Source organism: Parasteatoda tepidariorum, chromosome 9 (genome assembly GCF_982258835.1).
Source record: "Parasteatoda tepidariorum strain Cologne lab strain chromosome 9, Ptep-v5.0, whole genome shotgun sequence".
Taxonomy (NCBI): Eukaryota; Metazoa; Arthropoda; class Arachnida; order Araneae; family Theridiidae; genus Parasteatoda; species Parasteatoda tepidariorum.
The window spans coordinates 18,467,931-18,524,577 of NC_141763.1; the positions used below are offsets into that span (position 1 = coordinate 18,467,931).

A 56,647-nucleotide genomic window follows, 5' to 3' on the forward strand; every position below is an offset into this window, starting at 1 on the left:
CCATTGGCGACAACAGAGGTCAGATGTATATTCTGAGTTTAAATAAATTATATATTATAGAACTCACATTTAGGACTTACATCAATTTATTATCAGTTCATAAGAGTGTTTTTTAATAAATAAATGTAGTGATTGTTTGATTTATAATTGTAAGTCCTGAGTGTTAATGTTAAGTTATGTTTCCTTTGAAAAAATTTTTGAACTATACAAAGCAGGGCGACATTCATTTCAACTTAAAATGATAAAAACTTTAAATGAAATACTTTAAGAAAAATACCTTCTAAATAAGATTTAAATAAAACGCAATCACTTCGCCTGAGTGATTTTGTAAAGAATTCTAAACTTTTTAATTTCACAAGTTAGGTGAAAAGTAAATTTCTTACAATAGTGGTAGGGAATGAAGGAAATTCTAAATTAAATGAACATTAAAACATTGAGTGCAAAAAATTTTCAATTCACTTAAAAGTTCACTGGAAAGTTCCCAAGATATGGTGAAATGCGCAAAAAGTAAGGTTAACACTAAGGGGTCCTAACATTGCATTGCTTTCCTGACCAAACTATTGGGATAATATTTCCAGATTGCGGCAACCCCTATGTACTGGGGATCAAAATTCCGAATACGCAGGAAAAAAATTTCTCAAAGTAGGCTCGTTTTAGTGTCTGATTTCCGAACTTAAAATATATTGTCTGCTATAATTAAGCGGCATATTTGAATTCACCCTCTCGATCCATTAAGATTAAGTCCTAGAACGTAAACATCTGATCATTAGATCAAAAGTTAGTTTTAGATTTTTGTTTACTGCTCACTGTACACTAAAACGTGATTTTTTCTTCTTTTGAAATTTCGATTTTAATGCCATTACTTCAATCTCCTTCGGGTTGTGCTTACTTTATAAATTTAATCTCAACTATATTTTTCTCTTAACTTTTAAACTGTAAAGACTTTTTCTCCTCTTGTAAATTATGAAAAAAATTATTAATCTGATTGCGTAAACAGTTAATTCATTAAAATTGGACATTCTCAATTAATTCCTTTCAATAGTCATTTATATTATTAATAATAATTATTTACACAAAATTATAATGAAGGAAAGTTTAATTAGAAATTTAAAAGTTTTTGCTGCTATAATTAGGGAATTTCTACCGACAAAATGCAAGCAATTTTTTTTCCAGAGCAAAATGCATTTTTATTTAAAAGAGAACAATACTGACTTAATATTTATACGATAAAAGACTGTCTAATCGCTAACACCGATGACAAGAGAAATTTTCAATTTTTTCTTTTCCACAAAAAGTTTAAAACTTAAATTGTTGTTCTTTCATTATAAAGCAATCGTATAATATTCTCGTATCATGTAAAACTTTATAACGAAGTTACTTATCTACCGTTTTGCAGTTATAAAATGAAATGATTATTAAATTATACTTGAATTTTAAAATGTAATACTCAATTGTTCAATGAATTTTACGATTATTATTATAAAACTGCGTATAATGAACATTCCAATTAAAATAATTAGTACAAAATAGCTGCTAAAAATTCTCTTAAATATTTATAAATATTATACAATTATAAATTTCAGCTTTTCGCATTATTGCTAAATAATCTCTACGTCGAAAAATATTTAAAGAATTTCAGAATAACAGAAAATTAAATAAAATTTTAAAAAAATTGTAAATGGTTATCGAGCAAAACCATTAAGTTTAATTAATGAATATAGAATCGGAAACAGTCTCTGCTAAACAATGAAAAAAATTTTTTTTAATCTTTTAAGTAAACAAACTTTATTATAATAATCATTTCATTATTAAGGATTAAATATTATTGTGAAATTATTAATTCGAATTAGTGGATGAGTAGGAAAAGAATTTCACTACTCGAAATACATTTAATGAAAGTTATGAAACTATAGAATATGTAATAATGTGTAATTTTTCTATCTTAGTTCCATTACGACCTTTTAAAAAACTATAATAAACACAATTTAGTCAACAGATACAAACGATTATGTCGGCGCTATAACAAAAACATACGCTTTATAGTATTTTATTTGATGCAGAAGAATCAAATGAAGACCCGCACCCATATCTAACTTGTTGAATGTTATGCGATACCGAAAACAAAACAAAATCAAAAGCACACAGCTGTTTGGTGATTTGCGAGAACGCTCCTTTAACGCCAATAGAAATTTTCGCCAACCCTTTGCAATCTACGGTATGTTTTGTCAATTCGCATCCCGAACAAGAGAAAAATCTGATAATAAAACCCTCTTATTTCTAATTTCTAGCTTCTTTTAACTTAGAATAGATAGTCGTGATAACCGAAACTTATTAGTATTTGTTATTTTCAGACATAAGAAACTATTTTTTAAATATGTACATATGAAATGGTTATATTATAAGCTATTTTCTTTTGAACCCTGGTTCAAAAAATGATTTAAAGTGTCCTGGCTCTATTTAATCATTTTCTTTTAATTGTGCAAAATGAAATTTATGAGAATTTGATAAAATCTGTGTAAATACTTCTAAAACCGGAAAACATTAATTATTCTCGAATCGCACTGCATTTGAAGCGTAAAAAATATCACTTTTTAACCAGCTTAGAAAACATAGTTATGTTTTTGTTAATGGGCATACTGTGAAAGTTGAAATACTATGACAGATACACGAACCACATAACATGAACGCTCTCCGTTTAAGTAAAACAATTTTGTAACAAAATTCTAAATTTATAAATAAATATATTTAAGTCGTATTTTCCTAATTTCTCATCATTTAAACATTGGAAACTTTAAAAACTGAATTTAAAAATAAATACCACATACGTCTATTAAAACTTCCTTAATTCGTTATCAGATTGGCTCTTAATAATATCTTTAAAAGGCTTTTTAATATATTCACATTAGCTACACGAAAATGTCTGAGAAGAAAAATTTAATTATTTATCGATAATTGTTTCTATCTTAAGTGGTTTTTATCTTGAACTTGTTCTTCCTGTATCAGATAAATGCTATTTGCCAATTAAATATTTTTCAAAGTGGAAGCGTAATAAAATTAAATTCTTGGAAAAAAACTAACTGGATTTTTATCAAACAGATTGTTATGTTTATTTCAGCTCTGAGTTATCTGTTTTGAAAGATCAAATTCTCCCTCCTCGTTAGTTAAATTTATAGAGATTCATTTATTTTAAATTAATAAAACACAAATATATATATATATATATTTTTGAAAATAACATTTTCCTGATGAGGAGAACATTGAAACTATTGTGTGATGCATTATTTGTCCCCTTTTCTTTGTTTATAAACTTCAAATAATCTATTTGATTGATTATATTTTCATTAGTTCAGTGAAAAACATGTTTTTTTCCCTTTAATCTCCCTATCTTACTCGGTATGTTTGGATTGATAGAAGATGCCACTTATCTTTGTTTAAAAAGTAACAAGGGAATCGATAACAAGTCCCCGAGATCCGTTATTTCGGAACCGTTACTTTATAATAGTTTTTAATGAACTTGAATCATATTTCAGTACGAACACTATTACGATACACATCTTTAACCTAAAGTGTATTACTGAAACATAAAATACGCGTTTTGGTCTTTAAGCAGATGAACGAAAAATCCTTCTTTGTTTGCATACTTTAATTTGTGATTTCAAAAGTGAAATTTTTGAAAAATGTTACTTTTATTTTTAATCACTTTTTCAGGATTTTTTAGCACTCAAGTCTCGGCCTCAGGTAAGTTGTTTGTAATAATTACTAAAATAAATCTTTTCAAAATTATTTTACTGAAAAGATTTTATTATAATTTTTAAATTCTTGTATCCTACACAATTTTTTTTTTTTTTTTTGTGTGGATAATGTGATAAACACTTAAGAAACATAAACTTTGTTGATAAACATCAAAAACAAATTATTGCTGGTACTTTAAATATTATAGAAAACTAGTAGTAGTAGATAGTAGTTTTTGTTTAAAGATATCAAATAAATTCTTTTTACCTTTAGGTATGTTAACAGAATGGAAATTTACTACTACTTTATTTTATTACTACTTTAAAAACTTTGTTTTCAATAATAAGAAAAATTTAAATAACAGTAACAATTCAACAATTTTTTCTAAATTTGTTCAATAAATTAAGAAACTACAAAAAAATTTTTTAATTACCCCATAGACAAAGCTAACAATAACTATGCAATCTTCTGTAAAAAAATGAACTTTTAAATACGGAGTTAAAAAATAGTAACAATTTTAAGTTTAGTAATTTAAATAATAATATTGTCATTAAAATAATTTTAGCCTCATATAAGTGGCTATGAATTAAAATTAGCACTATACAATTCTATTGCGATTTTTGATTTCTAGGATCTTTTCAATAGCATTCCCCTTTATAAACTAAAACATGTCTTTTTGAATTATTACTAAGATTTTAATCATATCCTTAATTGTGATTTTGATTATTGGGAAATTCTGATTAATTTTTGCATTTTTAATAATTATCTTTACAATGGAAAAGATATTTTTCTTCAAATTGATGAAATACCACAATGACCTAATTTTCATCTTTTTCAGCTAACTTATTTTTGCACTACTATGAAAAAATTATGCTCTTAATATTAAATTTGTTTTCAGATTTATTGATGATTTAATTATCTTTAATTTTCAAGATTATACAATTTTATTAAGTAATATTTACCCCGAGGAGTTAATCTTGCTTCGTAATCATGATAAAAATATTACTTTGCATTATTAATGATGATAATATTACCATGATGATAATTTACATTTTTGGATTTGGGTATCATAAAAGAATAAAATATCTGCTCTGTTAATTTATACGATAAAAGGAATGATTTTAATTTTAATATCAATAAGCTAATTACTTGGAATTTTAATGTTTCTAAGAACATTGATTTAAATACCATTTTAATCAAATAAATATAATTAAAAGAATATGTACTAATGTTTATTTTTACAAAAGCAAATCAACAAACTCTTTCAAAATTTGAATAAAAACAAAGGATACCCAACTAACGTAATTAAATTCTATGTAAAATCATTGAGTTAATTGCATGTTATTGTAAATAAGTTTAATAAAAAACTTCTTTATTAATTTATATAATTTTTACCATGTGCAAATCCGTGGCCAAAATTTAAGTGCAAAACAGGCAATTAATGTTTCTTTCCTCTCTTTTTTTATTTTCTTAAACAAAAGTTAATTTTCTAAAATCATTAAAATTGTATAATTAAATATCAACCTTATTAATTGTCAACTTCTTTAAATTATCCAGTATATTATTACCTTGCGCACATCCATTTTCGGGCCCATCCTTGGTAACTTACAAATCAAAAGCGATTCAGTACTGCTGTAAGAACGCACTATAAAACAAAGTCCCGCTATTTATGCTTTTACCTTCTGTTTTCATATTTTGTAATCTGGCAATTTTATTACGAAAATATTTGAAATCTCCAAGTTCCATTCTCTCTAACTGCACCAAAAAAAATTTTCTTATTATTTAAAGTGATCAGTTTCACTTCATCTGCTTTGTTAATTGCCCATCATTCACTGCCATAAAAAACTATTGGTCTCACTAGTTTCTTGTACAACTATATTTTTGTTTCACAACTTAAGTATTTAGATTAGAGCTGGTTTCTCAATCCATGATAACATCTGTAAGCCATGTTGATTCAATTTTTAATTTTAATGTCATTAGTATTATTTATTGTGTAAGGTATCTATGCTTTATTCTCTGTTCTTCTCAAGTATTTGTTTGAAGCTGTGTATTTGATCTGTCGTTGATCTGCTTTTTTGAAATCTACACTGGTATTTGCCAAATACTCTGCTGGTATAGGTACCCAATCTTCCTGCCAGGCTGTTTGTCTGTATCTCGTATGATGCGTTCAAGAGAGTAATAGTTCTTACAGTCCAGCCTGCCTCCTTTTTTATTGGATCCATGTAACTATCTTCTCATTTAATGGGCATTTTTTCCACTGTCCGTACACGGATTATAATAGCGTGTATTTCTTTGATGAGTTTAGGCTCCTTTATGTTCAGGAACTTTGCATTGGTGCCATCTGGTCCTTTCAAACTGTTGTTAAAGTTCTTTATCACTCTAAACTTCACCCAAGGAAGGTTGCCTAGTTCCGCGTCTTGTGGGTGTTCTTATTATATCTTCCTCTCTTCCCTCTAAGTATCTTTTCTATCAAGAGTTCTTTTAAATTGTTCTCCTAAGTATTATCATTAATAAATTCATCGTTTTCATCACGACTTGTGTCAGTTCTGGGGGAGAACTCTTTTTTAGCCTTGTTTACTACCTTGTAAAACTTTTTTGCTTTCTTTTGCCGTTTATGGTGTTCTATTTCCTTATATATTTCCTCCCGTTACTTTCTTTTCTTTCGTTTCAACATTCTTTTTTCGCGTCTTCTCTTTTTATTCTTCCTTTGCATTTCTGGTGTAATGTTTCGGTATCTTCAGCTGTTGTATGTTCGATTTTTTCTTTCATTAATTATTTCACATTCCACGACAAACCAGTCCTTTGATTTCGTTTTTATTATGAGTAGCAGAGTTTCCTTAGCTAATTCTATTACGTTTGGATGATTTTTAAACATTCTACCATATACTAAGGTTTTCTCAAAATTTTGTTTTTATATGTAAACTAGGAGGCCAACTGCACCATTTTCTGAAAACTGCTTCATCCAAAATCATTACAGACAGAGGATGATCAAAATAATGGAAACACTTTTCTATACTAACTCTATGTTAAGCATTTTTTTCTTTTAGCAGCAAATGTTTTCTCATCTGGAAAAACTGCTGGCACTATTTGAAAGATCAAGTTTGAGGATTTTAGAAATGGTGTCTTTTTACCCATGTGAGCTTTGCTTCGACCAATATGAGAGTTATGAAGTTAAGAACTTATTTCCTCGATCTAATATAGAAATTGCAACCCATATGAAACTGTTTCCGAAATTGCCGGTAAAGCCACAAAGAAGTTATTTACTTCCTCTTCCTCATTTTGCTCAATCTGAACTTTACGTGGGTAAAGAAACACAATTACTAAAAGTTTCAAACATGATCTTTCATAGATTTTTTTAATTATTTTGATAAACCCTTGAGTTAAAACATTAAATTTTACAATCACCAGGACACTCGCATCTTTATGTAAGCCTGAAAAATTATTATTATTATTTTATTTTGGATTTTACTTTAAAATATTTCGTAAAACAGGTGCAAAAATATTACAAGTTTAATTCAAAACTATTGCTTTTCAAACGGTTCCATTGCAATACTAAAGCCTTGATATTTTAAAAATTGTTCAGTCAAAAATTGTTGTTAAGTCTGCCTAAACCTCATTCATGCAGGATCTATATTAAGTTAATATGTTATGATTAAATATTCTCTCATGAAATATTGAATTGGGAATACTTTTTGTTAAATAAAAAGCTGTATAAAAATTGTTTTATTTTTTATAACATTAAATTACGAAATTGCTCAAAACTTTTTATTATACTTTCTAAACTTTATTTCACAGTTTTGGTCTTCCAAAAAACTTTAGGTTACCTGAACTTTTAAATTCGCAATCGCAACGTTTGAATACGCCCTCTAGCGGGAGCCTGAAAATATCAGGCATTTATTTATTATGTTTTCACTCAGTTCCATCAGAATCATTGGCAGAGTCAGACGCCAATTTAAGCAGCAAATAAGAAGCAAAATTTCCCTAAGGAAAAAGCCGAAGAACTTGAAAAAACTCTCCACAACATTAGTAAATCTTTCAGAAACAGAATGCCAAGCATTTTGAAGAAAAATTCCTCAGTAATTTCTAACTTCTATTATCAACAAACTTGCAACTGTTAACTTCCGATTTCGGAATCGCATACTGTTACAGATGTGTGTATTACGGTAAAATACATTTTTGCTGTCTTCAGTTCATTACAAATTAAAGTGAAATCAACATTGCTTTCTTCATTCCAATGAATAAATGTGAATTCAGAACGTACAGAACTGCAATAGTTATAGAATATTCTTCTTCTTTATAGAATAGTACATATTTCTGTATCTATATAATTCGGAAAACAACAACAAGGAATCATCCGAATTTCTTGAAATAGTATCATTTGTGCTGATTATTAATAAATTTGTATCGTTTTCTTGGCAAGTATTTTTTAGTTTAGAAAGAATAATTTCAACTTGAATTCAGCTATTCTGTTTTCAAGTTACATAATGAAATTCAGATCGAGATTATACAATTATAAAATTTTTGCTGTGTGGTATGTTATCTAATCCAGGATAATTTGATGATAATTTTCTATAGAATGGTTTTCTAAGTCCGATTATGAATTTTTAAAAAAAACAAAACATGAATGTTTCTTATTTTAATGTGAGGAATTTTTAGAATTGTTTTTTTTCGTAAACATTTTCTATTTTGCGTTTTTAGTTTCTAAGTAATGATTTTTATTGAAGCTTAAATTTTTTGATAAAAATTGTTGTCAAAAAACTTTTTTTACAAAAATAAGTTATATAAAATTATGAAGCTTATGTATACTTTTTGCTTACTTTAATGTTTGAAGTAATATGATTCTTGAAACTATAGAATGTAAAGTTTAAATAGGCCTTTCTTGTTATATCATTAAATTTAGTAAAACTATTTCTCAGGCATTAGGTTTTAACTCTTATAAGAAGATACATATTGTTTTCTGTTTATTTACAAATATTTTTCCGATGTGTTTTGGATGTTCCTTCTCTAAAAAAAAAGAGATACCATTTTGTTTTCGTTTGCATTAGAGAGAATATCGACATTTCTCTTTTTTTAAATTTAATAAGCCACAATAAAGATGGAACGTTACAATGCTGCACGCTACATTACTCTGGAATTAAAGACGCTTCCAGAGTAACCGAATGACTGTTCATACAGAAATGGCAGGTATTCGTCTCATACAACAACGCCCCCTACAGTTCGTTGCGATACCGAATTATGCATTAGTGTTTGCGATAGCGATATGCATTAGTGTTTCATATAATACAGATTTTCGAATTATATGCTAAAGCTTAAATTTTGCACTTGTTGAATAATAATTTTTATGTAATGGCAGGTTATGCAGCCTATTGCGACCAAGTATCGAGATTTAATGGTACAATTGAAGATAGACATGTTTCGTCAAGAGGATATAATTCAGATTCTAGTAGCATACATTATCGCTGTTGGAAGATTTCCGTACCGGATGATCATTTCATTCGTATAAAATTTCAGACTATAAATTTTGAAAATGAGGTAAAATTTTTAACTTTGTTTATGTGTTTGTATTTATATTATATACAGGGTGTCTCAGTTAAGCGTTTCAGAACTTCTAAGAGGGGTAGGGGGCATCCTGACGACTCGAAATCATATAGCAATGTGGGGTCGGAAATGCTTTCCTGAAGCGGTGACGTACACAGAAGCACCATAAAGAAAAGAGACCGTAAGAGAAAAATCGTTTTAATAATACATTGAAAAAAGCATAAGGCACATGGGCCAAAGTAAGTGTTCGAAGTTTCTGCCACCGACTACAATGTACACCTCACATCTCCGGCGCATGGACAATCGAACATTCTGCAATACTCCAGGCATATCTCGAAGGCAGCTACTGCGATTCTTGCAACCAGCATTATCAACAGGGGAGTCATAAACCAGTGTTTTCATATGACTCCAGAAATCAAGACATGATTGGTCGGGTGACCGAGGAGGCCATATAATTTTTTCTATGTATTATTATAGCGATTTTTCACTTACGGCCTCTTTTCTTTATGGTGTTTATGTGTACGTCACCGCTTCAGGAAAGCATTTCCGACCTTGCGTTGCTATATGATTTCGAGTCGTCAGGATGCCCCCTACCCCTCTTAGAAATTCTGAAACGCTTAACTGAGACACCCTGTATGTATTTTGTATGACAAATCATATTATTTATTATTCTTACATATTTTAATTAAATGTATCTATTTATTTTTTACTCACTGTTGAACTCAAATTGATGCATCGTACAGGGGAAAAGATTTTCTTTTAACACATTTTGGATTTTTTTCCAGTATTTCATCTGGTTTTTCATCATATATTTCAGCAATTGGAAAATAACTAGAGAAGTTTTAGTGCCCATATTTAACAATAAGTTTCCATATTTTTAGGCAATGCTTTACGATTCGTATGAATACTTTATTTAATAACCCTTTGCATACTGTGCACCGTATTCTACCGTCACGGCTGGTCCACAAGTAGCACCAGTCGTGAGGAACAGGTTAAAAACAACAAAAAGCTTTCGAAATATTCAAATGGAGGATCATATAAAAGAACAAAAATTGTTTATGAACGAGAATAAAAGACCATTTCATGTGCTAAGATTAAAAAAAAAAAATAGAGAAGAAAAGAATATCAATCAGAAATATACCTACGTTATTTTTTAAGAATGTTTTTTCCTCGCTAAAATTTAATTTTTTTACTTTGATTGACTCAACCTATATCTGATATCCTAAGTCACAGCATCATCCTCTTAAAATGTTGGTCCCCATACCCTTAGATGAGTAATAGGGTGCAGAGGCCTTTATGACTTCTCTAACATGGCCCCTTTCCGTTATACAAATAGTCTTCAAAATTGGCGGGAAATATAAAATATTAGTATTAAAAACATCTCCCTACTACCTTCGTTTTTTTTTTAAAAAAAAGTAAACTATTCGTGACTACAACTACTTATTAAGAGTTGAAATCAGCGAATACAATCCCGTACTGTTTTTGGTTCTGTGGGATATTGGGATTGAGATCTGCTAATCCAGAGGATTGACAAGTTTAATGATAGCATTCCATTTAAACTTCCAATTAGTTTAAAAAGTTACAACTGACAATAGAGGGAAGTAAGTACAGGGTGAGCCAGTCAAACCTGCATTTTTGAAAAGGGCGGGAGAGCAGTGAAAGTGGGCCAGAGCGAGTTACGCAGGTTACCATTGCGTCCCCCACAACTAAGCATTTCATTCGCCATGGAGCAGTGGTCTAAACAAAAACGTTCGTTCGCTGTGAAAGCGTTTTACCAAAGTGGTAGTTGTGCAGCCGCTCAGCGTCGTTTCCGGACGAATTTTCAAATTAGTCGAAATAGGCCAGTGCCGTCTGTTAATTCAATCAAATTGTGGGTGAAAAACTTTGAAGCAATTGGTGATCGAGAGAATTCCTCAGCGTATGCTCCGTGAAGGGAAGGGCAGTTTCAGAAATCGCCTACAAGAATGTCTCGATCGGGAAGGACACCATCTTACTGGCGTTATTTTTAAACAGTGAATGTTGTTTCTTAAATGCTTTTTAATGCAGATTAAGATAGTAACAATAAAATTTTGAAATATACATCCGTTTATTTTTCACAGTCATTTCAAGAATGCAGGTTTGACTGGCTTACCCTGTATATAAGAGAACAAAAAACTCCTAAATAACGTGGCATTTAAACTTTTGTAAAGAAAATGTCGAGAGAATTATGAAAATCATGATCTTACCTTTTTAGTGTTAAAAAAAAAGAATCCAAAATACATAACGAATCCCACGAGCCGACTCCTATTCTGGATAGAATTTTATTGGCGAGTAAATTCCATTGTTGTTGGTTTTATAGATAATAAATAATCATACTCAACTTTAAGTAATCCATATTCTTCTAAAGGACTTTTTTGTTGATTATAGCGTCAATTTCTTTTCCCTCATAATTTTTCCTTATACGGGAACATGTATTTTTTTTTCTAACTGTAGTCCGTCTATTAATTCCGTCCGATAATTTTTCTGGTCCATCTTCTCCTTTTTCAATAACTTGTTTTAATTTCTACCCTTATCTTCTAACACTTTGACGAAATCTTACATAATCCTATAACAATTATTTAAGAAATAATTCGGGCTTTAAAATAACTATTTAAATGTTTTATAAAAGTGTCAGTGAATGCTTTGAAAAACAGTCAACAATACCTTTAGTTAGTTAAATAATTTTTACACATAAAGACTTGTTGAGAATGCTCCCGAGAAGCAAATCTAGCTAAGAAAAGTAAATTCAAGTTTAAAAATGTCGAATAAATTTCAACATGTAAAAACAAATATGGTTATCGATAGTGCATTTCATGAAAAAAACTAGTGAATAGCTTTAAAAAACTAAATATTTTATTTTAGTTTCAAAATATGGCGATACTGAACATAATATGCATTACTGATACTGATATGTTGATATAAACTGATATTTTAAAACTTTACAGGATTGCGACAATACATATTTAGAAATTACCATGAAAAACACAGATGAAGGATATTATTTTTGCAGAATGTATGAAGTATTTACACGTACAACTGTTCTGTATGCATTTACACCTATAACTGCTCTTTCAGATGTACACATAAGATTTACTGCTTATTATACAGCAAATTTTGAGCTAGACTATGAAATTAGTAGGTTGCAATCTTTTGTTATTAATTTATATTTCACGATATATTAAGATAGTCTTTAAAGTAAGGCGTGATCAATCCTATATTTTAGTTGCCCGCCGTTTTATCTAATTCAGTATAATCTATATTATATAAAACGCTAATACGTACGTATGTATCAATAAAACCGATAATATTTCTTTTCTCGCGCTGGCAACAGTTTTCATTTTTAATTGATTGGATTCGGCGCGCAAGAGCACATAGTGAGCACCATATGGCTAATCTATATTATATAAAACGCTAATGCGTTTTAATTGATAGGCTTCGGCGCGCAAGAGCACGTTGTGAGCATCATATATGTCTAAACGGGTGAATTCTCACCGAATTATCAAAAAAATTCTCACAAAATTATCCTCATCGAATCCGATGCTTTACATCCGGCGTTCAGTACTATTTCATATTGTTTTCCAACACGTGGCTTTAGCCCTCTGGTGGGAAAGACTTTAAAACAAAACTTACAACAGTTACTTTTCTCAACAACTGAAATTTAGAATAGTGTGATTAAGAAAAATATGTGAACTGTTTGCAGTTTCAAATTAATATTGAAATGCACAGGTTTAGAATTTTCTACAGTGAAAAGTTTTCGGAACTTCAGTGTTCAAGAAAGTATACAAAAGCTAGACGTTAAGAACGTATCCAATGAGCGAGCAAAGCGAGTATCGGATTGTGAAGCAATCCGAAATGAACTGCGAAGACAGTTCCGGGGGTTGGCGAGCGCTAGCGAGCAGGGGGCGAAGCCTCCTAGTAATACATAAAATACTAAAATAAATAGAGTGGGAAACAAAATTTTTCAATCGATACTTGAAAGCAGGGCTCGAAAAACCGCACGTCCTCGGCGGTCAAAAATTCCCCGCAGATAACAAATTTCTGGAATCCGACGTCCGCGCGGACGGCCATTTTCCTGTTAATGTTCATGATACATTTTCAAGTTTTGTTATCTTACAAGAGTCTACCGCCTCACTTCTAAAATGACCCTTTAATCTAGAAATACAGTAACATACTGCACATGGTGGAATTGATGTTTTCTCTGCCTGGGAGTACTGCAGAGGTTGAAATGAACTTTCAAAAAAACACATTACGTACTGGTCTTAAACAAGGAGCGTTAAACGCAATTATGAACATCTACCTAAATGGAAAACCCCTTTTAGATTTCTGTGCAGAAACCTCTGTGAATCATTGGCTTGATTATGGAACTGGTCATATTTGATTCATTTAAAAAACGCAGTACCCTCGGATAAACTGACACTTCAGATAACTTGACCTTTGTCATTTAAATTATTTCACTTGGGTGACCGCTTGGATTAGTCTGCGTAGGGATCGAGGGTGTGCGGTATTGGACCTCGTTAAGCTGTTCTACCGTAAAGTGCTCGACTTCACGTTCAAGTTGTCGGGCTACCGAAGCGGGGGTGCCATCCGCTCTGCAGAGGATCGAAATTGTGATGGCATGTCTTCGGATCATTCTCGGGGATGTTCCCCAGACTGTTGCCAATGGCCCATTGTGCAGCTCTAGTGCGACGTGAATGAACTACAACTACAACGACTGCAATAGATTTAAAGCAACACGAGTGACAGAAAGCATTATTTTATTACAGGGTTGCCAGCTTTTTACCCTTTTTGTAAAAATTTCTTCTAATGGTAGTTGTCCCGCAGTAGACTGATCGTTAAGACACGGTTTCTAACAGATTACCGAAGTCAAGCATCACTGGCTGCGACGTAAATGAAAGACAACAACTACAACAAACCAAATGGTAGTTAAGTTTATGTTTCAATGTATTATTTTTTTATTCGTTTAAACATATTCTCCACACCACTACTACAAATAAATTATTTAAAATATGCAACGCCATTTTGTTCCAACTCTTTCGTAAACGTGGGGATAGCGGGTTCGAATCCCGTTGCTACCTTAGATGCATATTCGAGCTATCCTTCTCTGTATTGTGCTGTCCCGCAGTGGACTGATCGTTAAGACACGGTTCCCAGCAGATCACCGAAGTAAAGCATCACTGGTTACGGTCAGTGTGCGGGTGGGTGACCACTTGGGACCAAGGGTGTGCGTAGGGACCAAGGGTGTGCAGTATTGGTCCTCGTTAAACTGTGCTACCGTAAAGTGCTCGACTTCGCGCGCAGGTCGTCGGGCTACCGAAGCGGGGGTGCCATCCCCTCCGCAGAGGATCAAAATTGTGATGGCATGTCTTCGGATCATCCTCCGGGATGTTTCCCAGACCGTCGCCAATAGCCCATTGTGCAGCTCTAGTGCGACGTAAATTAACAACAACAACTGTATTGTGCTATCTGTCCTTCTATTCGACAAAGGATTACAAGCCTAAATTGAGCACACATGCCTGCAAATGTATGTAATTCCAATAAATCCAACTCTTTCGTGCTGAGTTTTAAAAGTGTTGGCAAAATTATCAAAAATTCTGAAAGATTTGGTAATTATATGTTCACCATTTTTTAAAAAATATTTTGCAGAAAAGCGTAGTAGTTGGCAAGCCTACTATGTCATTTAATGCTTTGGTTTCGTTTTGCTATTCTCAAAACGTGCTGGCATATATAATTAACATGGATAATATAAATGAATTAGAAATATTTCAATAGATACAGTAATGTTGATAAAAGTGCAAAATGCTGCAACAGACTAATCATAAATAAACAGAGAAAACATTCTTTAAATGGATAAGGGGAGAGGTGGGTGCTAATGCGTTTCAAGATCCCTTAAATTTTGCTTTCTCTTTTATTTACAGATCCCGTACTAACTCTTGGGAAATCGGTTTACATTATGTCTAGGGAAGTTAGCCTTTCCCCCCTATGCATATTCCTTAGTGCAGCGGTGGGAAAATATGGAACACCAAAATACAGTATGATATACAACAAATTTTCGGTGGCCCGAATAGTTTCTTGAATTCTTTGCTGTTGCCCTCATTCGGAAAGTGTGGAAATGAGAAAATATATCATGGAATACGCATCGGATTGAGAATTTCAAAATACTTGCTAGTATTTCAAACAACAGGGAAGGATGTGGAATTGAGTTTATGAAAAGTCTAACACGTGTGGAAGTATTGCACGCGTGTTAGACTTTTGGTCTAAAGCGTATTTAGGTATTCAACTGTTTCTATACTTTTCGGACACTCAGTATAGCAATTCATCAGGAAATGTTTATTGAAAAAAATCCCTTCACTGCGACATTGATTCAATAATCCATATAAAGTAATTTTAGATCAACACAGTTTTTTTCTTGGTATAATGGAAGCACTGATAGGCAAGTATATTATTGTTTAAATTGCTGATGTCGTGATGTCTAAATAGCTTCTGTCTAAATAGCTGTTGTTTGTTATTCAAATTTGCATGCCGTGACTGTCTATAATTTTGTTACAGAACACGTTGAATGTTCTCGTTCAGACAGTTTCCACTGCACATCTTATTCCTGCATTCCGAAGTCACGTGTTTGTGATGAAGTACTGGATTGTTTGAATGGCGCAGATGAAGCTGGCTGCGGTAATCGGAATTACATATTTAATTTTGTATACGTTATTTGAAATTGGATATACGATAATCTACGTCCCAGACTTTTTTATTCCCACTAAATTGTCCCAGGAAACGGAAATATTTGTGAGTTTGACACGTTGCTGTAACAACAAATTAACATTGAATACAGTATTTTACACTGCTAGACGATCGCTAGGAACTGACTACAAATGGCTGCATTGCTCAGAAACAATTAAATATGGTTAAATTCCGAGTGAAATAAAAGAATTCCTGAATGTTAGGACATTTAAAAGAGATAATTTATTGTTCTCTGAAACCCAGATGGTTTGAAACGTGTTCAAAGAACAAAATAATCATTTTGTGCAAAAAATGTAAAAATCAAAAAATTGCAAATACCATTTGTAGATATTCTGGAATAAGATATCAATAGAGGGTATGACCACCATGAAGAGCAATTTCATGTCGTGGCATTCTTAGTACAATAGTATTTGGCAGCTATTTGGGGTGATTTGTTCCACTCCTCTGTTGGTTTCAACTGAACAACTGAAAGGGTGTCCTTGCTTATTTCAGGGCATTCTCGTCCAGCAACACTCCTCCCCAAATCAACCCACACTAAAGATATGCTGACCATAAGATGCGTTGAATATCCTTGATCTGAACATACTCCTCGACAGCAGCTGTTCAATGACATGTTGTTCATAAAAACAAGCTTATACGGATAGCAGCACAGAACAAGTGAACACAAGGCAGCAGAATATCATTATTGTAGCGTTGGCCAATCAAGCCCTCAGACTGACATACGATCGTTAATCGTAATATCAGTACATACCTTGTCCCAACATTTATGTCCCTTTCCTGTATATTTATTTGACTATGCGCAGTGAAATTTTTGCGACTGATCGCTTGGAGTTGACAATCAGACGAGTAACTGAATCTACTCTCATCTGAGAATAGTGCATAAGCCCACATCCTCTTCGCTCCAATTAATGCTAAATACATCATTTCAAACGGGAGCAAGACGGTGACGTCTGGACAAAGGTATGCATTCAATATAATTCTCCTGCTTGCAAGCGTCTGACAGTTTTTTTGCAAGATTCGCTTCCCAGTAGCAGCCTGAAACTGATTTGCTGTTTGTCTGACTGTACTACACCGTTTCTCTTTGTCGATAATATTAAGTTCTTGTCTGGCGTCGTACATGGAACACAACCTCCCTCTAGACCAGGGGTGTCAAACTCAAAAACTAACTTGTGCCAAGTAAACAGAGCTTAACTTTAGGTGAGCCGCAAAAAAAAATAATCAATGTTCATAGAAACAAATATTTTTATTTTTAATCATACATTGTAATAAACATATATAAAGTTAAATTATTGTTTGATACTTGACATCTCTTCTCTGCTACTATCTCTCCTATGTCGGGAGAAATTTTATTGGCCGAGACTACTTTCAAAATCGACCCAACGTGAGCGTTACTAATACGGTTTCGGACAGGAGATTTACTTCCATTCATAACGGAAAATAATTGCTCACACTGTTTAGTACTTCCAAACATGGAAATAATTTCATATGCGAATTTTCGAGTATTTTCAAACCTTGCCTGTAAATATTTGTAAAATTTAGGCACATCCACTTCAATGAATTTTTGCCTTCAAATTTGAGTCGCACTGAATCTCAATCACTTCCATTTGCATATAACTGGGTACTGAGTCTATATTTATTGAGAAAATCGAAGAAAACAAACAAAATTTGACTTCCGAAGAATTAAAATCTTTAAACCTTGTTTCAAATTCTGTTCTAAGATTTAAAATTTTTTCTGCGTATTTTTGATACGATGCAGTATCCCTGGAAGGGCAGGTGCCGCAAGCCAATTAGAATGTTACATTTTCGCGTGTGCAATTTAAAATTATCTGAATAGTTTATAAATAAAGTATGTTATAATTTTATATGCTAGTTTCCTTTCTAATTCACATTTTTATTTTATTTTTACTTTGCGTCCGATATATTGACTGGGCCGCAAAAATGTTCATCTCGGGCAGCATGCGGCCCGCGAGTTTGACACCCCAGCTCTAGACGTTTGTTGTTTGAAAGTTGTTTTTCAGTTGTTTGAAATGATTTCCAAAGCCTTTGGCAAAGTCTATTATATTTCGGCCTTCTTCAATCTTACCGATAATACGACCACGTGTAAAAGCATTTAAATTACGTGGGAAAACATATAAAAAATTGCAAGTTCATCACTTTATTGCTTTCCTTCAAATCTTAATTTTGAACAACTCTCAACACGCGTAAAATCCTTTATATCTCTTATCAGCGTTCTCCAATCATATCCAGTTATCAGCGTTTATGTGTCAAACCAATTGGACAGCCCAAAATTTGCATACGCAAAACACATCTTACTGTAACGCGCACTAGGTGCTATTTTCTACATTTTCCTACTTTCAATTCTGAGGTTGTCATCGTTGCTGTTAACATTCGTCTTTGGCAATTGTCCAGCAGTATATTAGGCAGTAAATGTTATTCCCAATAAAAATTTCCAAGTGGACGTAGTGTTTCTTTCGTCGTATAACCAATTACTTACAATTATTAAAATTTTCGGTGATGTATTTAATGTATTCGAAACATTAATGAGAGATTTATTCACAATAAAACCGTAAACAAACTTTCGATGCCTTTGTCAAGGATTCCATAAATATTATGTTTTTTATTACATTTTTCTATTAAAATTAAACTAGAACTGTTAGAAACTGTAGTGTTTCTGAAACTTGTGTAATTTCAAAAGTGGCAGCAAGTAATTTCAAAGTTACCCTGAAGAAAAAGAAGAATTTGGAACTAATTGTGAGTATGATAATTCCAGGGTCTAATTTCGTTCGTGAATTCGTATTTCCTTAATCCATGCTACGTAGGTCCCGCAGTGGACAATCGTTAAGATACGGTTCCCAGCAGATCACCGAAGTCAAGCATCACTGGCTGCTGTCAGTGTGTGGGTGGATGACCACTTGGATCAGTCTGCGTAGGGACCGAGGGCGTGCAGTATTGGTCCTCGTTAGGCTGTTATACCGTAAAGTGCTCGACTTCGCGTGCAGGTCGTTGAGCTACCGAAGCGGGGGTGTCATCCCCTCTGCAGAGGATCAAAATTGTGATGGCATGTCTTCGGATCATCCTCAGGGATGTTTCCCAGACCGTCGCCAACAGCCCATTGTGCAGTTCTAGTGCGACGTAAATAAACTACTACTACTACCATGCTACGTAGATGAATTAATCTTCATTCGGAGTTAAATGAGTCAAATTATTAAAATAAGGCTTTTATAAGAGAAAATATTTTACAAGAATAAAATATGATGTTAACGTAATGATGGCTGAATCGAATATGAACTAATTAAGGCAGTACTGCGCAAAGCTCCATCTGTGAGACATATTATTAACACTATACACTTCTGACGAAGTTTCTCCGAACAGCTGTTTCTTACTTCGAGGCAAAAATTTTAATTAAACGTCATTGTTTAAACACATTTTTAAATTAATTAGCATCTCAATATTAATATAAACGCTTCAAACATTAATATGCAACCTTTAGTGCCTACTCTTATGTTGCGACTACTTTTATAAGCGTACAAAAATTCTAAAAATGCAATGTAGCACCGTTTATATCCGTTTCAAGGAGCCGATGTAAATCGTCGTATAAATGAAAAGTCATATGTTTATGAAACATATTTATTGAAATTTTATCTAAAAACAATACATATGATAACGTAATAGCATTTTTAATTTGACACTTAACATTATTGAATTCGAAAATAATTTAGACGTATAACCTATAATTGATGCCTTTCTCTCCGCAGAAACGTGTCTTTTTTTAATTCTTGCACAGATTGGAATCTTGCAAAGGATGGACTGGAACTGCAAGGAAATGACGCATAAATGAAAAAGACATATGAATAAAAAACATATAAACGGTACTTTGATGTATATAATGAAAGCGGTCATTGCTGATTATAGTATAAGGCTGATGATTTCAGAGCACACTGTTTCTGTTTGTTCTAATAAATTTTCATGTCATTTTTTAGCGACTGGAATCAATAGTGTTGAGGGTATAGCAGAAGTTCGTAACAAATCCATCGCTTGGCTGAGAAATAAGAAATCTCCCTTGAAGGGTTGGCGAGATAACACAGTGATAGCTATAACAGCCTTACATCTGTCGGAAAAGTCTACCTTCAACGGTGGGAATCTAGAAGAAGAATTAATGGCAAAGCAAATAGAACTTGAAACTGCCGTGGCATTGTTGAAGTATTATTTCATTTTTATTATTATTGTTATTATAAAATCCTTTAGAAAATCTTTTTCGTTAATACCCTTAAAAAGCACATTTTATTTTATATCGTTTTTCACAGCAAAGTAAGCATAAGCCACTAAAAATATATTTATTTAAATATTAAGTTTTGCTTAGCAATTTAGGAATCTCCAGGTATCAAGCCATCATCATAAGCCCAGCGTAACCTAATGCATGCAGTCAAATGTTCCTCCAGGACAACCTATCTCTTTATCTGCTTTGCTAATTCCTCACCCCTATCACTCAGACATCTGGTTTAGTAGAATTGAGGTTATGAATTCGGCCTATGATTCAACTAGTGGGGCACTTTGAAATTAAAATCTTTTTGCAGGATATTTTAATTTATTCTAGCAAAATGAATAGCCAAATCCATTTTTCCTTAAATTTAATACTCTTAACAATATCGAATACTTTAAAAATTCTGTTCACTTTAAAAATTCATTTATGTTAGAGGCCTTTCTGTTTAATGTCTCTGAGAATGCTTCTAAAAGCCCATAGAAGGAAATAGAGTACTCTGCTCTTAATGGATAAGAACTGTTGAGTTAATAACCGAGAAAAGACCACTATAGTGAAGATTTTTTTGAACGGTACTGCACAGCACTCACGCTACCAGTAGAAGAAATAAATTAAAATCTTTCATGATTTGTATGACAGTGGGTAACTAGATTGTAACCAATGACTCGTAAGCTACTAGGGGTGCTTTCTGTCATCAGTACCGGGATCTGAGTAAGTCGGATCTAATGCTCGAGACTATCATTCAGGCCATAAAATTTTGGAACGCGTTGCACCACAAATTTTTTAAGATCGTATGAACAGAAACATGGTTAAATAAGTTTGTGACAAATTTGCACCGTAAAATGGTTCGCAATACCAATACTATCCTTCAAAGTTAAACCGGTTTTTTGATAGTGCATTGTTGACATTAGACTCTAACACGCTTGCTACAGAAGCGAGTATTTTAAGTTCTTAACCATGCTGGTTAAAATTTTTTGAGTGTTAGCATTTAAATTTGCCATTACATAATATGTTGTATTAAATTTTAATCCAGAGGTACAGTTTCTAACCAGTTGTTGAGTATGTACATTAACGCTCTTCTGTTGACTTGTCAAGATCCTCGACATTTTTATGGAAAAGATTTGGTCAAACTCCTCAAGGACCAGGTAGAAGAATCCGGGAACTTCACTCACCCGTCTGCTTACTTGGCTCTCTGCAATGCAAAGGAAGAATGGCCACACAGGTGGACATCAGATATTGTTTCCGTATTGAGCAGTGATTCTGAATACAGCTTTATTGGAGGTAAAAATGACTATTTTTTGTTAAAATAATCAATTACAAATCATAATTTTGAGATCAAGTAGATTATTTGAAAAACTGCACAAATCATGTTTCTTGACAAGTAATTAAGCTAATAAAAAAATTTCATCAGAAGCAGCATTTTTCACGACTACTAATGTTCAACTCCGTAACACTATAATTTTGAACTCAATCCAATAGACAAGGGAACTCCTACATCATGTATTTGGAAAAATTTGCCTTCGGTGGATGACTTTTTGATGGAACTAACCCGCATTTGCCTTACATGGAGAGGAAAATCACGAGAACCAGTCATGGTTAGCCTAACGTTTAGGGGACTCTAACCAATGATCCGTCTAATACTGAGGATGCTTCACGTCTACCTTGTAGTCGGTGAGAGCCGGATGCGGAATTCGTATCGACCAGCAATCGTAGGGATTCGAACACGGTTCACCTCAAGGGAAGGCGAACGTTCTACCCCCAGAGCCATTGCCAGTTTACAATTGCTACAATTACTTTACAATAGTTTTACATGAAATTTGTCTAAGTTGTCTAAAGGTATGTCTCAGATGTGAAGTATCAGTATATATCGAGTCAAATTATTTAGTGGCCTCCAGGTATTATATGGGTAAGCATCGAGTTCTGCCTCTTAAACTTTTGGTTGCAACATCCATTTTTAAACCATTGTAATGGTTGAAATAGCTGATATTGAATTTGAAACATAATGTAATAAAAAGGGCATAATTAAGTTTCTCGTAATATTTGTACAACCCTACAAATGCATACTGTTTCATGATTTGAAAAAAATCAATTCATTTAATAATAATAATTAATTTCAAGACAGTTTATTAACTAGTAAATAATATAATTGGTGGAATAAAATAGACTAAAAAAGCTAATTTACTTAATTTTTCAGATTTCCAAGCATTTGCTGTGATGGCTGTTGCATGTTATAATGAAACAAAATTTTTAAATAGAACTGAAAGTGCTGATTTGTTGTCTGTGTATCAAAAGACCATCAAAGATTTCAAAGAACATCAACTTCCAGATGGAAGTTTCGGTAACGTTCACGCAACAAGCCTCATTACTCAAGTAATATACATTTCTGTATATTTATAATCCTTCATTCATTACTTATTAACATTTTCATAGATACAATAAATTTATTTTCATTAAAAAAAAGTTTATGTTATGTAATAAATTTTTACTAAGCAAGAGAGTAAATAATTCAGTTTCGTTTGCTTAACATCATTAAATTGCAAGATTTAACATTGCAAGATTTTTCTTTTTGCGTAACAACAAAACTTGTTACGCAAAAAGAAAACATTTTTTGGAAAATAAATGGCAAAAAACATGAAATCATTTCCAATTGCTGAAGCGTAAGGGACTACAATAGGTCTCAGATCTCATCCCCATATCGGTGACCGATCAGAGCTTCATTTCGAACGAAATGATTGCACCTATCAATGGAGATGCCAGCGTAGACCATCACCCCCCAAAACCAAATCCTTCACTTTCGTATTCAAACGAAGATTGAGTCTAGCGCCACGTTCCCTCCTAATGAAAATACGCCTATTATCAGAATGAACAGAAACGGGACTCGTTAGAGAAAAGAATATTGCGTCATTCATTTCACCTCCAGTTCGCATTCTCTAATGCTCACTCCCTACGGGGTTGACGGTGTCTTGCTGTTAACGTGACACACACCATTAGACGGCGGTCATACAAACCTATAGCGTGAAGATGGAATCGGACAGCTTGTGTCGAAACTGTGGTGAGAGTAGCCGAGTGACGGTGTTGTTGAAGAAGAGTGACATTCATATTTCGATGTCTTCTAGCCGTTAGCGTTAAATAACGATTTTCATTGGGCGTTGCTGCACATCTATGCCCTTGCTCTGATCGTCGACAGGTATTTCCAGTCTCCAAAAAGGGTTCCATATCCTGGAAATCGCACTTTTTGAAACTCCAATGGCTTCTGCTACTTCAGCTTGTGTTTGGCCCCTCTTTAACCTATCAACAACGCTCCAATCTTCTGACTTGATTAAATTACTTTGTTGAGACATTGCACTCATCGAAACAATGCGCTTACTGAATGTCGATCATTCTTTTCAGCTTTGTCTTACATTAAATTGATAGCCAGTTCAAATTCGCTGCCGCTAAAGCGTCGTCTTTGACGTCAAACTCAAAATTTGAATACTGCAAAGTTTGAAAATAAGAAAATTTGTGACACTCTATTTTTCTACTTTATGCACACAAAAAATTTTTCTATACCGTTATTTTTTACAAGACTATATATATATATATATATATATATATATATATATATATATATATATATATATATATATATATATATATATATATATACAAGGAGAGAGAGATATTTGTTTTACTATGCTTGCTTGATGAAACAGTGATAATGTAGGTGTTTTTCAAACTAATGTTGATCTGTTTTAAAAATTAGTTGCTGTCGGATATTACAGCACATAGTCTCATGTTTAGCATCGTATCTAAAAGGTTAAAAGACAAATTGAACTTAACAGAAATTAGAAAAACTGTTTTTAGTATAAATGTAAGGTAACTTTTAATAAAAAGGTTTTATTCAGTCAGGAAAACCAGCAATTCACTACTTGCTAAGTTTTGCATAAACCCGTTTTATTTAATTTGTATCTCTTAATGAAAAATGCTTGTTTTTATCTTCGTTTTTACATGCATTCTGATAATATACATTTCACGGAATACACTGTATTTTCTAACAATGCGGATGGGTATACATTGTGCAACTTATAAATTAAGCAAAACAGCATGAATAATGCTGTTTTGCTGTTTTGATAGTTTATTCAGTCAGGAAAACCAGCAATTCACTACTTGCTAAGTTTTGCATAAACCCGTTTTATTTAATTTGTATCTCTTAATGAAAAATGCTTGTTTTTATCTTCGTTTTTACATGCATTCTGATAATATACATTTCACGGAATACACTGTATTTTCTAACAATGCGGATGGGTATACATTGTGCAACTTATAAATTAAGCAAAACAGCATGAATAATGCTGTTTTGCTGTTTTGATAGTTTATTCAGTCAGGAAAACCAGCAATTCACTACTTGCTAAGTTTTGCATAAACCCGTTTTATTTAATTTGTATCTCTTAATGAAAAATGCTTGTTTTTATCTTCGTTTTTACATGCATTCTGATAATATACATTTCACGGAATACACTGTATTTTCTAACAATGCGGATGGGTATACATTGTGCAACTTATAAATTAAGCAAAACAGCATGAATAATGCACAAAAATTGATATTATGCGATAGTTTCGCTTCTATAAAGAGGAGTATTCCTCAAAGTGAGAATACAAAGTTAAACCTTTTTGTCTGTTACATCTTGTAATATCTTGTTATGAATGTTTATATTTTTAGAGTCTTTTAGCGAGTGGCCAGGAACACACTAAAGACTGGAAGCTGAAAGCAACAGTCAAATACTTGATGAAGGAATTGGGGAGCTTGAATGCTGACTTCCTCACTTACTATCTGACCCTCCCGATTTTGAATGGAAAAACTTTAACAGACATTGCAAATTACAATTGTTCACAAACAGCAGTAGATCCAGGAGGTGAGTGTTGTGTTGTGCGATCCGTAAATAAAGACAGGAGATCTTAGGCGTCATTTACTTTATTACTTATCAACATTTATTTTAAATTAATATTTAAATAAATATAAAAGGCATACTACAATATGGCATAAATTTAGTACATCTTAAGAACCACACCACAATTTTTCTTAGTCATAAAAAGCATAAAACAGTCTCACGTTCATCACTAAAACGTGTCCCTTTGCTCAAATAGTGTTTATGCACTCCTCAAATTCTTAGTTATAAACTTCAAACTGGGCACGAACTTAGAGTTTAATTTAACAAGCAATTGTATCAAAGAATTTTTTTTATAGACCTATTAGTGGGCCCACAATGACCCAAAATATATTTTGTTGACTAACTGGGAAGAGGTGTTTTAAGCTAAATATTCGTGAGGCTGGCATGTGAAGCGGGGCAAAGCTGGAAGCGCTTTGGGGAAATTAGATTTGTTGTCCCGGAGACCCTGGGTTCGAAACCTTGCGAGTGTTGATTTTCAATTTATTTTATATTATTTGTTTTATGTATTTTTCGCTATTTTAACGTGAATAAAAAGTTCTGTATATAAAAATAACTAATTTTTCTTTGGGAGATAGCGAATAATAGCTAATTAACGGATAAATTTCGGATAATTTTTATTTATTCATTTATTTTATTCTGTATTATTTTTTTTATCTCCTTTTTCAATATTTTAAAATGAATAAAGTGTTCTATATATATAAAGAATTATTTTTCTTTGCCAAAGAGCAAATAATATCTGAAAAAGGGACAAAAATTGTATCAGGAGGCACGCGCACATCTCAGCTCGTAACTCTCTGTATTATTAACCTATACACTTCAAACTGGGCACGAACTTAGAGTTTTATTTAACAAACAATTGTATCAAAGAAATTTTTTGATAGGCTTATTAGTGGGCCCACAATGACCCAAAATATATTTTGTTGACTAACCGGGAGGAGGTGTTTTAAGATAAATATTCGTGAGGCTGGCATGTGAAGCGGGGCAAAGCTGGAAGCGCTTTGGGGAAATTAGATTTGTTGTTCCGGAGACCCTGGGTTCGAAACCTTGCGAGTGTTGATTTTCAATTTGTTTTATATTATTTGTTTTATGTATTTTTCGCTATTTTAACGTGAATAAAAAGTTCTGTATATAAAAATAACTAATTTTTCTTTGGGAGATAGCGAATAATAGCTAATAAACGGATAAATTTCGGATAATTTTTATTTATTTATTTATTTTATTCTGTATTATTTTTTTTATCTCCTTTTTCAATATTTTAAAATGAATAAAGTGTTCTATATATATAAAAAATTATTTTTCTTTGCTAAAGAGCAAATAATATCTGAAAAAGGGACAAAAATTGTATCAGGAGGCACGCGCACATCTCACCCCGTAACTCTCTGTATTATTAACCTATAAACTTCAAACTGGGCACGAACTTAGTGTTAAATTTAACAAACAATTGTATCAAAGAAATTTTTTTTAGACCTATTAGTGGACCCACAATGACCCAAAATATATTTTGTTGACTAACTGGGAGAAGGTGTTCTAAGCTAAATATTCGTGAGGCTGGCATGTGAAGCGGGGCAAAGCTGGAAGCGCTTTGGGGAAATTAGATTTGTTGTCCCGGAGACCCTGGGTTCGAAACCTTAAGAGTGTTGATTTTCAATTTTTTTTCTATTTTATTTATATTATTTTTTTATGTATTTTTCGCTATTTTAACGTGAATAAAAAGTTCTGTATATAAAAATAACCAATTTTTCTTTGGGAGATAGCGAATAATAGCTAATAAACGGATAAATTTCGGATAATTTTTATTTATTTATTTATTTTATTCTGTATTATTTTTTTTATCTCCTTTTTCAATATTTTAAAATGAATAAAGTGTTCTATACATATAAAGAATTATTTTTCTTTGCTAAAGAGCAAATAATATCTGAAAAAGGGACAAAAATTGTATCAGGAGGCACGCGCACATCTCACCCCGTAACTCTCTGTATTATTAACCTATAAACTTCAAACTGGGCACGAACTTAGTGTTTAATTTAACAAACAATTGTATCAAAGAAATTTTTTTAGACCTATTAGTGGGCCCACAATGACCCAAAATATATTTTGTTGACTAACTGGGAGAAGGTGTTTTAAGCTAAATATTCGTGAGGCTGGCGTGAGAAGCGGGGCAAAGCTGGAAGCGCTTTGGGGAAATTAGATTTGTTGTCCCGGAGACCCTGGGTTCGAAACCTTGCGAGTGTTGATTTTAAATTTATTTTATATTATTTGTTTTATGTATATTTCGCTATTTTAACGCGAATAAAAAGTTCTGTATATAAAAATAACTAATTTTTCTTTGGGAGATAGCGAATAATAGCTAATAAACGGATAAATTTCGGATAATTTTTATTTATTTACTTATTCTATTCTGTATAATTTTTTTAACTCCTTTTTAAATATTTTAAAATGAATAAAGTGTTATATATATAAAAAGAATTATTTTTCTTTGCTAAAGAGCAAATAATATCTGAAAAAAGGACACAAATTGTATCAGGAGGCACGCACACATCTCACCCCGTAACTCTCTGTATTATTAACCTATAAACTTCAAACAGGGCACGAACTTAGAGTTTAATTTAACAAATAATTGTAACAAAGAAATGTTTTTATGGACCTATTAGTGGGCCCACAATGACCCAAAATATATTTTGTTGACTAACCGGGAGGAGGTGTTTTAAGCTAAATATTCGTGAGTCTGGCAGTTGAAGCGTGGCGAAGTTGGTAGCGCTTTGCAGGGGAAGTTAGATTTGTTGTCCTGGAGACGCTGGGTTCGATACCCTGCGAGGGTCGACTTACAATTTTTTTTTTATTTATTTCATATCATTTTTTTTATATATTTTTCGATATTTTAGCGTGGATATAAAGTTCTGTATATAAAAATAACTATTTTTTCTTTGGGAGATAGCGAATAATAGCTAATAAACGGATAAATTTCGGATAATTTTTATTTATTTATTTATTCTATTCTTTATTTATTTATTCTATTCTTTATTATTTTTTTAACTTCTTTTTCAATATTTTATAATGAATAAAGTGTTCTATATATGAAAAGAATTATTGTTCCTTGCTAAAGAGCAAATAATGGCTGAAAAAGGGACAAAAATTGTATCAGGAGGCACGCACACATCACACCCCGTAACTCTCTGTATTATTAACCTATAAACGTCTAACTGGGCACGAACTTAGAATTTAATTTAACAAACAATTGTATCAAAGAAATTTTTTTATAGACCTATTAGTGGGCCCACAATGACCCAAAAGATATTTTGTTGACTAATCGGGAGGAGGTGTTTTAAGCTAAATATTCGTGAGGATGGCGTGTGAAGCGTTGCGAAGTTGGTAGCGCTTTGGGGAAATTAGATTTGTTGTCCCGGAGACCCTGGGTTCAAAACCTTAAGAGTGTTGATTTTTAATTTTTTTTCTATTTTATTTATATTATTTTTTTTTATGTATTTTTCGATATTTTAACGTGGATAAAAAGTTCTGTATTTAAATATAACTATTTTTTCTTTGGGAAATAGCGAATAATAGCTAATAAACGGATAAATTTCGGATAATTTTTATTATTGTAATTTGGGTTCAAATCTAAACATAATTGTACCATTCATAAGAGCTTTAAGAAATGTATTGATTCTCAGAGGTCGTAAAACCAAAAAAAATTTTGGAAAGTTAATATTTCATTGTGAATAATTCTTCAGGTTTGCCATGTTTTGTATTTTATCCCTTATTTGGCTACATTTGAATAAAATGTCGCCAAAAATATCTTTTTAAGTTAGCCTAATTAGAAAATATTCTATTATTATAATATTAATATGATAATGTTGAAGTTTAAAGGCTGAAAGAGAGTACTCGGTACATGTGAAATACTTCAAAATATATCATGCAATAATATGATGGCGCGTTTTTTCAATCTGCGGCGTAAAAATATATCGGAAGCAATAACCCGGAAGTTTTGAAAGAGCAATTTTACCACTAGCGCCACCACCCTTAGCTTTACACGATCACCCATCCATAATTTAATAGGGTAGTATTTTTTATTTTCAAACTTAGTGGATAACAATAGTAAAAATGAGTGAAAACAATCCCACGGACAATGCGACGGATTTATGGTTATGTCAAGGTACGTCTCTTGTGAATATCAATTGATTGTTAGGTTTTCTCTTTTCTTATTGCCATTTATATTTCACCAAATTCAGCGATGAGGGATATTAAATTATTTATTGCAAAATCTTTATTGCCACTATCCACTGCAGGTTCACAAGCTCTGGCAGACGTTACTGGTGAAGAAATTGATTATTGTGAGCGGCCTGTGATCCTTGCAGGAGATTTTAATGTGAATTTTTTGCTACCTGAAGCTGAAGCATTATTAACCTTCCTTAAAGACAAATTTGGATTGGAAATGATAAATGGTAGGAATGATCCAACAACCAAAGGGAGAACTACCATTGATGCAGTTTTTGCAAGAAATATTGAAAAAATAGAACTCAAACATTTCGTATCTTACTTTAGTTATCATAATCCCATTGTAAATGCTATAGATTTGGATATTTCTCCACTCGAAAATGATAATTAAAAGATGCGAACAGTTGTGAATTGTAAGCATTGTTAATAAAGTTTGTCTTAAAGAAACAATATGATTTCACTAAAAATCAATTTCTACCCCTTCCTATTTTCATTTCCACATTATGAAATTTCATTTCTTCCGCGCGGAGGGACTCCACGCACTATTTTTTTCTTTTAACTTTTAAAACCAGAAATATATCACCAAAACCTCTTTTTTTGTACTGAATTAACAATTGTTCTGAAAAATAACATTGAATGAAGCGCCCTGGTTAAATGCAAGTGCAACTGTGCAAAGTGCAACAATGCAAGTGGACTGTGTTTTTTTTCTTTAAAAATTAGAGTGTTTTTTTTTCTTTAAAAATTAGAGTGTTTTTTTCCAGAAATAATAGAAAAGCTATTAAAACCGGAAAATCTTTATAATTATAAAATATCTCGTAATATAACATAAATATAATTGCATCTATACTTTTTATTTTAATATTTCAAAGATTATTTGTATTCTTTTACGATCCTTTTTACTATCTCAACGATCTTTGGACATTATGGTGGACATTTCTTATTTTTCCTTCTGGCTGGCCTTCTTAAATTCGTAAATTATTATATAAAAAATTAATTCGCTCTTAATTTTTTTTCCTCATTAGCATGTTTAAAATATTCAGAGTACTAAGAGTTAAACTTAAAGTAGAATCAAGTGTTTCAGCATTGATTGTGCAACAAATAAACACATACTGATACTTTAAGTGATAATATTTACAAAACGATAAAGTGAAAATAACGATTCGAGATTCAGGATATAATTCCTATTTTTAAGTGCCAAACAAATAATAAACTCTGGGATATCCCGATTTATATCTCTAACATTGGAAACGCATCCTTTTTTGCAGTTTGTATAACAAATGCATTTAGATAAAAAAAAAAAAAAAATAAAAAATAAAAAAAAAAAAAAAAAAAAAAAAACGAATTTCCCAGAATATCTTATCTTTTCGAATAGGTAAATCTTGAAATGTCCTTATCATTCTTAAAACCGGGCAAAAATATGAAGTATAATGAAATTCATTGAAGATAAGACGCTTCATATAAGACCGCTAATGTTGTTTGAGAATTGAATTCTGACTTTTCAATTTCTATCGAATTTATCTTAGAAATATGTGGGGCTTCGTCTCTATTCTTTTGTTTGCTACTCTATGTTTATACCAAACATGTAAGTTAGTTTTTAAAGTTTTATAATTTAATATCTTATTTTAATATAATGTGCTACTCTATGTTTGTACCAACCCTGTAAGTTAGTTTCTAAAGTTTTATATCTTTTTCCTTATTTTGCTTTAATGTGCTGCTCTATGCTTGTACCAAGCCAGTTAGTTAGTTTCTAAAGTTTTATAATTTTAAATCTTATTTTACTTTAATGTGATACTCTATGTTTGTACTAAGCCTGTTAGTTAGTTTCTAAAGTTCTATAGTTTTATTTCTTATTTTACTTTAATGTGATACTCTATGTTTGTACCAAGCCTGTTAGTTAGTTTCTAAAATTTTATAATTTTAAATCCTATTTTACTTTAATGTGAAACTCTATGTTTGCACCAAGCCTGTTAGTTAGTTTCTAAAGTATTATAATTTTATTTCTAATTTTACTTTAATGCATACATATTATGCAAAAATATTTTGTCTTTTTACATTTTATTTATTACTTTGAAACGTTTAAAGTTTTTAGAAATATACGGCTACGTTATTCTCGGAAAATTAACTCTTGAAGCGAAAATTTATTAGAGCTTGTGTAATGAATTATTAAATATTATTTGCCACCCTAACGACTGTTTTTTCGGAGTTAACAACGCTTAATTAATTTATATTGTACGCTATCATATTAAAAATTGTGTTATTTAATATTTTTTAAAACAAACATTATTATCATTCCCGCGTTCCCATTAATCAATTTCGTGTCTATGAACAGTGAAGTATTGAAGTCAAATTTTTTTTTATCCACTTTCTGATTAGATAGAGAACTTTCTTGTTCATGAATGCTCACAATGTTTTTTTGCGTCATAAGACGTTTATTTATGTGCAAGTATGCATGTAAGACATACCCTCCAACTGCTACGGAATTTCCGTAGTTTCAGAAATCTTCTTTTCAGACGGAAGCAAAATTAATGTCTTAATATTTAAAAAAAATTAATTTTAGCGTAACTTGTCCACTATTACTTATAAAAGTGCAGGCCATATGGCTAGATTCTTAAGTTCTGATAAAAGTTTTATGATAAATTCATTTGCTTTAAAAATTTCTACTTTGGTTCGCTACCACTAGAAAGAATTATTTTCAAAATCCTCATAAGTTGGAGGGTATGATGTAAGATATTGATGTGTAGATCTTTTGGTAGTTTTACACAATTTCAATATTTTGTTTAATCATATCTTTTATGAATTTATTTTTTCAACAGTTATTATACTAAATTTAATTTTAAATGAAATGCTTTTTTGATTTAATCATTCATAAAAAATACAGAATTACTTTATTTTAAATTAACAACTTCTTCGTATTTGGTGGAAATTTTAATCCAAAATAAATTGGAATCGGATTTAGCACGATAAACAGTAGACTCCTAATGCCAATGTGGAAATGTATGTTTTACTCAATATGAAATTGTATGTTTCTTGTTTCACTCAAAAATTCACAAAAATGTAATTCAACTTCACGCTTTTATATTATTTACCCCTTGATGCAGATGGGACATCGGTGTCTCGTATATATATAGATTTTACTGATGCTCTAATTAAAAGTAAACATATATTTTGTTCTTTCTTATTTTAAAAACAGTGTAATATTTACTAAAATATGTTAGGTTATCGGAATTATTTTGTATTAAAATATAAATTCACATAAAAAGTAGTTTGAATTTTTTTCCATTCATATTCGAAAATTCAACAACAATTGATTTTGTAAAGTAACTAAATTTCAATGATGAATAACTGTTACCTTTAGATTTAAATAACTGCAAATAAGTTAAAATTTGGAAAATTATTGTGGATCGTGTTTGGAAGATTTTAGCTCAGAATAAGACACCGATATTTCATGCTGTATTGCATAATCATAGATTAAATATAATATTTCAATGATCTGATTTAATACAAAATAATGAAAGAAGTATGAAAAGCATGTTTAGTGAAAATTCCGCGTCATAGGGCTATTAAAATCACTAAAACAAGTCATTGGTAAAACGATAAATATCAGCAAACGATAAAAATCAGTGTTCTTAAACTTAAATTATTTTTACAGGGCCAATTCAATCTCAATGCTTGGATTTAAAAGAACTGAGTGGCAACATTACCGAAACTTATCCGGGTCCAAGAAATTACAGATATAACAAATGTTGGAATATTTTGAATCCTGATAATAACTTGTTGGAAATTGAACTGAAACACCTGGATTTTGAAGGAAAGGTATTTTCTGATATTTATAACTTTTATATAAACTACGCATGAAGTAACAACGCATTAAAAATAGCAGGAAATTGGACAAAAATGTAATGCATTATAATCAATAAATAAAGTATTTTTCAAAGAAAATATAAAAATTTTAAATGTAAACACATAAATAATGCAGAGAAAATATTTTTTAAGTTAACATTTGTTCTCCACCATTCAGAAATAAAATAAATATTCTGCTGAATGTGGAATTAAGTAAAGAGTAGAAAATATAGAATTAAGTTAAGTCAGGAAAAATAGTTTGCCACTACAAAGGAGAAAAGTTAAATATTTTTTAATTCTCTATGTCTGATTTTCAAGAAAAAACTTGATGCTTCTCTACTTCAATAAATTGAAATTTCATTCTTCTTTTATCATAGCAACGTCACTTTTTCTTCTTGTAATACTTTATTGATTTCTATGCTCTATGGCAGGGATGGGCAAACTTTTTCGGTTGAGGGCCAAAAATCGAAAGAAAAAAAGTTGGGTGGGCTAAGTAAAAACTTCTAAAATTGGAAGAAAAAAAACGATATACAAGTTTTAATTTAAATATTAAATATGATGAATGAAATTACGATTTCATTTTTAAAAGTTCCTTATACTGAGGTTCCAAGTGATGTACTTATTTTAAGGAAACAGGCTAAATGTTTGTCCGTTAGTCTACTTCTGAAATGATTTTTTCTAAGGTTCATAGTTGAAAACACTTGTTCACATTTATAAGATGAAGGAAACATAGCACTGATTTTCTGAGCAAGAGATATTAAATTTGAGAAACTAGCTTTTGGTAATGATTTGTAAAACTCAAACTTTGGCATGATTTGCAAAACTCAAACTGCTTCAGATAGCGCCAATCTACGGCTATTCTACAGGATGTTCCAAAATTATCTTTACAACTTCAAAAATTCATAACTTCGAACATAAACAAGATATTTATATTCTGTCTTTTGCATGTATTACTACAACTAATAAAGTTTTTTTTCAATAGGCTGAAAAGTTTTAAATGAGGATGTGGACACCACAACAGAAAGCTCAATGCGCCTCATGGCCGTATTCGCTCCACATTTTCTGGACTTGTGCTGGGTCGTCCGGCTCCACTTTTATGCAATACTGATCCGGTGCTCATGAAGCTTGTGTGCCATGCACGGATGGAGGGTCTGGATGGTGGGTCTCTTTGGAAATTTGCCCTGAAGTTCCGTTGAACCTGTGTATCTGATTTCGTCTCTATGAACCATGAGACGCATTGAGCTTTCTGTTGTGGTGTCCACATCCTCACTTATAACTTTTCAGCCTATTGAAAAAAAACTTCATTAGTTGCAGTCATACATGCAAAACACAGAATAAAAATATCCTAATTATGTTCGAAGTTATGAATTTTTGAAGTTGTAAAGATAATTTTGGAACACCCTGTATAAAGAATTTCTGCATTCAAAATTTTACCAATTCACCAATTTTACCAAAAATAGAGAAAGTAAAAACGTCACCAGTACCAGTACTTTGTTAAAAAAGAAAGAACAAAAATAGCTTTAAGCAAGGTAGACAAGAAAAAGGATGTATATTGTTTATATTCGACATGGATTAGCAAGTTAAAATTTTATCCACGGGCCGGATAAAATCTTCCGGCGGGCCACGGTAGGCCCGCGGGCCGTAGTTTGCCCATCCCTGCTCTATGGTAACTGATTATAAATAGTTCTATTTAGAATGAAAACTGGGATTACAATCTGTTAAAACAGTTTGCTTAATACCCGAACTTTTAATTCAACAATTTTCTTTGAAAGAAATGGAATTGCCCGAAAATGTGTGTTTAAGCGAAAACTTTGTGTTTCATAACGGTACAAATGTGAAACTTTTCATAACTGCTACAACCAGAAATCTTCAACTTAAATTTAGCCACTATCTTACCAATTTGAGTTTTTAGAATTTAACGGAAGCTCTGTATCTGATGCCAATGCAGCAATAGTAGTACTTCATTTGCGTCACTTTAGTGCTACACAGTGGACTATTGGCGACGGCACAGGAAACATTCTCGGATCATCCGAAGATGTGTCATCACAACTTTAATCCCCATTAGTAGCTTGACAATCTGCGCGTGAAGCCAATCACTTTATGGCAGAACAGTAACAAATACCGATACCGCAAAACTCAGGTACCTAGGCAGGCTAATTTAAATGGTCAATCAACCGACCACTTCGGTGGTCTATTGGGAACCGTGTTTTACAATCAGTGCAGTGTATGAATGATACCAATTCATGTTATAATTGTTTTCTTCCTGTAAAAATTTTAAAAAATATTGTAACTTAACAATCATAAAACTAAAAAGAGAATCGCAACAAAATGAAGTAAAGATTTAAAAGACTATTTCCTTCAATTAGGCAAAAGGAATAAAAAATTTAATGTTATCAGACCAAAAATAAAAAATGCAATTAATTCCTTTTTATCACCGCTAAAAAAACCACCTCACTTCTCTCGAAGATGATGAACCCTGCGTCAATCAACAATCAATTCATCACTTTTTTCATATATTTTTATCACTACAAAAAAATATATCATCAAACTTTCTTGCGATTTTTGCATTAGGTCTGGCAAGGTACAAAACTGTTATCTCCTTGCTTAGTCAGTATTTTTATTATTTATTTAGTTATTTATTCATGTATTTATTCATTCATCTATTTATTTAGTCTTGTAGTTACGTTTACCTGACCATCACAGCCAACAGGACTGGAGAAAGAGTGAAGTGGTGTGGCAACAACGATGAAAGGAAGCCAATAGCTGTCCACTCAAATGTCACTGTTCATTTCTATGTTGATACATTCGAGCTTACTCCATTGAGTCGAGAACATTTTGAAATAATCTACAACATCGGTAAGCATCAATAATTATTTTTTTTAAGTCTCTTTCCTTTTTTATATGTTTCAGCAAAGGTAACAAAACAACGTCCACCATCCTCGCTTAAGAACAGATAAAAAAAAGTGAGAAATTGATAGCTAAATTATTTCGTTTCAAGTATTACTTATATTGATATTCTCATGTAATGGTCAGCGTTTAGGTTTTTTCTAAAGAAGATTTGCCTCAGTGTTAGCAATATATATATATATATATATATATATATATATATATATATATATATATATATATATATATATATATATATATATATATATATATACAGTGAAACCTGCCAAGTTGACCACCCTTGTAAGTTGGGCACCTGCATAAGTTGACCTCAATTATCAAGAACGGAATTTTTCCTATATAATATAAAGAGGCAAAACCTTTGTAGCTTGACCACCTGTCTATCTTGTATGTTGACCACTGAAATAAGTCAATTTTGTCTAGGAGTACTATGAAATTCTATTCTAAAACCCTCATAAGTTGACCAGAAAAAAAAAATTCAGAAAATTTTCTGTCATTTTTGCAATGTATGTTAACAGTTCATTTGCTTGGTGAAATAGTGTAGAAAGCTAATCTAAACCCTTTTGTGAGTTGACCATCAGGGTAAACTGTAAGGGGTCAGCTTCTGACCAATTCTTTCATCCGTTCATTGAAAACAAGTGTGTTAGTTGAAAAGTTGCTCTTTCAGTTGAAATAGTGAGCATTTGAATAAGTGAATGCTCTGAAATATGCTTTGATCCTTTATTTATGGTCTTTGATCTTTGTAGTGTAGTAAATAAATTTTAAAGTGTTCAAATAATTTTATTTTGTTAAAGTTTTCAAATTACATGTTTTCGTGTTCTGATATTTTAAGAAATTATACTTATTAAACACTTCACATGCATAACTAACTAAATAATTTTTTTAAAAAAAAATTGTTAAATATTAGAATTATATGTATCAAATTGAAGTTCATTCAGGTTTAAACACATTTCTTAAGATATTCATTTGCATATTTTCTGAATTTTTTTTTTATTTGACTTAAAAATTTTAAAGTTTAAATATATAGCAATATGATATAGGAAACGAAAAAGTAAACAATGACCCACCCCCTCTATAAATTGACCACTTGTCTAAGTTGATCACTAAAACAATGCACCACAAGTGGTCAACTTACACAAGTTTTACTGTATATATATATATATATATATATATATATATATATATATATATATATATATATATATATAAAATCAAGCCTTAATTATTTATTTATCCCCATGCATATGAGAATAAATAAATAAATAAAGACTTGTGTGTTCAATAAAAAAAACGATTTATAAATCTTTTTCAAATAGAAGAACATATAGCATAAATTTGAGAAAAAAGTCACCATAAAGATACAACTAGTGTGAATTCGTAAAGGTAATCCATCCCGATACCTCCTCTCTTCTAAGCGTTTTGGGCAAAAAACGTCTCAAATTTTTTTTTCTGCTATCCTCCAACAAATAATTATGAAAAGTGATTTTTTTTGCATGGATATATCTTTAGATACTTATTTTAGAATTGTGAGCAAAATTTTTGTGAATTCCCTTAATTCTCGAGATTGGGCGAAACATGCAAAAAGTAAAATTAACATTAAGGGGCTCAAACTTTCAACCCCTCTCCTGACCAAACTATTGGGCCGTATTCCACACATTGCGACTACGTCCCACATTTTGAGGACCAGGAATCTAAATACTTCGAAGAAAATTAATTCTGATTCAGATTAAATATAACTTTGCGCCTTATTTCGTAGCTTAAAATTTCATTTGTTCTCATAAATTAACATATTTAAAAAACACTAGGAGGCTCCGCCCCCATGCTCGCTAACGCTCGCCAACCCCCGAGAATTGCTACGCAATCCTATGTGGTTCACGCCGTGAACCATGGCTTGCTGCGCTCGCTCGCCAATGAACACAATGTTCTAGCACAAAGACATAATATATTATCATCAAAGACTTTTATCATCAAAGACATAGTATTGTACTTATGTAGAAGAATTCTACCAATGTTCTTATTGGCTTTTAAAAAAGTATATTAGCTATTTAGATTGTACATGGTGAAAAAATCGAAACATTAGCTAAATAAGAAACATATTAGCAAAATAAATTATCAAATATTGCTTCACTAATATTCTGCATTTTAAAGCGTGAAAATTCAATGGAAAAATAAACGCGAAATATAAAAAAATTCAATGCATTCAATACAGACACTTATACGTTTTTAAGACGTTTAGGTAGCCCCCAGTAGAAAAATATCAATTCAACAGCGGCCTTTTAAAGCATTCTCACTTCAATTAATTAATTAATTCCTAATTGAGTTTAAATTAAATATTGTCATGTTTTTAGTGCATGAATCTGAATTGAACAACCTGATAATGCTCACTCTGGTTATTGTTATCTGGTTGCTCACTACGTGCTCTTGCACGCCGAATCCAATCAATTAAAAATGAAGACTGTTGCCAGCGCGAGAAAAGAAATATCATCTGTTTTATTGATACATACATACATACGTACGTATTAGCGTTTTATACAATATAGATTATAATATAATATAGAATATTATATATAATATAGAATATTAGGCCTTCGACCCATTAAAATTGAATGCTAGTATGTGAAAATCCGGTCGTTAGATCAAACGCTTATTTCATTTATATTCAAATGTGGTGAAGTGGAGGCTATTAGAACTACTTCTCAGCAACTATTATCAAGAATGGATGACATAGAGAATGTGGTTATATCTGTCGACCACATTCAAGCAGTAACATCTGTTGATTTTTTGGACTCTATTGAAATTAAAAGCTGTAAAGAGAATTTTGTGCTAATTTCGTCTTTAAAAAAATATTGTGTTCCTTGTCACTGTAATATCTATGGAAACGAGATGGCAGATCTTCTTGCTAAAAAAGGTGCTGATATTTTACAGAGCTCGCAGAGAGAAATTCCTTACTCTTTCATAAATAGAATAATTAAAAACACGATAATTAAGAGTGATGAAAATAATTTAAATGAATAAATTGGTGACAAGGTCTGGGTGGAGATTCTGAATAAGATCCTTGATCACCCGAGACGCAATGTGGTTGCTGCCTTTAGGTTGGAAATTGGACACGGCTGCCTTGCTCCATAGAATTAATATCTTTCCCGATCAAAACTGTTTCTTGTACGGGGAGGACTCCGCAATGACTGCTGATCACCTGGGGGTCAGCCCCGCAGTTACTGGCAACATCTATGACAGATACTGTAATGCTAGGTAACAGCTACAGACACTGCTAACTGACTGATTTTCTGTTTATATTTCTATTGCTAATATTCAATTTAATTTCTTTTTGTCTTTCAAATGTTTTAATGTTTTTAAATTTCAGTTTAATTTGTTGTTATTTCTTATGGGTCTGTGAGGAGTGTTTTTACACTCCAGCGAATGATGTATATCAAGTGCTGCTGCTGGAAATAAAGAAAAAAAAATATACAAATGTATTTATATATTTGATACAGATACTAGTACTAAAGGATTAGAGGGTGTTAAAGAAGCTTATTGGCAAGCTGTTAATTGGTTGAAGAGTAACTCAACTTCCTGGAAATGGATCAACCATATACCGAAAGCTGTAACAGCCCTCTCCTTATCTGAGGGAGCTAAATTTGACGGCAAAAATCTCAAGGAAGAACTTATGGTGAAACAACGGGAACTGCGAATTTCAATAGCCTTACTGCGGTAATTCAACTTGTGTTTGATATGTTAGAGCCTAATGTAGTTCATACACAAAAAGAATTGTCTTTTTTTTTAAATCTTGAACTAAATAAAAAATCTCAGGCTATTATAAAACATTAGTAAAATAAATTTAATACTTAATAGCGTTGTATTTTATGGCTGCTCTCTAGAATTTTATACTGTAATACAGTAATGTGTATTTGTTATAAAGAATTCTGTTTTTTTGCTTTACTGGCAAAGAACTTGAATATCAAGAGAATGAACAGTCAAAAGAGTGAGTGCGTAAGTGCATTAATATTTTTGGAAATTTCAGAATAAAAATTCTTCTGTCACGTAGACAACAGAAAACTGAAACAAAATGAACTAAAAGTTTAAAAATGAATAGTTCATATCAGCAAGCAAATTGATCTATATTTGTGCTTTTATTTAATTTATAAATTTATGAAAATTCGGTATTAATTTAAAGCTATATTTTGGTTTTAATGAAACTTCATAATTACTAAGAAAGAGAGCTGTGTTTAATCAACTAAGACTGGTAAAAAAACTTTTTTTTTCTTTCTTACATTAAAAAATACATTCTTGCAATTGCGTTCGTTCCTCCCCAAATGGATGCTTCCAAAAATATTCCAATGGTATTTATATTTTTATACTATATTTTATCAAAAATATTTTTAATTATTTTTCTATTATATTTCTCCCAAATATGTTATAAATACATAAAGTAATATAATAGATTGTATTTCGAAACTTATTTTTGTGTGTTTTTTTATTGTGTATTCCATATAAGTTCTATTTTCTAATATGTATTTTAACGCTAATATACGCATACAATTATGTTTAACAACATAGGAGAAAAAATTCGATTGTATACAAATAGAATATTTCTGTTATTTATCACTAAAGAAATTTGGATAAATATTGGCAAAACTGCGTTACCTTTTCATGATTATTTGCGAGACTAAACACTAGATTTTAAGTGGCAAATTAAAAACCGAAGTAATTAGTAAGCCTGTTTATCAAATTTATGAACATAGTCCAAACTAGCCTCTTCTTCCAAATATTCTTACATATTTATTTTTCATAATAACAATGTCATGTGAAAGTTCAGCGTGTGTCCAAAATAAAGTTTTAAAAATGCATTTTTTTTATATTGGAATACTAAGTACTCTAGATTTATTTTTATAATAATAATATTTTCTCCTAAAAAAATTCAGATCTATTTTATCTCTTCCAGTGATACTATTTCAAGTGAGCATCTGAGCACCTTCATAAACTCCATACTCTCCACTTGTCACAACCCTCGAAATTTCTACGGACACAACTTGGTGGAACTTCTGAAAAAACAAGTGGCGTCTGAGAATTTCACGCATCCGGCATCTTATTTGGCCCTCTGCAACGCCAATGAAACATGGCCGGCCAAAGCATATGACAACCTCCTAAAAATATACAAAAGCTCATCCGAGCTGCCTTTTAACAGAGGTAAAGGCTCTTCAACTAAGATTTTATATTCATTTAATTTTTTTGTTAATTTATATAATTTTTACCATGCGCAAATCTATTTCGGGCAAATTCTGGCTAAAATTATGTGCAAAACAGGCAATTCATGTTTTTTTTCTATCTCTCCTTTTTTAATAAAAGTTAATTTTCTGAAATCATTAAAATTGAATAATTAAATATCAACCTTATTAAACGTATACTCCTTAAAATTATCCAGTATAATATTACACACATCTATTTTTGGACCCATCCTTGGTAACCGACAAATCAAGCGCATTCAATTCGGCAGAAAGAACGCACAATGAAATAAAATCCCTCTATTTACGCTTTTACTTGAATTTGCGCTTCTGTTTTCATATTTTGTGATCTGGCAATCTAACTACGAAAATATTTTAAACCATTTTTGAAAATTTTCCCTTTCATGTAAGTTCATTTGAATTCGCTACTATTTTTATAGATTTCGTTTAATGTTTTGTTCTGTTTTTCATTTACATTTTTTCCTATTTTTTACATGATTTTCATGACCTAATGTGCTCTATTATATTTCGTTGTAAGAAATGTTTTAATCTCTCAGTGCTCCTCACGCTATTGTTTTGATTCATTTTGCTTTGGCTATAGTGATAAAATATTAGAAAGCACTCCTTCTTACGGATATAATCGTGTGAGCTGATGAATTGATTATATATTTTTTTCCCGTATTTTTGTATATATATTTTTTAAAATAATTTTTCCTTTACTTATTTATTTTTTAATATTCGGTAATTTTTTCGATGTTTTCTTTACTTTGTGTATATATATATATATATATATATATATATATATATATATATATATATATATATATATATATATATATATATATATATATATATATATATATATATATATATATATATATATATATATATATATATATATATATACAGTGGGTGATCGGTTAACGAACACTTTCAGGAAAGATTTTTGTGTTCGGATAACGAACACATATTCGGATAACGAACACTTTCAGGAAAAAATTTTTGTCGGACAACGAACACATATTCGGATAATGAACAAAACGAATTCTAACGAACACTTTTCGACTTTAAAAAAAATTAATATTAAACATTTATTATCATTTTGCATACAAAATAAGATCACTGAAAGGAGAAATGTTTAAAGCATGCTTAGTATTGATAATTACTAAATGAAACTGGAATTATGGAGAATGAAGGAGTAACGAAAATCACATCTGCGAAGCAAAGAAGTGCCATCCATGATAAAATGGAAAGGTTGCTTTTAGTTTGGATAAATGAACGGGAAATGAAACGAGATGTAACTAGTATGCCTATCATTCAAGAGAAGGCTAGAGAAATTTGTGAGAAATTGAAAGAACAAACTCGAGGTTCGTCATCCGAGGAGTTAGAATTCAAGGCTACCACTGGCTGGTTTACAAAGTTTAAAAAAAGGTCTGGAATTAAACATGTATTAATGTATGGTGAGTCTGCTAGTGCAGATAAAGAAGCAGCTGAGAAGTACTGTCTTAAATTTCAAGAATTCATTGAAACAGAAGGGTATCGTCCACAACAAATATTTAATTGTGATGAAACTGGTTTGTTTTGGAAGCGCATGCCGAATTGTACCTACATCACGAAAGATGAGAAAAGTGTTCCTGGGCATAAACCTATGACCAATTGACGTTACTTTTGGGAGCTAACGCTAGTGGTGATATGAAGTTAAACCACTTCTCGTTTAGCACTCTGAGAATCCCAGAGCATTCAAAAAAATTCCATAACTAAGAGCAAACTGACAGTAATGTGGGTATCGAATTAGAGGGCATGGGTCATACAGAATCTTTTCAAGGAATGGCTAGTTTGTGCCCATAGCATCAGGGACTACCTTGATACCAATGATTTGCCGTTGAAAGCACTGCTGCTATTGGGCAATGCACCAGGACATCCAAAGGATCTTGAAGATAATTTGTTGACAGACTGGCTGACAGTTCCCTGGCTGACAGTTCAGTTTTTACCTCCGAATACGACTTCGCTGATTCAGCCGATGGATCAGGAGGTTATTGCGGCTTCCAAGAAATTGTACACTCACGCGCTGTTTCGTCGGTGTTTTGAAGCAAGCCAATTCTCCTCAACAATGACTTTAAAAAAGTTTCGGAAAGAAAAATTTGACGTTCTTGAACCTCTTCGTATCATTCAAAAGGCGTGGTCAGAAATCACACAGCGACAGTTGATTTCTGCTTGGCGGAAGCTGTGTCCATCCTTCGTTCAAGGAGACGGAGGTGATCAGGGAGACACCTCTGAAATTTTGACAACTGCTAGAGATCTGGAATTGGAGGTGAATGGCATAGTAGATGACATAGAAGAGCTCATAATGGGGACATGAAGATGAACTGACGACAGAAGAACTCCAAGAAATTTTGAATGAAGAACACCAAGAAACACAGTGAAATGTCTGAACAAGAGGAAGATGAAAGAGGACCAATGCCGACATCTGCCATTAAAGATCTTTTGAAAAAGGGGGAGGATGTCAGAGCAATGGTCTTAGAATGGCACCCAAACTAAGCTGATGTCAGTAGGTTTGGGGATCTTTACAACAATAATGCTATTAATTACTTCCGGAAAATCCTGAGAAAGAGAGAAAAGCAATCGACATTGGACATGTTCTTCAACGCCCCATAAGCATGAAATGAAAAGGACTGATTAATATGCAAGACTGTATGCATGTATTATTTTTTAAGAAACTTACTAAGAAATTATACATTTTTTAAAATTTAATTTTTTGGATCTCCAGAACGAATTAATCGATTTCACATAGAAGTCTATGGTGAATCGATGATCGGTTAACGAACAATTCGGATAGCGAACATAATCTTGTAACGGATTATGTTCGTTAACCGATCACCCACTGTATATATATATATATATATATATATATATATATATATATATATATATATATATATATATATATATATATATATATATATATATATATATATATATATATATATATATATATATATATATATATATATATATATATATATATATATATATATATATATATATATATATATATATATATATATATATATATATATATATATATATATATATATATATATACTTTTCCATTCATACTTTCATATCTATACTTTTTCTCTTTGCAGATATTCAAGCATTTGCGGTAATGGCTCTTTCCTGCAAATTTCGACAAGGTGGGTACAATTTAATTCCAAACGACAGGGAACTTTTAGATGCTTACGAAGGAATCATTCAAGAGTTCATGAGACTTCAGAATCCAAGTGGAAGTTTCGGAAATGTCCAGAGAACAGCTCTTATTACTCAGGTGTGTGTACTGTTTCGTGATAAAAAAGGATATTTCCGCAGTAAATATTTCAGAAATTTGTGAAGTGATTTTGATACGATTCATTTCATTTGGTAAAATTGCCTATAATCTTGTAACATACAGGTAGAGTTTTTGTATGACATTTCTTATATTATTTGAAAGAAAGAAAGGAAAATAGTGAGAAGATATTCTAGGATTTTAACGTAACACATTATTTCAAATAAATGCATTATGGAAACGGACTTGAACATGTTTTATTGATTTATTATCATACCCACACTGAAGTTAAAAAAATACTTTCAAATGTTTAATGCTTATTTTATAAATTTTGATTCAGAAAGTATCTGCAAAGCAGAACAAAGATAAGAATGAATTTTATAACAGTTATTATCAAATGTAAAAACAAAGAAAATGGCAATTTACTTTTAGGAATAAAATTTACTTTAAATGGTGAAAATTTCATAATGTCCGTTTATCATTGCTGTTGAATTACATCAAATTGCAGCAGCAACATATAATTGTATAACAAATATTCAAACTGCAACTTTCAGTGACATGTTTGAATGATTTGATAAGTGTCATTATATCCCTCTTTCCCAATTAATATCTTAATTAAATAATATTTCAATACTTAATTTTAATTATAAGTAATGTCATGCTGATAATCACAATTGTGAAACAAAGAGATGTTTAATTATTCTTAATCCTTTGCTCTCATCATCCTTAATTATAGATAGTCAAATTTTCATAAAGTTTCTATTCGCCTTTCCGAAATTTACCAAAAAATTTAAATTGATAATTATGTCTAAAGAATGCCCTGTTTTGTATTACCGCTAAATCTAGAAAATCGTAAAAGTGCTTAGTATCTACAAGCTAATCGCAAGATTAACTTATTTGTTCCGTTAAAGTGCGGAAACAAAAATTGTCTGCGTTTTACTAAAAAATGAGCTCGTTTAAGGTGCCGTATCTTTAAAGTGCTGACGTTCTTCTCATTCTATTAACTAATTTGTTGATTTTTTTTACTTGATCCTTTAGATATCAAAAAATAATTACTAGAAATCATGCTTATTTTCTTAATTCTTATAATATTTTAAACCGTTTGGTAAAACAGCTTTTAAAGTGACTGATGATTGATTCTATCTGCTAATTTATTAATAGTTTGATTGTAATAATTAGATTTCTTAGATAGCGAAAAAAACATGTTACTTTAAGCGTGCAGAAACGTTGCTGTTGCTCTAGAAGAGATCTTATTTTTATTTTAAGCAGTATCTCCTAGATAATGTGCAAATTATCTAGGTAGTTTGCAGACTAATTAGGGAATTTTTTGGCTCTTTAACAAACAAATCTATTTAATCAGCTCATTAGTTAGATAATTTGTAAAACAATTATTTCTACACTTTAGCTGTAACAAATGTACTCATGTAACTGTATATTCAAAACTTTTCACTTAATTAAATTTTACTATTTATTGAAATTTAACTCATGTATACAAGTTTAAACAAGGTAAATGCTTTCGAATATTTTAGGCGCTTTTGTCCAGCATCGCCATTAATGAAAGCGTTGAAGACTGGGATCATCTGAAGGCTATTCGATTTCTAATAAAATCCATGAAGGTGCTACCAACTGACTTTCTGTCCACCTATTTAATTCTTCCCTTGCTGAATGACAAGACCCTGGTCGATATTTCTTTCACCAACTGCTCCGGTTCAAGGGACCAAGGTAAGTTATTTTGTCCGCAAACAATTTACTCCCAATATTTAAACTACAGTTAAACCAACACCTCCTGAAAGAGAGAAGACCTCCGCACTGATCAGATTAGTAGTCTGATTGATCGAACATAAACTCAGTCATGGGGGAGAAATAAGAAATATGAAACAACATCTGGAGTACTAAAGGATCAGATTTCTCGCTTATGGTAACCCGTGCGAAGGCCATCTCCCTTCTAGGGTATGTTGGTTAAACCCCACTATGAAATACCCAGGAAATAGTGAATACTAGGTTGCAGCGAACGTTTCCGTTGTCCCTTTCGTTTATGGCGAACTGCTGCGAAATCGGTAACTTGTTTATTGTGAAAAATTTCTTTTTCGTTGTTATTCAGTTAACTGATACAGACGTCTAAAAAAATTCTAAAGTAATGAAAATTGAAAAGATAAACATCTTAAATATTCGTTATAGGGTGACAACCACTTCGTTAAATGAAGAATATTTTAATCGTTATTTACAGCTCCGATTAAGAGTTTTGCAGTGGTGTAAAACGCATTCAGTTATTTTTTTTTATATTTCCAATGAGCTACACAATCGGTCTTGCCGATGAGCAGACCTAGTGAGTTCTTCAGAGGTGGTATCTACTCTTTCAGGACCACCACAATGGGTGAGATACCGTTGGTCATGTTAATTTGGACGTCTAGTTTCTGCCACACTAGATGGCAGCACCGAGACTCTATTTGGATGCTAAAGTGCACTAGGAATTTAATTTTGCCGGAAATGCCAAGAGTCAATAAGGCACTCCAGGGATCTTTTACATGCCGCATAATCATACGACATGGCCGCTGAGCATTCAGTTAGTTAATAATATAGAAAGTAAATTATGTACTATTGAAATCTTTATTTACAATAACATTACCGAATATTTTTTTGAATGTAGTGTACCAGCGTTTATCGTGAACTCATTTCTAGGCCTGTAGGTGGTTTATTATAGCGGGGTTCGATTGTATAAACATTTTGGCAACATCTTTTTTATAGAGTGTTACGTTGAAAAGTGGTTAAAAATCTTATCCTGCATATCATCAAAAGTTTATTTCTGTAGAAATATGGATAATTCAAGAAACAAAACGCTGGAAATAGATATAGTTTAGGAATTACTTTTTTAGTAGGAAATGTGTTTTCATAGCTTTAACTTGTGCCATTAAGGTAGAAAATTCTTAAGTGTTAGCAAACATTCTACGTAAACGTAAGTCTTGTTTTAGTTTTTAAAAATATATTTGTATATATCGATTAGGCTGTAAGTGTTGATGAGGTAGCTATAAAAGTTTAGAAAATTGTTTCAACTTACTATATTGTTTCACTATCACTTGCAACATCTTTTCCAAGTTGGTAGTTACGCCAGTGAGGTGGCACAGCTTCGAATCGAGAATATGTTTTGCTATTGTTGTTATAGTTGTGAAATCTCCTCTGCTTGTTGTACGTCCTCAGACAACTTAAAATGTAAATCTTTTTCCGTATAAGCCGATTTACATAATTTTGTTTCCACATATAAAAAAAAATAATTATGTACTGCCGCTGTTTACATTTTTAGTCACCTGTGTCATCCCTTCATTGAATGTTACCTAAAATCGAAGCATTAGTTCAAAGGTTATTGTTAATGTTTTCATTTTTTGCGCCTTTTAAATGTTGAATTCTTGCGACAATTTTACATCGTATCGAGAATGAAGATCACGTTAATTTTCTGTTACAATTACAGATGACCTTGTGGCTGAAATACATGATTACTTGGGCCCGAAGATTCAAGTCCAGTACTCATTGTTTATTGGAGACAGTAAAGATGTCATCCACACAATAGTACTCAAAGTACCAAAGCACTTCACAGCATTTGATGTGATGCAGTTCGCTGCCCTCAAAGACAAAAAATACAAGTAAGATTTTTTTTTTTCATTTGCAAATGTTATTTCGATGTTAATATATTTTCAGGGTTTATTTCCCACTGTTGTATTTAGTTAATTTTTTTGAAAGAAGCTAACCTTTTCAGGCTGTTTAAAAGTATTTAATTTCAAAGATGTCTTTCAAATATTATATTTTGCCTTACAAAATTACATTCCTTAAAATGATGTAAAAATTTGTACATCTTTCAATTCAAAATTGTTTCAACCATTATTAAATAAAATAATAAATAATTATTAAAAATTATTTTTTCGTGGAATTATCTCGAAGCAACGAATTTTATCACGACTGTAGTTGTCTAAAAATTGTAAAAAAATTTTGCACCGCCGAAAGGGATAAAACAATAAAAAATTCTTGTAATTTAGTTACTTTTTGTCGTTTTTTAAATACAGCATTTAAATTTCAGTTTTATTAAAATTATCTAATATTTGGTTTGCATTAAAACTAATTTTATACTTTTTTATAGTTTCAAATACGAATCAGTATCTGGAAAGTTGGATATCTATGAAGTGGCCGACATTCCAAATGATCCAGAAGACGGAAAGTTTTGGTTATTTTACAAGAAAAACACAGCTGCAGGAAATACTTTTGAACACGAGGAAACAGGTAAGAGTCCCAAAGTGTACACTATCAGGACAAAAGTACCCTGAAATCCGGTTGTTACGGGGGTCGAAGCGTAATGGTGTGGGTGTGTTTCTCGTGGTTTGGTCTGGGTTCGTTTGTTCCTGTGGTTGGGAGCATTATCTATGAGATGCATGTGAACATTCTGGACAATGCTGCACTCCCGACTCTATGGCAATATTTCGGAGAATTAAATTTGAACTCATTTAGGCAGTTTGTGTGCTATTTTTTATAACATGTGTAGGTCTCTTCAGGAACTCTCCCCAACGTCAAAACCAAGCATCACTGGCTGCGGTCAGTTTGCTGGTGGATGACCACTTTGATCTGGCTACGAAGGGACCGAGGGTGTGTAGTATCGTTGCTCGTTTAACTGTTCTACTGTAAAGTGCTCGACTTTGCGCGCAGGTTGTAGGGCAACCAATTTGGGGGAGCCATCATTCAGCAGAGGATCAAAATTGTGATGACATGTCTTCGAATCATCTTTAGAGATGTTTCTCACACCTTCGCCAATAGCCCATTGCGCAGCTCTAATGCGAAGTATGTAAGTAAGCAACTGCAGCTACAGGAACTCTCTTAGCTTTGAAAAAATTTAAAACTGCTTACAATATTAAAATTTATTGATTAAGTAGAATAGAACACATTTCAATGAATAACAAAAGCAAATTCTGTTCACAAGCATTAATAAGTTACTTTGTAATTAAAGAAATTGTGTTCGTCTCCGTAGCTTAACAAAAATAGAATGTTATTTCTGTCTCCTTAAAGGATAATATATCACGGGAGAAACTCTTTACTGCGAATTCTCTTCCTTCTACACAAGTAATTTAAAGTATAGATAAAAATTGAGTTTAGGTAAGCCTAGGGAAATGTTTAAATTATGTTTAATGTTAATGTTAACATTGTTTCAAAAAATATCAAAATTCAAACGGATCATGTCAGGATTACTTAGACTTATGAAATGGGAAAGTTTGATAATTTGCTTGCGTTTTTTGCGAACCTTTGAAACTTCATGGTTCACTCATAATTTACCTTATCCCACTTTTCACTGAACTTTAAATCTTGAAATACAAATGGAGATGAGACAAAATTTGCTATGAAAAATTTCTCCAGTGATGTGGCATCCTCTTAACAATCCACTAAAATAAAATATTATTTAAAGCGATGAAAAACTATGTAACAATGAAAACTATAATATTGTGCTGCCGTCCTCCACGAAGGCTAATTCCTTCCAATACTTGATCCAGGAGTTCCTTTGTCTTCTGGATTGGGTTCAATATTGCAAGATTACGGCGTTGAACATTAATAGTCGTAAACCCAAAAAATTGGGTCGCCAGCTCAACGACGGTTATAATATAAAATATAAAATAAAATTATTGTGCTGCTGAGCCGAGGTGGCTCAGGGGAAAGAGCGTTCGCGGTCCAATTAGGTGAATCGGGTTCGAAACCCAGCGATTGCTGGTTGGTACGAATTCCTCATCCGGCTCACACCAACCGCAGTGCTGACGCAAAATATCCTCAGTGGTAGATTCATGGGTTAGAGTCCCTTGCCATCGGGATAACCGTGGGAGGTTTTCATTGTTTTGCTCTCCATGTAACGCAAATAGGGTTTAGTCCTATTAGAAAGTCATCCATCGGAGGAAAATTTCTCCAAATACTTGATGCAGGAGTTTCCTTGTCTTCTGGATTTTTTTTAATCAAAATTACAATGCTGCATTAGTAGTGGTAACCCCAAAATTGGGTCGGTTGTTCAACAATGCTTATAAAATAAAATATTGTGCTGCTATCACCTCAAAATTTTTAAGTTATCAGCATTACCTTCAGACAAAAAGTAATGCCTTTTTTCTGTTTGAGGCGAAAAAATTGACCCTCTGTCTTTCTCTAAGTAGCAATTAAATTTAAGTTTTCTTTTTCCTTGTAGTAAGAGATTCACCAATAAAAACGATGAAATTAATTCGATCGCAATTTCAACAAAAAAAAAATGGTCTAAAATCTTTTTACACACAGTTATTCAAAATATCATCAAAAATGAGTAGAGAAAATTTTTTTTTTGATACTTTAAATTAACATTCATTGCAATTATTTTTTATGCGAATTAAGTAAATATTTTTGTTATTTTTCAGGTCCAATTAAAACAGTATTGTCAGAAGGAGATCACATTGCCATGTGGTACAAGAAGTATTCCATGAACTATCAATGATCAATACCTGCTCCGTTTTGACAATGGCATCCAAGGAAAAGTCAGCTCCGACAGATCATCTGCTTAAAAGATCATGAAAATATCAATTTCCAAATGTAATATTGACCGACAATGTAATCAATGCTTCTAATAAATATTGAATTTCCAATTTTAGAATTTCTTTTTATTTCCAATGTCCACCAGTGTTATCATTTCGTCGATTCAGGCAATTACAAGACAGTCAGGTTGGCCACTCTTTCAGGGGCACCATATCAGGCGGGTCAGCGTTGCTCCCACAGTCAAGACAGACAGTACAGAGAATGAAATAATATCCATGCCTTGCCCGGGTTTCGATCCTAAGACCTTTCTGATGTCTTTTCGACATTTATAGAATATTATTTTGTAAAATCAAAATGAAGCGTTTAATGGAATCACTTTAAAATGAAAACATCACCGCGGGTTTCTTTTTTATTTAAATGCCTTTTAACAATTTTTGATCATTTTTAATAATTTTAAGAATTTTTGCGATTTTATTGAAAAACGCTGAATTTCAGTAAGAGACATTGAAACCCTGTTCATTTACAAAACTCTATTTCATTTTTATTCAGTCTACTACTACTTGCAAAACTACTACTACTACTAGCAAAAACTACTACTTGCAAAAAATATACTTTTAATTTTGTTTAGCAACTAACTACTAGCAAAAATATACTAATAGTTTTGGTTAGAACCAGAAATTTTTAAGGTAAATCTGAAATAAATAGTGAAATATGATATTTCCGATGTCTTTCAGATAGTTACTTTTCTTTCCATCTTGAAAGGCTTTAATGGATAGTCTAGTGAAAGAGTACAAAAAATGAACGCTTATTATTAGACATTCCTTCTAGATATTATTATAGCACTCTTCATCACCAGAAAACAATAGTTTAAAAGTTATAAACACTAAACATACCCTAACCGGTCAAATGACCGTTTAGGAACTTATGCATCAAAAATGTGCTTATCATCTTATCGTTTTGGCACATTTGACTTCATGACTTATTCAGACAGTTATATACAGTTAATATTCTATTAAATTTTTTTTGTGTATTTTGCTTGTTTTGAATAATACTTGTCGTATACCTATTTCTACCACAACCTGTCGTTTGACCGAGAGAACAATTTATTGCTTTATAAGGTTATCGGATCAGAAATTACGACGTAATGCGTGTTCAACGTATTGCATTCGATTATAGTTGCACATTTCTGAAAAAACTGTTGCGTTCAACCAGAATAACCGTGAATTCAAATTTAGTACTTAAAATTTTAGATTGGCACATTTGTGTAAGAAAAAGTGACAAAAACTAAATGTTTTGGTAAGTAGCTTATATTTTATTTAGATAGTTTAGATAGCTTATTTAGATAGTTTCATGGTAGTTTTGGATTCTATTCCTGAAATTATACATATAATTATGAATAAGTAATTCGAAAACATTTCTTAATTTGAAACTTAATATAGATAACGTTGCTCATCATGTTTAATTGCCCAGTGTGTTTGAATAGGAACACGTCACCAAATTTTTATCAACCCATCCCCCTGATTACTCTCCACCACCGCCGATCAACTGAGAATGTCTGCTTTGTAATTGGTCAGAAACAGTTCCATCGTACTTTGACATCCATTTCAACCTATCTTGCTGGTTGTCAGTTGTCATGTGACGAAAAGTTCTCATCGAAATGAGAATCAATCGAGCGGTAAACAGTAGTTCGTTTAAATGTTTATTTTAGGATCTCAATCTTAATAAACTGTTAATTCTATTGAACCAATTTCGAACGAAAGTCGAAACGTTGTGAATGCAACAAATCATGGTATGCATGCCTCGAAGCGGCAAATACGAATTCGTCGATTATGTTGAGTCGATGATGTTTGGTTAGATGTTGGAGGATCTGAACTGTGATCACGCAAAAAGCAAAAAGGGAGGGGGGCGTGGCCTCATGGATGCTGGCTGATTATTGGCCGTTCTTGTAAATGTGAGTAGAACTGTTCTGTGCTTGATCTGGAACACAGAATTTTAAAAGTCCAAGTAATAAATCGAAAACTTCTTTGCTTTGAATAAGTTTTTCCAGTTCGATGAGGAGGAGTCTAGCAATCGAAATCGAAACACCACCTACGCATACACAATTTTTCATTATTTGAAATTAGAATCATCCTAGTAGTATTACTGAAATTATAACAATAATTAACGATAATTTTAATTATTGATTTTAATTAATAGATAATTTTAATTTTAATTAATAGATAAATTTTAATTTAATTAAATTGTTTTTATAATAAAACTGGCAGGTAAAAAATTTAATTTCTTGAAATTTTAATTCCCAGTTTATTTATTATTTTTTTTAAAAAATAAATATATTTCACTTTCATAGCATTTACTATCTTTCAATTTAATTTATACTTTCTACCCTATTTAACAGACATCCCTGGAATTTATAAGTTAAAAATTTTTTTTTGAAGATCAAATGGCACGTTAAAGTCTATTGATAAAAAAAATAAAAAACACTATGAAAATGTCACTTTTTACGTAAAATATTTCTAAGACATTTTGTTGATACTTTTCTAGTGCCATGCTAATTATTTTCCTTTTTTTTCGAAAGTCGGACACTGATGATTACTAAAAAGAAGCACGATCGTTTCTTTATCGAAAAAATTGGGAACATCAGCACTGCGCCATAGTACTTTGAGCGATGAAAAGTAACGCCTACTTTTTAATAAGATTTGCAAACGGGTAATTTTACATAAATGGCATACAGAGAACTTCATTCTGAGCTTATCAAAACTTCTAACAATTTGGTAATAAATATTTTTTAGACTTAAATATACATTTATAAAAAAATCATACACAAAACCGCATAAGCCTTACGTCTGAATAAGCGGTTTTAAAAATTGTGCACGTTATCACGAAAAAGAGTAGTTTATAAAATAGCATAGCAGGATTCCAAGACGCAATTTATTTTTCTTTCTAAGTTGAGCTTTAGTTGCATTTTAAATAAAAATCAGAAGATTGTTAAAAGATCACAAATCCTTCGGTCTAGTGTTGTTCTAGAATAACAGACATTAAATAAACTGTAACTCATTAAATTTAAAGGACGACTATGAAATAGGAAACAAAGTTAAAACATTATTAAAATATAGTGCATGTTACAATGTCTTAAAGTAATAAATTTAAAAAAAAAAAACGTGAAATAAGCAAATATAAAAACTTTGCTGTTTAATACTTACCAGTATTATTATAAAATCAAAATTTTATTGATTAAATCTCTTAGCATTTTACTAAGTATATAACAATATCCTAATTGTAGATAAAGAAACGCCTCCCCTCACGGTACGGTGGTGTTTCGAGGTAAAAAAGCTAGACGAGAAGCTGAGGTTTTGATTATTTTAAGTCCTTTTTTTCGAAAGCTCCTCCATAATTTGAAGATATACCTATTTGCTAAGATTAAGCTATTTTATTATCACGTTTACATTAAGTTGCATACGTGTATGTCTGTTCGGGTGGAATTTTGTAATCGATTTTAAACTAACTTCCCGACTAGCAACAGACTTCAAATTTGGCACATAGTTCAGAATTGGATGACAATGCATGAAACTGAAGAGAAGAAAGACATACAAAGTTAATTTACATTAAAGAAAAATTAATATTTTCGCGATTGTCTTTTGTTGTCGATTCGATTTCAGTTGAAAAGTTTTGTGTACAGTGAGTGAAAAAATTGAGATTTAGGAAGTGAGTACAAAAAAAAAATCAAAATAATATTTTTAAAAACCACGTTTTTGTAGTGGAGAATAATAATTAAAAAACAAAAATTTGAAAAACGTGGGGCGCATAAAATACGTAACAGTACATATATACATTTTCTTACTCACACACATCCACATTCAGATACAATTACAGAGTTACACATATTCTCATGAGCATACATACTGTTACTGTTATGTATTTCATGCGTCCCACGTTTTTAAAATTTTTGTTTTTTAATTATTATTCTCCACTACAAAAACGTGGTTTTTTTTAAAAAAAAAAAAAAAAATTTTAATTTTTTTTTATTCAGTTAATAAAATGGTAGAGAATTAGAAACTTAACCTTTCAGAATTTTTGGTAATTTTGCCAACGTTTTAAAAGCCTCACGCCGATAGACCAAGAAGTACTTCATATGAACTTTAGAATAATCTGTATGTTGTTGTGTGAAAAATAACTTTAAATCAAATTTACAAAACAAAGAATAATACATTGAAGCATGAACTTAGCTACAACTAAAAGCAATTTTCTCAAAAATTGTAAGAAGTTGGCAGCTCTGCAATTACATATTAGACACCATAACTTAGATAATAAATATCCACTGACTGATGCTGCTTTCGGTGGCAAGTTAATTTAAAGAACTTATTTAGATGCATTTATAGTTATGATATTACATGTAGGAATTACCTGTTAAATGTATACACATTGAGTTATGTCTTGCGAATATTAACCGATACAACGCCACGGACTGTCTGGTCACATAATCTAGAGTAGAGGTGCCCAGATAGGACTTTTCTCCACGCGGTAACCTCACCAAAAAAGTTACAAACGGTCCAGTAATAACCTGGAATTAAGAATTGGCAGTGTTCAAAAATTAAGCTGACCAAGTTACAAAAACTTATCGCTTTACTTTTCCAACTAATTAAAAAAATGATTTCAGTTAGCGAATCACAACCTTTGATTGCTAGGTTTCTTTAAATATTAAATCGAAATGTGAAACCATGATTTTTAATATTCTTTTATTGAATTGATTTTAGAAACTCTTCCGCCAGATTTGTAGTTTTCCTGCCACGTTGGTAAAACTATAGTTTCTTCCTTAGAAGAGGAATCACTTTTGGTCCCTTTTCTAAATAAGGGTGCGGCTTCGGTTCAATAGCGAGCCAATTATCAGTGAAACCTTGAGAACCAATAGTTCAGGAGATGAATCACGCCCCTCCCAGTGAGGCGACCCCGAAAACCGGTTGATTCGAATGGCCGGTTGATTCGATGGCCGGTTGATTCGATGGCCGGTTGATTCGAATTTTGTTTCCGGCTTTCATTGACCAGGGTGCTGACTTAAAATAGCTCCAGTTGTAGATTAGATGGAATCATGGGCAGGTATCTTCTTGCCATCAGCAACCATGAAAGGTTTTCGGGGTTTTCCAACTCCATAAAACGTGTATGGGCCAGTTTCATCATGAAAGTCAACCTCGAAAATTAGGTCCCAGCGCTTTACTCAAGAGTTCCCTTGACTTCCGGGTTGGCTTCAAAATTAAAAAACTGCTAGGAACTATGATCACAAATTCAGTTATGGGTCGGTGGATATGATATTAAAAGAAGAGTTGGGGGAATCTACAAGTGAAGAATTAAATTCTAGGAAAGGAAATTTCTTTAAATTCTTACGCCGCGTTGGTCAATATTATTTTTGTACCCTTTTCTTAAGTTATAGTAC

At 31.8% G+C, this 56,647-nt stretch overlaps 1 protein-coding gene across 5 annotated transcripts; it reads left to right on the forward strand.

Annotated features, from left to right (window-relative positions):
- Positions 1-3,368: 3,368 nt before the first annotated feature.
- Positions 3,369-51,337, forward strand: LOC107445767 (uncharacterized). 5 transcript variants are annotated; one of them, XM_087150969.1, is made up of 17 exons: positions 3,369-3,738; positions 9,086-9,264; positions 12,234-12,423; positions 15,835-15,954; positions 20,004-20,223; positions 21,315-21,562; positions 22,476-22,651; positions 24,981-25,173; positions 33,071-33,234; positions 35,934-36,117; positions 39,660-39,876; positions 41,108-41,352; positions 44,534-44,712; positions 46,239-46,431; positions 48,173-48,344; positions 48,836-48,975; positions 51,108-51,337. In XM_087150969.1, exons 1-17 carry the CDS (start codon positions 3,678-3,680, stop codon positions 51,182-51,184), a joined length of 2,958 nt encoding a protein of 985 aa, XP_087007095.1. In that variant the 5' UTR covers positions 3,369-3,677; the 3' UTR covers positions 51,185-51,337. The 5 variants fall into 5 exon arrangements, with proteins under 5 accessions (XP_087007095.1, XP_087007098.1, XP_087007099.1 ...); XM_087150972.1 differs by lacking the exon at positions 9,086-9,264; XM_087150970.1 differs by lacking the exon at positions 15,835-15,954 and having other exon boundaries at positions 3,488-3,738.
- Positions 51,338-56,647: the final 5,310 nt, after the last annotated feature.

What these genes read in the sequence shown, in the direction of transcription:
- LOC107445767 (XM_087150969.1), top strand. Translation starts at nt 3,678, where the DNA reads ATGTTACTTTTATTTTTAATCACTTTTTCAGGATTTTTTAGCACTCAA. An exon ending in ACTGCCGTGGCATTGTTGAA is followed by an intron (nt 20,224 to 21,314) that starts GTATTATTTCAT and finishes ATTTTAATCCAG; the next exon opens with AGGTACAGTTTCTAACCAGT. An exon ending in AACAGCAGTAGATCCAGGAG is followed by an intron (nt 25,174 to 33,070) that starts GTGAGTGTTGTG and finishes TTATTTTTACAG; the next exon opens with GGCCAATTCAATCTCAATGC.